Source organism: Giraffa tippelskirchi, chromosome 5, assembly GCF_054371585.1.
Source record: "Giraffa tippelskirchi isolate mGirTip1 chromosome 5, T2T-mGirTip1v1.2.pri, whole genome shotgun sequence".
Classification (NCBI taxonomy): domain Eukaryota; kingdom Metazoa; phylum Chordata; class Mammalia; order Artiodactyla; family Giraffidae; genus Giraffa; species Giraffa tippelskirchi.
This window is the reverse complement of record NC_137279.1, coordinates 173,454,159-173,510,794: the sequence shown is the minus strand read 5'-3', so window position 1 is coordinate 173,510,794 and position 56,636 is coordinate 173,454,159. Positions and strand designations below refer to the sequence as shown.

General features: G+C 44.4%; 1 protein-coding gene and 1 pseudogene across 2 annotated transcripts; both read right to left on the bottom strand.

The window, feature by feature from the left end:
* Positions 1-13,672: 13,672 nt before the first annotated feature.
* LOC145507902 (taurochenodeoxycholic 6 alpha-hydroxylase-like) lies at positions 13,673-26,394 on the bottom strand. 2 transcript variants are annotated; one of them, XM_081495386.1, is made up of 12 exons: positions 26,141-26,394; positions 23,387-23,528; positions 22,714-22,758; positions 22,151-22,278; positions 21,074-21,198; positions 20,553-20,707; positions 19,998-20,104; positions 19,724-19,914; positions 19,494-19,627; positions 17,715-17,779; positions 17,494-17,570; positions 13,673-14,674 (listed from the first exon to the last, which is right to left on the bottom strand). In XM_081495386.1, exons 1-12 carry the CDS (start codon positions 26,333-26,335, stop codon positions 14,479-14,481), a joined length of 1,560 nt encoding a protein of 519 aa, XP_081351512.1. In that variant the 5' UTR covers positions 26,336-26,394; the 3' UTR covers positions 13,673-14,478. The 2 variants fall into 2 exon arrangements, with proteins under 2 accessions (XP_081351512.1, XP_081351513.1); XM_081495387.1 differs by having other exon boundaries at positions 20,553-20,611; positions 26,141-26,372.
* Positions 26,395-27,086: 692 nt separating this feature from the next.
* LOC145505295 (taurochenodeoxycholic 6 alpha-hydroxylase-like) lies at positions 27,087-47,137 on the bottom strand (annotated as a pseudogene).
* Positions 47,138-56,636: the final 9,499 nt, after the last annotated feature.

Genomic DNA, 56,636 nt, shown 5'->3' with positions numbered 1-56,636 from the left:
AATCACCATGTTTCTGGTAAATTGCTACAGTTCTCCTGTGAAACTAATAAAGGTAGGATGGTAATTCTTTCTCTGAATACCTCACACAGGTATTCATTCATTCATAGTCATTCATTCACTCAAAAATTAATATCTTTTGAGTTCACGGTTTACTGCCTTACACAGAGAAATGAATTAGTTCAGTAACGTATGATAAAGGATGTACTGAAGGCATGAAGAGTAGGCTTGGGCCACCTAGGGAAGGAGAAAATTAAAAAATAAAGAGGTCTGGAGGATGGATGGGAGAACACCAGTTGGCAAACACTAGGAAAATTTTCCAAGTATTGGCAAATCCATGGATGTCATACATGAAAAAGCGAGGGGTGAGGACATCATCTTCAACTCAGCAACGCCTCTCACTTTTCCCATGAATATCTCCTTCAAGGTCATATTCAAGGCTCATAACACGGAAAGTAAAACACCATTCATTTCAGGAAAGATTCTTTGGAAGCTTTCCCAAAGGGGCCCCATTTCCTACATACGTGCTCTTTGAACTATTTAACCTCTTACTCCCAAGTCCCTCCTCCTTTGCCCATCCTCATGACAGAGGATTTATTACACAACCCGTGAGGCCAGAGTTCTTTTCTTTGTCCCCTAAATCCTGAGCTCTGTCCAAACTCCAGGGCATGTAACCGCTTACACTCATTCCTCTCCACTTTCACCTTGTTCTTGGGCTGCCTTCCATCCCCCTCTGTGCCCCCACACAAGGACTCTTGGACCCTGACTCTTTCCCTCACTTGGCTCAGCACTAGCTTTTCTCCACAGCATAGGGGCAGTGAGGGAAAGACTTTGAAGTGGGAGAAGCTGGATTTGAATTCTGGTTGTTACCCTTTCCCTCCCTCAGTCCTTGGCTTCTTCTATATAGCTGGGCTCAAAATGCTTGGTAATAGCTAACATTAGTGATCACCTCCTACATTAAAGGAACTAAGCAAAGAACATTATATGTTTTATCCCACAAGGATCCTACAAGATAGATTAAAATAATCCCCATAGTCAAGGCAAGAAAACGAATGCACTAAGAGGCTAGTTTCCCCCAGGGTTACTCTGTTGCTAAGAGGTAGAACCAGGATTCAAACCCAGGCAGTCTGGCTCCAGACACTTTGCTGTTAACCATGAGCATAAAAAGATAATGAGTGGGTTGAGCCACTGTCCATACATGAATGCAGCCTAATTTTCCAAGGGTGTTTCATGTTTGATGTGTTTTCCAGTGATCCAAGTAGCAGGAGAGTCTTTCAGGTTATCAACTCCAAGTACTGGTATAAATGCAGCCTCACTACTCAGGGCTGCCTTTGTGAGAAAGTGTTGGGCAAACTCTGTGGTTAGATGTAGCAATCACTGAAAATGATGTTTATTGAGAATTTTCAATGAGCTTGTTACAAAGTGAGGTTATTCAACTGTAGAGCATGAGTTAAATTCTTTAAAAAATTATGTCAGCTGTGGTTAATATTTCATAACCAGTAAACATTTTTCCCATTCATTTGGTACCCACCTAACCCAACCAAGGACTCCTTGAAAGTTGTCACTAGCATTCTATGTCCTTATAATCTCCATAACCTGAACCAGAAGACAGTACCTACTGATGATCCTCAATTAATACTTACTGATTTGATAAATGAATGAAAGAGGGAGGAAGTGTAACTTTGGACTAGTTAAATCATAATCTTCAAGATACTAGGGTCAGTTTTTAATGCCATATTTTAAGAAGGAAGTTAATATTTTAATTTCAGGATGCTTCCTGGTTCAGGTTATAGGCAACAGAAAGGTGGAAGAGGGAATGTAGTCAATCCCCAAGTCAGCAGCTTGAAGTGATTGCTGCTGTGGGGAGGTCACAGGCACTTCTTGTTCTCTGTATTTGAGAAAGCTGGGTTTGATGCTGATGCAAGTTATCATATCTTGTTTAGTTTTACACTGATATAAAGATGGCAAGTTCCAGGAAAAGTCTTTCAAGCCTAAATATTTGCTTGCTTTCCCCATGCACTGGAAGGCACAGAACAATTCTGTTTATTTTACCTGGGACAATATGTATCACCCCTGTTGAAGCTGGCTTAAAACTCAACATTCAAAAAACTAAGATCATGGCATCCAGTCCAATTACTTCATGGCAATTATATAGAGAAACAACGGAAAGAGAGACAAACTTTATTTTCTGGGCTCCAAATTCACTGAAGATGCTGACTGTAGCCATGAAATTAAAAGATGTTTACTCCTGGGAAGAAAAACCATGAGAAGCCTAGACAACATATGAAAAAGTAGAGACATTGCTTTACCGACAAGGGTATGTAAAGTTAAAGCTATGGTGTTTCTAGTAGTCATGTATGTACGTGAGAGCTGGACCATGAAGACAGCTGAGCGTTGAAGAATTGATGCTTTTGAACTGTGGTGTTGGAGTAGACTCATGAGAATCCCTTGGAATGCAAAGAGTTCAAACTAGTGAATACTAAAGGAAATGAATCCTAAAGAATATCAATCCTGAATATTCATTGGAAGGATTGATGCTAAAGCTGAAACTCCAATACTTTGGGTACCTGATGGGAAGTGCTGCCTCACTAACAAAGACCTTGATGCCGGGAAAGATTGAAGGCAGGATGAGAAGGGCTAGACAGAGGACGAGATGGTTGGATGGTATCACTGACTCAATGGACATGAGTTTGAACAAGCTCCACGAGATGGTGAAGGATAAGGAAGCCTGGCGTGCTACAGTCCATGGGGTGACAAAGAGTCGGACATGACTGAGGGATTGAACAAGAACAAATCTATATCACCTCTTTCTGCCTGCAATTAGATACAGAAGAGATTCTGAGAAAGCACCGTGGCCTTTTCTGTACTCTGCACAATGCTGGCAGTAAAAGTGGTAAAGGTTTTAAAGCTGTCTCTTCCATGTGTACCCCAATGTTCATCACAGCACTGTTTATAATAGCTAGGACATGGAAGCAACCTAAATGTCCATCAGCAGACGAATGGATAAGGAAGCTGTAGTAGATATACATAATGGAATATTTCTCAGCCTTTAAATGAAAACTCGAATCAGTTCTAATGAGATGGATGACACTGTAGCCTATTATACAGAGTGATGTAAGCCAGAAAGAAAACACCAATACAGTATCAGTTCAGTTCAGTCGCTCAGTCGTGTCCGACTCTCTGCGACCCCATGAATCACAGCACGCCAGGCCTCTCTGTCCATCACCAACTCCCGGAGTCTACCCAAACCCATGTTCATCGAGTCGGTGATGCCATCCAACCATCTCATCCTCTGTCGTCCCCTTCTCCTCCCGCCCCCAATCCTACCCAGCATTAGGGTCTTTTCCAATGAGTCAACCCTTCGCATGAGGTGGCCAAAGTATTGGAGTTTCAGCTTCAACATCAGACCTTCCAATGAACACCCAGGATTGATCTCTTTTAGGATGGATTGATTGGATCTCCTTGCAGACCAAGAAACTCTCAAGAGTCTTCTCCAACACCACAGTTCAAAAGCATCAATTCTGCGGCGCTCAGCTTTCTTCACAGTCCAACTCTCACATCCATACATGACCACTGGAAAAACCATAGTCTTGACTAGACGGACTTTTGTTGGCAAAGTAATGTCTCTGCTTTTACACATGCTATCTAGGTTGGCCATAACCTTCCTTCCAAGGAGTAAGCGTCTTTTAATTTCATGGCTGCAGTCACCATCAGCAGTGATTCTGGAGCCCAAAAAAGTAAAGTCTGACACTGTTTCCACTGTTTCCCCATCTATTTCCCATGAACTGATGGGACCAGATGCCATGATCTTAGTTTTCTGAACGTTGATCTTTAAGCCAACTTTTTCACTCTCCTCCTTCACCTTCATCAAGAGGCTCTTTAGTTCTTCTTCACTTTCTGCCATAAGGGTGGTGTCATCCGCATATCTGAGGTTATTGATATTTCTCCCGGCAATCTTGATTCCAGCTTGTGTTTCTTCCAGCCCAGCGTTTCTCATGATGTACTCTGCATATAAGTTAAATAAGCAGGGTGACAATATACAGCCTTGACGTACTCCTTTTCCTATTTGGAACCAGTCTGTTGTTCCATGTCCAGTTCTGACTGTTGCTTCCTGACGTGCATACAGGTTTCTCAACAGACAGGTCAGATGGTCTGGTATTCCCATCTCTTTCAGAATTTTCCACAGTTTATTGTGATCCACACAGTCAAAGGCTTTGGCATAGTCAATAAAGCAGAAATAGATGTTTTTCTGGAACTCTCTTGCTTTTTCGATGATCCAGGGGATATTGGCAATTTGATCTCTGGTTCCTCTGCCTTTTCTAAAACCAGCTTGAACATCTGGAACTTCACAGTTCACGTATTGCTGAAGCCTGGCTTGGAGAATTTTGAGCATTACTTTACTAGCATGTGAGATGAGTGCAATTGTGCGGTAGTTTGAGCATTCTTTGGCATTGCCTTTCTTTGGGATTGGAACGAAGACTGACCTCTTCCAGTCCTGTGGCCACTGCTGAGTTTTACAAATTTGCTGGCATATCGAGTGCAGCACTTTCACAGCATCACCTTTGAGGATTTGAAATAGCTCAACTGGAATTCCATCACCTCCACTTTGTTCGTAGTGATGCTTTCTAAGGCCCACTTGACTTCACATTCCAAGATGTCTGGCTCTAGGTGAGTGATCACACCATCGTGATTATCTGTGTCGTGAAGATCTTTTTTGTACAGTTCTTCTGTGTATTCTTGCCACCTCTTCTTAATATCTTCTGCTTCTGTTAGGTCCATACCATTTTGTCCTTTATCGAGCCTATCTTTGCGTGAAATGTTCCCTTGGTATCTCTAATTTTCTTGAAGAGGTCTCTAGTCTTTCCCAATCTGTTGTTTTCCTCTATTTGTTTGCACTGATCGCTGAGGAAGGCTTTCTTATCTCTCCTTGCTATTCTTTGTAACTCTGCATTCAGATGAGATGCATATATATGGAATTTAGTAAATCAGTAACGATAACCCTGTATGCGAGACAGACAAAGAGACACAGATGTATAGAACAGTATGTTGGACTCTATGGGAAAGGCCAGAGCAGGATGATATTGGAGAATGGCATTGAAGTATGTAAATTATCATATGTGAAACGAATGGCCAGGCAAGGTTCGATGCATGATACAGGGTGCTAGGGGCTGGTTCACCGGGATGACCCAGAGGGATGGGATGGGGAGGGAGGTGGGAAGCGGGTTCTAGAAGGGGAACACATGAACACCCATGGTGGATTCATGTCAAAGTATGGCAAAACCAATACAATATTGTAAAGTAAAAAAACAGATAAATTTAAACAAAAAGATTTTAAACAAAAGCTGTCTCTTCAATGTTTACAGAGTGCTTATACTTTCCAAAGCACAATCCCATCTACTCCTCAATTTACCATGTGTTATTAAGCTTGTTTTATGGACAAGAATATAGGGATAGCGGACTTTGCAAGACACAAAACAAGTCTGTCAGAATTAAGACCATCACCTTAAATTTATTAACTGCAACTTTGCTAATACCTGACTCTCACTTGTTGTATATAACTTTCTATGTGCTGGCATGGTGCCAGCTGCTTTCTCTATATCATCCTTTCTATACTCTCTGTCCTAGAATACACATCACCCTCTAGACAATCTCTCCAACCTTATCTCAGGCCACTCCCCCATCTAGTGGCAGCTCCTGGGAGATACCATATTTTTTCCTCCTCCAGACACCGCTTGCTGCTTTCTTTACCTGGAAAGCTCTTCCCCTTACTCTTCTCAGGTCAGCTCCATTATCATCCTTTGGTTTGACCTTGAATGTCGTCTCCACCCAGAGTCCACCCTGGGTCACTCTATCTAAGCAGGGCTTCCCTGTCAGTTTCTCTCTCAGCACTGGGCTTATTTCCTTCTTGGTACTTAGTACTGCCTGCAGTCATTTTACTTTACAGTTTACTTGCTTATTATGAAGGGAGGGGTGCTCCCTACATCTTGCAGGGCAGCCTTCTCTTTTCCCTGCTGGCCTGGCCGGTGACGCTGGGTCCCTGAGGGGCCAGTCCTCCTGTTGCTATTTCAGATCCAGTAGACCAGGAGTCTGAACAAGGGGGTATCCTGGATCCACCAGTTCTCTTGGGCCACCCATGCTGATTTGGACAGTTTCTTGGCTCCATAAACATTGATGATCCTGACTATGCCAAAGTTGTGTACACTCGAGGAGGCGAAGGTTCCTGGGAGAAGTTGAAGCTTCCTGAGAGCAAAGGGCTCAGGGTGCCATGTGGAGAGGGGTCCTGGGCCTGCACCCAAAGTCTGGCCAGGTGGGGACCCACCCTGTTTATCACCTGACTTCCTCTGGGAATCCCTCGGTCCCTGCGTGGCTCAGTCTTCTCTGTCTCCGGAAGATCCTAAGGCCCAGGTATACATGACTTCTTCCAGTGGGTTGGTGAGTGAGCACCTGCCTTCCCTGCCCTTCCCACTCCCCTTTGGTGCTGTGTGAGAAGGATCTTTGCCTGGCTGTCTCTCCCTACCCTGTTCCCACTCAGTCAGTTATCTGATCCACCAGACTACCTCATCCCCATGTTCCCTTCTTAAGCTCAGCTGCTCAGCCTCCTAGTGGGATGACAGAGAAGGAGGCAGGAGAACTCGTGGCTGGGCAGAGAAGCAGCACTCAGGCACCTTCTCCTGCTGCGTTTGTCTTTTTCCCTGTGTGGACGTCTATTCTGCTGGTTCTGTTTCTCTGTTAGAACTCAGACTAACTCAGATTTTGCTACCCATAATGTCGAAGAGGAGCAAAATCTGAGGGATGAATTCCCTGAATTGGTTTCTGGATGGTACTGTTTCTCTAAAAGAAGTAGTTGGAAAGACACTAATGACTGTGTGGTCAATGGTAAAGAGGACACAGGTAGTCTAGGGCATGAGGTAGCAATGTTGTTGTTGTTGTGTTGCTAAGTTGAGTCTGACACTTTGTGACCCCATGGACTGCAGCACGCCAGGCTTCTCTGTCCTTCAGTTTCTCCTGGAGTTTGTTCAAATTCATGTCCATTGAATTGGTGATGCTATCCAACCATTTCATCCTCTGTCTCCCCTTATCCTCCTGCCCTCAATATTTTCCAGCATCAGGGTCTTTTCCCATGTGTCTGTTTTTCACATCAGGTAGCCAAAGTACAGTAGCCTCAGCTTCAGCATCAGTCCTTGCAATGAATATTCAAGGTTGATTTCCTTTAGGATTGACTGGTTTGATCTCCTTGCCGTCCAAGGGACTCTCAGGAGTCTTCTCCGGCACCACAATTCGTAAGCAACAATTCTTCAGCGCTCAACCTTGTTTATGGTCCAACTCTCACATCCATACATGACCACTGAAAAAACCATAGCTTTGACTATACAGATCTTTGTCAGCAAAATAATGTCTCTGCTTTTTAACATGCTATTTAGGTTTATCATCGTTTTCCTTCCAAGGAGCAAGTGTCTCCAAATACATGGCTGCAGTCACCATCTACAGTGATTTTGAAGCCAAAGAAAGTGAGACTGCTATCTCTATGACTGCTTCCACTTTTTCAGCTTCTGTTTGCCATGAAATGTTGCAATGAGATGCCATGATCTTATATTTTAAACGCTGAGTTTCAAGCCAGCTTTTTCACTCTCTTCTATCACTCTTGTTAAGAGTTTTTTAGTTCCTCTTCACTTTCTGCCATTAGAGTAGTATCATCTGCATATCTGAAGTTGTTGGTATTTCTCCCGGTAATCTTGATTCCAGTTTGCGAGTCATGCAGCCAAACTTGCACATGATACACTCTGCACATAAACTGAATAAACAGGGTGACAATATACAGCCTTGACGTACTCCTTTCCCAATTTGGAACCAACCTGCTGTTTCATGTCCAATTCTAACTGTTGCTTCTTAACCGGCATCATTCAGGTTTCTCAGGAGGCAGGTAAGGTGGTCTGATACTCCCATCTCTTGAAGAATTTTCCAGTTTGTTGTGATCCACACAATCAAAGGCTTTAGCATAGTCATTGAAGCAGAAGTAGGTGTTTTTCTGGAAATCCCTCCCCTTCTCAATGATCCAGCAAATGTTGATAATTTGATCTCTGGTTCCTCTATGTTTTTAAGCCCAGCTTGTACATCTGGAAATTCTTGATTCAGATACTGCCGAATCCTAGCTTGTAGGATTTTGAGCATAATCTTGCTAGCATATAAAGTGAGCACAATGGTATGTAGTTTGAACATTCTTTAGCATTGCCCTTCTTTGGGATTGGTATCAAAACTGACCTTTGCCAGTCCTGTGACCACTGCTGAGTTTTCCAAATTTGCTGACATATTGAGTGCAGTCCTTTAAGAGCATCATCTTTGAGGATTTTCAATAAAGATACACAAAACATCATTATTGGATGTTACTAACCAAATTTTTATAAAAGCAAGGTTCTAATGACCATCTATTCAATATCTTAGAACTTTTCAGTCAAATTAAAGAGTTTAGTAAGATTGGCTGGTTGTTCCTAGCTGTACTAGTGAGAGCACTGAAGGAAATGGATGAGATTGTGGATTCAAACTCCCAGGCTAAACTATACATACTTGACCAGAAATCTTCTATGTCAGATCTGAAAGAAACCTTTGTTTCCTGTAGCCACATGGCCTCAGCCAAGGCTGAGATTTGTGAAAACTAAATCCAGGGTCTCATCCTGTCAATGTTTGAATTACGTGCAAGTTGATTTCCCAATCTTCTGCCAAAGTGTGAGCATTTATTGGGAAGTAATGGGAACCTGAAATTGGAATGGGGACATATGGGAAGATCACAGTGAAGCTGGAAACATTAAACCCCTAACTTTTGCTACTTCTTCTTTACCAATTGATGAATATATGTGTCCCAGTTATGCATTCCAGAACCAGAAAAATAACTTTAGTAGCGGTGGATATACAGCAAGAGCTAGGTGGCAATAACTTGCATGTCTGAGGTAAGGTTCTCCAGGAGGGTGTAAATGCTCTAAATTAAAGGCCAATGTATGGTGCTATTTTTTTTTTCCACTTTGTTGACTTTGAGTTGATTTGAAATACTATATTATTTTCAGGTGTACAGCAAAGTGATTCAGATATATGCATTATATGCATACATATTCTTTTTTAGATGCTTCCCTATTCAGTCCAGTTCAGTCGCTCAGTAATGTCTGACTCTTTGTGACCCCATGAATCGCAGCATGCCAGGCCTCCGTGTCCATCACCTACTGCCCGAGTTTACCCAAACTCATGTCCGTTGAGTTGGTGATGCCAGCCAACCATCCCATCCTCTGTCACCCCCTTCTCCTCCTGCCCCCAATCCTTCCCAGCATCAGGGTCTTTTCCAATGAGTCAACTTTTCACATGACGTGGCCCAAGTATTGGAGTTTCAGCTTCAACATCAGTCCTTCCAATGAACATCAGGATTGATCTCCTTTAGGATGCACTGGTTGGATCTCCTTGCTGTCCAAGGGACTCTCAAGAGTCTTCTCCAACACCATAGCTCAAAAGCATCAATTCTTCGGCGCTCAGCTTTCTTCACAGTCCAACTCTCACATTCATACGTGACTACTGGACAAACCATAGCCTTGACTAGATGGAACTTTGTGGACAAAGTATTGTCTCTGCTTTTTAATATGCTATCTAGGTTGGGCATAACTTTCCTTCCAAGGAGTAAGGGTCGTTTAATTTCATGGCTAAAATCACCATCTGCAGTGATTTTGGAGCCCCTCAAAATAATTCTGACACTGTTTCCACTGTTTCCCCATCTCTTTGCCATGATCTTAGTTTTCTCAATCTTTAAGCCAACTTTTTCACTCTCCTCTCTCACTTTCATCAAGAGGCTTTTTAGTTCTTCTTCACAAAATATATTGAAAAAATTTCCTGTGTTATACAGTAAATTCTTGAGATTGGTCTACTTTATATACAGTAGTGTTTATAGATCAATCCCATACTCCTAATTTATTCCGTTATCCCTTACTCCTTGGTAAGCTAATGCATGTTTCTATGCCTGTGACTCCATTTCTGTTTTGTAAAAAAGTTCATTTGTATTATTTTATACTTTCTCCCCAGTACCTCTATTCCTTTTATTTATTTATTTTAATTAGAGGCTAATTACTTTACAATATTGTGGTAGTTTATGTCATACATCAACAAAGCACGGGTGTACATGAGTCCCCACATCCTGTACCCCCTCCTACCCCATCTCTCTGGGTTGTCCCAGAGCACCAGCTTTGAGTGCCCTGCTTCATGTATTGAACTTGCACTGGTCATCTGTTTTACATATGGTAATACATTGATATCAGATTGATTATATTCTTTGCAGCCAAAGATGGAGAAGCTCTATACAGTCAGCAAAAACAAGACCGGGAGCGGACTGTGGCTCAGATCATGAACTCCTTATTGCCAAATTCAGACTTAAATTGAAGAAAGTAGGGAAAACCACTAGACCATTCAGCTGTGACCTAAATCAAATTCCTTATGATTATACAGTGGAAGTCAGAAATAGATTTAAGGGACTAGATCTGATAGACAGATTGCCTGATGAACTATGGACGGAAGTTCATGACATTATACAGGAGACAGCGATCAAGACTATCCTCATGGAAAAGAAATGCAAAAAAGCAAACTGGCTGTCTGAGGAGGGCTTACAAATAGCTGTGAAAAGAAGAGAAGTGAAAAGCAAAGGAGAAAAGCAAAGATATTCCCATCTGAATGCAGAGTTCCAAAGAAGAGCAAGGAGAGTTAAGAAAGCTTTCCTCAGCGATCAATGCAAAGAAATAGAGAAAAACAACAGAATGGGAAAGACTAGAGATCTCTTCAAGAAAATTAGAGATACCAAGGGAACATTTCATGCAAAGATGGGCTTGATAAAAGACAGAAGTGGTATGGACCTAACAGAAGGAGAAGATATTAAGAAGAGGTGGCAAGAATACACAGAAGAACTGTACAAAAAAGATCTTCACGACCCAGATAATCACGATGGTGTGATCACTCACCTAGAGCCAGACATTCAGGAATGTGAAGTCAAGTGGGCCTTAGGAAGCATCACTACGAACAAAGGTAGTGGAGGTGATGGAATTCCAGTTGAGCTATTTCAAATTCTAAAAGATGATGCTGTGAAGGTGCTGCACTCAATATGCCAGCAAATCTGGAAAACTCAGCAGTGGCCACAGGATTGGAAAAGGTCAGTTTTCATCCCAATCCCAAAGAAAGGCAATGCCAAAGAATGCTCAAACTACAGCACAATTGCACTCATCTCACATGCTAGTAAAGTAATGCTCAAAATTCTCCAAGCCAGGCTTCAGCAATACGTGAACCGTGAACTTCCAGATGTTCAAGCTGGTTTTAGAAAAGGCAGAGGAACCAGAGATCAAATTGCCAACATCCGCTGGATCATCGAAAAAGCAAGAGAGTCCCAGAAAGACATCTATTTCTGCTTTATTGACTATGCCAAAGCCTTTGACTGTGTGGATGACAATAAACTGTGGAAAATTCTGAAAGAGATGGGAATACCAGACCATATGACCTGCCTCTTGAAAAACCTGTATGCAGGTCAGGAAGCAACAGTTCGAACTGGACATGGAACAACAGACTGGTTCCAAATAGGAAAAGGAGTACGTCAAGGCTGTATATTGTCACCCTGCTTATTTAACTTATATGCAGAGTACATCATGAGAAACGCTGAGCTGGAAGAAACAGAAGCTGGAATCAAGATTGCAGGAAGAAATATCAATAACCTCAGATATGCAGATGACACCACCCTTATGGCAGAAAGTGAAGAAGAACTAAAGAGCCTCTTAATGAAAGTGAAAGAGGAGACTGAAAAATTTGGCTTAAAGCTCAACGTTCAGAAAACTAAGATCATGGCATCTGGTCCCATCAGTTCATGGGAAATAGATGGGGAAACAGTGGAAACAGTGTCAGACTTTATTTTTTTGGAGCTCGAAAATCACTGCAGATGGTGAATGCAGCCATGAAATTAAAAGATGTTTACTCCTTGGAAGGGAAGTTATGACCAACCTAGATAGCATATTTAAAAGCAGAGACATTAGTTTGCCAACAATGGTCCGTTTAGTCAAGGCTATGGTTTTTCCAGTAGCCATGTATGGATGTGAGAGTTGGATGGTGTAGAAAGCTGAGTGCCGAGGAATGGATGCTTTTGAAGTGTGTTGGAGAGGACTCTTGAGAGTCCCTTGAACTGCAAGATCTAGCCAGTCCATGCTAAGGGAGATCAGTCCTGGGTGTCCATTGGAAGGACTGATGTTTAAGTTGAAACTCCAATACTTTGGCCACCTAATGCGAAGGGTTGACTCATTGGAAAGGACACTAATGCTGGGCAGAATTGGGGGCAGGAGGAGAAGGGGACGACAGAGGATGAGATGGCTGGATGGCATCACTGACTCAATGGACATGGGTATGGGTAGACTCTGGGAGTTGCTGATGGACAGGGAGGACTGGCATGCTATGGTTCACGGGCTCACAAATAATCAGAGATGACTGAACGACTGAACTGAACTGAACTGAATATACATGTTTAAGTGCCATTCTATCATATCACCCAATCCCCGCCTATTCCCAAGTAGTCCAAAAGCCTGTTCTTTACTTCCTTGTCTCTATTGCTATCTTCCATACAGGGTCATCATTACCATCTTTCTAAATTCCATTTATATGCATTAATATTCTGTATTAGTCTTTCTCCAACTGACTTACTTCATTCTGTATAATAGACTCCAGTTCGTCCACCTCATTAGAACTGACTCAAATACTTTCTTTATAATACTGAGTAATATTCCATTGTGTATATGTACCACAACTTCCTTACCCATTCATCTCCTAATGGACATCTAGGTTGCTTCCATGTCCTGGCTTTTGTAAACAGTGCTACGATGAACACTGGGGTACACATTCCCTTAATTTCTGGTTTCCTCAGTGTGTATGCCATGCAGTGGGAAATCTGGGTCATATGGCAGTTCTATTTCCAATTTTTAAAGGAATCTCCACACTGTTCTTCATAGTGACTATACAAGTTTGCATTCCCAAGTGAGGCATTGTCATTTCTGCCTTAGCCTCTGGAGAAGCTCCATATTTACAAGTTTCCTGAGGGGCCCAGCTTCTCCTGGTGTGGCAGCCAAGACTTGTGCCCAGCTGCTCCCTACCAGGCCCTCCTGCACACACACGCCTCTACCCCTTGTGGTCTCTGAGGAGCCTTTAGGCCCTGCCTGTGAGGAAAGGCTGCCAGGGGGCTGGTGACATGGCCAGGATGGGTCCTTCTCAAATCTCTTCTGGGGTGAAGGAGACTCTTGTGCCTGACCAAGCGTGTAAGACTTCCCTGCTCAGCACAGGGTGGGCACTGACTGGACCCCTCTACAGATGTGGTGAGAAAGCTGCCACAGAAGAACAGGGAGGCTCCTTTCCTGACAGGTGTTGGTGTGAGCGTCTTCCCTCTGAGCCTTAGGCGACGAGGCCTTTCTCCTGACTCAGCTGTCATGGGAGCCTCAGGTGCCGGGCAGGTTGTGGGGCTTGAGTGACTCCAGAGTTTAAAGCTGCAGGGGGTCTGAACACGCTCTCCCTCTAGGGTCTTGGCCCCACAGAGCAGGTGTTATCTCCCCTCCTCCTCCCTGCTGTTATTCCCTCCCCTTCTCTCTCTTCTGCTTCATCCAACTCCTTTCAGAGAAGACACACACATTCCATATGATATTGTAAACTTTATTCATGGCCGGGGAAAGAGGAAATCATGCAAGTGAAACGCGGTAGACCGATCTCACACAGGCGACAGCAGCGGCCCAGGGCGAAGGGAGTTACACTGGGTTTAACAGTGATGACTTCCCATGTGTTCCTGTCCTAGTTCCCGGAAGCCCGGAATACACCTGTTTGATCTGAATTGCCCAAATAAGCACAAAGTTTTGATGAAAGACAAGGTTATGTGAAGACAGAAGCAGAAGGACATTTGAAGATAATTCTGGATTTAAATATGAAGGAGGACCAGGATCCAAGGAATGAAAGCATTGCAGCTCTAGATGCAAAAATGGCAAAAAGCAGGATCCTGTCCCAGGTCCCTGGATGAGGGGCCTGTCAACATCTTGGTTGTGTCCAGGGAAACCCATTTCTGACTTCTCACTCCAGAGCCATCAGAGGATAACTTTGTGTGGTTCTAAGTCCCTAAGGCAGAGGCAAATTATTTTAGCATCTAAACAGAAGTGGATACATGGACAGACAGGCAGCCAGAGGGGAGAAATACAGAGGAGAACAGACAGACTGGAGAATGTCGGGTGATCAAGATTCAGGTGGATCTTGAGAGACGCAGGGTGTCAGAGACAGATGGAGAGATAAGCAGATAGGGAGCCTGGAGAAAGGTGAGAGGAGAAGGGCAGAAAGTCTGCTGCTGGGCAGGAGGCAGGAGATGAGGCAAGCTGGCAGGGGGCAGACAGAAGGAAGAAGTGGGCAAAGAGGCAAGGACAGGAGAGAGTGACAGCAAGACAGGATGGCAGGCAGAGGCCCTCAGAGCTTGTCCTTTTCCCCACGTGGATCAGACAGCCTCCTGAGCTGCAAGTGGATCCCATTTTTGGATCTCAGCACAATGAGTGGCATGGGCACGGGGATCCTGGAGGGATCCGGTGACAGCTCAAAGCGAAGCAAGGTCAGGGCCACGGCCACCTTCAACTCATTCATGGCAAACCGCTTCCCGATGCAGTTCCTGGGTGAGGAGGGGAAAAGGAAGTGAGCAGAGACTTCTAATCCCTGCGGAGCACAGGGATTCAGGGCTGTCCTCCAGCTGGCCCAGCCCTGATCCCTTCCTTACTCATCACACTGAAGTTGCCAGCAAAGCTCTCCCCCGACAGATGACAAAGTCCACCTCTCTAAGGTCTAGCTCCTAACTCCTAGTCCTGCTCTCAGCAGGAAAACCTGGGGAGCATCGGTGCTCCAAGCCACAGAGTCAAGAGAAGTGGATCAAGAACTGCGAACCAGTACTTTATTCACTCGTCCACTGTCAATTCCTGGTTTCAGGTCAGCCCAGTGCACTGTATCGGGCAGGGTGGACACTCTCTCAGGACCTTATCACCTACGGTGGACAAACAGGCTGTCGAGTCCCCAGAGATGCCAAGACAGGGTTGTGCAAGGAATCAGAATGCTAACAGGGAGGCTTCCTGGTTAACAAGGGTTAACCACCCTGAACCTACTGGACAAATTCCCTCCCAGTTAATGGTCTGGCTTTCTGTCTCCCTCAGCTCCTCAGTCAATCTACATTTGGAACCTTCCCAATACAATCCAGAAATGACCCTCGTAACCATCCCTTGGGCTCCTCATCTGACTTTTTCAGCCTCCGTTCCTCCCCTCCCTCTACAACCACAGCAGCTCCAGGACTGCTATATTCCACATCACAGGGGGGAACACGTCCCAGTGCCTCACCTGCATCACAGCCCTCTCTGGGTTCTTCCAAGCTCATCTGGGGTCTGTCCCTCTCCTCTTCCTGACTCAGGCACTGTTGAGGTTCCCTCCCCTCGCCTCTGCCATCCTCATGCTCAAGGCTCAATCCAGTGACCACCACCCTCACCCCCTCTGCTGGCTGCACCTCTTCCCACTCTGGACCCTCAAGGCATCATGGGTGTTAACTCAAGGACACATCACATCCAGTGCCCAGCACAGTGCCAGATCATGGATCCTCCCACAGTCTGCTCAATGAATGAATGAGTGAAAGAGTGGGTGTGCGAATGATGTCTGTCTTGAGTAGACGTGTTGACATGTTGACAGTCAACCCTGAGTGAGGACAGCATTATCATCCCTGTGTTCCCATCTCCTAGCACGGGTCCTGGTACACGGAGACACGCTTAATACATACTTCCATATTTAAACAATATTAATTGAATTGAAAACAAGTCAAGTGGAATGAGAATATAAGAAATATTCAGTCTGACCTAGGAATCAAGCTGCGTAAGCCCTCCTGTCCTCTAGTGGCAGCTGCATGACAGGCAGCCATATCTACAAGGAAGGACTGGACTCTGGTGTAAACCAAATCCTAGAATCAATTCAGGAAGACAGTTTGCATCAATACTGTTCTGCAAAGGTTGATTCACCAACTGAGAGATTACTAGAGCTGTAGAGTGAGAAAAAACTTGTTTCTACTAAATTACAAAGTCACTGAAGTTACTATTTCAGGGGAGGTTCTCCAGCCTTTAAGATCTTCAGAGCAATCATTTAGGAGTGTATAATCCAGGATAAGAGCTGTTTCGATGTGCTTTATGTCTTACATGCAATGGATTTTTCAAATGCATGTGTCAAACACAAAATAGTCTCCCTCCTGTAAGGAAAGAGCAAATTAACCAAGATGACATGGTCAGGCTCTCTTGCCCTGTGGTCTCTCACTGTTGCCTCATGCTTTGTAAATAATGATTATGTAACAGCTGAGATCACGTATACCACTGCATGCGTGTGTCACATGGTACTCGCTTGGACTCTGGCTACTTTTGTTATATAAAGTCCACCTGGAAAAGCTCTGGAGGACGTGTGTGGTACACCTTTATGAGTTTCACCATGAAAGCCCTGGTTACTGCTGCACTGGGGCTACGTTGGGCAACATCATGGCTATATTATATGAGGTTATGTTCTAGCTAGGCTGTGGTGTTTATGGTTGCTGCTATGGTGGCTGCGTCAGGCAGGACAGAGGCTGTGTTATGGCGGCCATTCCAGCCAGGAGAGAATAAATGTGTCTGCAGTTCCTATGGATCGTCTAGTCCTCCTTCAGCCTCTTAGCTGACCCTTTGCTTATCCTGGGTTCAGCAAACAGTGTGCACCGTGTGAACAGTGAGGCAACTGGCATCATGAGCAGAATCAGCAATAGAGTCCTCCACTTTAAGGTCTTTCTTACTAACATTACCCTGTACTATATGGGACTGTGGTGTCTAAATTCTGCTTTTAAATGAAGAATTTTGGCAACAGAAAACTGTGTCATTGTTATATTAATACACAGTGAAAACTATGTTGGATGTCCTTCAGGAATAGAGAACACACTGATGACTATGAAAATTTCTTCAAACTACAGCTGTAACTGATCACATACATGACTTGAAGCCTCAGGACATGGAAGGCAGTTGGAATTCCCAGCCTAGGCAAGCACGATGAATACATTGAGGGGCAGACTGGTGAATTAAGCAAAAACCAGTGGGCTGACTAGGAAGGCGGGAACAGAGAAAATCATCTTTTTAGGTGACTGAAATTGTGCTAACCAAACGTGTAGTTTAAGTTTCAGGAAGACCTCTAATGCTAAAACGTCATACTTCTACAGTGGGAAAAATCCAGGATACTTTGGATGGAAATGAGGTCAATCCTTGTGGACATTAGGAGGTCAGTGTCATTGTGGTGGGCCCTGAAGACCTTCTTGTACATGGAGAACCACACCTCCTTCTCAGCACTTCAACATACAAGGACAGAACTTCATGTTCCACACGTGAAGGTTGACAGTCACACACATCGGGTAGCAACCAGTGACACTTGCTTCCCCAAGTACAGAGGCCTCACCTGGAGCCTCCTGAGAAGGGCAGGAAGGCATGGCTGTGTCGACTAGAACCTGGTGCAAAGCGGGTTGGGTCAAACACCTGCAGAGAGAGCACCGGAGCCAGGACATTTGGGGTCAAATCGCTTAAGTGAATCCACCAGGGGATAAGAATCTCAGAGAGGGAGCAGGGGAAGGGTTTGGTGTCGGGAGAGCATCCCATCTCCTCCTCCTCCGTTCATCATACCTCTGGGTTTGGCCACACCTTCGGGTTGTGATGAAGCCCATAAAAAGAGAGGGAGACTAAGATTCCTGTGGGGCAGAGAGGAGAGAGAGAAGCCTGATGATCCCATGGTGCAGGGGATGTGTGTCTTCACAAAAGTCCTGGGAGCCACCATGGGAGCACCCTCTGTCACTCTGAATGAAATGATGCTCTTGCAAGACAGGTGGGCGGGGCATGACAAAGCACACCATCACAGATTAGGGGTAGGTGACCACAGCCCAGGATTGAGAATTAAAAGAACTGCAAGGTTATGCTTAGGAGCAGCTCAGGTGACAACTCACATTTATCAGGTGCCATCATGAACCCAGGGAAAGTGAAATAATCATTTAATCCTCACACAAGCTCTCCTGTCCCCACGAGCCCATGAAGCACCTGAGGCTCAGAGAGGTTATGGGTTGGGTCTATGGTCCCACATTTTGGAGGAAACCAGGCTGGGATTAAGACCCACTGGATGCTAAATCAGTGAGTGCCTTCCAGCCATGACAGGGCTCTTAGACCTCATCATCACCTGCTCTTTGCCATCCACCAGAGGACACCTCAGAGACTAGACCCTCTGACGTATGACAGTGGAGTCTGTTGAGCTCCCTCCTTTACTTACACCCCATATGGAAGAACCATGCCTCCCCCTGCTTCTGCTTTTCTCTTAAGCCTTCATGATTCAAGGAATTAGAATTTTAGTCTCCATCGTAAGACCGCACAGAAGGGTCAACATTTATTTGTTGAGCTTTGTTGCATTCAAATTCTGTGTCAAATCATTTTTCTTTCAGTAGAGGTTAATTACTTCACAATGATGTGCTGGTTTCTGCCTTACTACAGTGCAAATAAGGTACAGTTATGTATGTACATATATATGGATAAGGAAATGGCAACTCACTCCCATATTCTTGCCTGAGAAATGTCATGGACAGTGGAGCCTGGTGGGCCACAGTCTATGGGGTCTCAAAAGAGCCAGACACAACTTAGCAACTAAACAACAGCTATATCCCCTCCATCTTGCATCTCTCTCCCCCTTCCCATTCCACCCCTCTAGGTCACCTCAGAGAATCAGGCTGGGCTTCCTTTTATATAGCAGCTTTCCACTAGATACATGTTAATATTTCACACATGGTAGTCTGTCTATGTCAATGGTACTTTCCCAATTCATCCTACCCTCTCCTTACCCTCCTGCGTCCACAAGTCCATTCCCTATGTCTGCATCTACATTCCTTCTCTGCAAATAGGTTCATCAAAACTATTTTCTTAGATCCTATATATACATGTGTGTGTGTTAATATATGGTATTTGATTTTCTCTTTCTGAGTGCTTCACTCTGTATAACAAGCTGTAGATTCTTCCACTTCACTGCAACTGACTCAGATTCATTCCATTTTATACTGACTAATATTCCATTGCATATATAGACCACATCTTCATTATCCATTCATCTGTCAGTGGACATCTAGGTTGCTTCCACGTCCTGGCTGTTGCAAACAATGCTGCAATGAACACTGTGGCACATGTGCTTTTTGGATTCTGGTTTTCCCAGGGTATATTCCCAGTAGTAGGTTTGTTGAATATGTGGTAGTATTAATTGTAGGTTTTATGGAAAAGCATTTTTTAAAACTCATTCAAACTACAGAATAAATATTATCTTTAGGCAGACAAGAGCCAGAGTATTCTGGAACTGGAAGTGCACAGGTGGATTTCTGGTCTACCACGTGGTTCTACAGTGTGCTTAGCTGAATGGTGAGGTGAGGTTCATACCTGCAGGTAAGGAGCATCCATCAGGGAAGGTGATGGGCTTGCTAAGATTTCTGGAAACAGTTGGCACTGGCGTGTAGAGTCTCATGGCCTCCTTGATGCACATGGTGGTGTATGGCATCTGGTCCAGATGGTCCCTGAAAGGAAGCTCATTTGAGGACAGGCGGGACTGGACAACCACTGATTCTCTCTAGCTCAGGTAGGACAGGGTCCTTCACCTCCAGGAAACTCACCACGTGATGGAAGCACCACCCCCCAGGAGGCTCTGGATCTCTTCCCGACACCTCTGCTGATGCTCTGGGTGGGAGGCTAGAGCATAGAGGATCCAGGAGATGCCACTGGCTGTGGTGTCGTGACCCCCAAACATGAACGTGTCCACTTCGGCACGGAGGTCCTCGTCAGACAAGCTGCTTCCATGCTCCATCTGTGGAGGCAGGGCCAGAGTGCAGCTATGCCCTTCCTGTGTGCTTCTGCCCAAAGGCTCAGGCCTCTCCTGCCCACACTCACTCTGGCAAAGAGGAGGATGTCCAGGAAGTCCAAGTGCCTCCTGCTCCTCACCGTCTCCAGCTCTCCCTCCTTCTGCAGGTGAGCCTTCCTCTCCTTGATCACTGCATCTGTCCCAGAACAGTGGTTCCCAGACAGAGCTGAGGACTCTGAGGGTTCAGATGCAGCACCCACCATAGCCCCATCTGCCCCTCAGGCCCAATCTGGCTGCCAGGTGGCTGAGGGTGAGGGTGGGACTAGGGGAACATATCAGGACTGAGAGCTCAAGCATCATCTACTCCAGACAGGAATCCCCGCAGTATCACAGCCCGTGGGGCCTCTGCCTGAATTCTGTCAGGAGGGGAGTCTCACTCAGTCATCATCAACCTGGTGACTACTGAAATTCTCTACACAAGACCTGACACCCTGAACTCTGGGTTCACAGTCCGTGCAGAAGGCGGGTGTGGGTCAGCTCCTGAAGAGAAAGCAGGAGTCTGGGCTCTGCCTGAAGGGTCAAGGTCAGGTCTTTCACTTGTGCCTAATGAAGGTGGGGGAGCAGCCTGACGGGAAGAGGGGAACCTGTGTGTTGATGGGCGAGGTGGCAGGCCTGCTGGTTCCAGCGGCCTTCAGGGGTCAGCCTGTAGATGAAGTCGTTCTGATAGAAAACATTTCTCTGTCGGGAAAAAAACAGATGACTGAGGTCCCTGGTGGTCTTGATGTAGGACTGAGAATTCCTGAAGGGAGAGGACACAGAAAAGACTGGAGTTGAGGGAGCCTCTGACCTGGAGAGCAAGTTGGGCTCTGGGTGGAGAATTCCTCAGGTAACACTGAGGCATTGTCATTTCTGCCTCATTGCCCAGGAGCCATCCCCCTGGAGTCCTTTACAAGTGTCCTGAGCAGCCAGGCTTCTCCCTCTGCAGGATTCAGGGACCTCTGAGAGAGTCAAGGGTGGTCTGGGTGGAATTTGACCATGGTCCTTGTCTCCGTATAGAATGTTACTTTTTGTGCTGATAAGCACCCACACTGCCCTTACTGCCTCTCAGGTAAGTCCTTCCCAGGTGGTGAGAACAGGACCCTGCCCTTGAAGAGCTGTCACCGACCTTTCTGTCTGGATGCTGCCGTGGTGGCTGAAGGCGCACTTCATGATGGTGTCCAGGGTCATCAAGGAGACATGTCCAAAGATCTCCAGATGTGAGTCCTGGCTAACGAGCTTCTCCCACTTGTCCTGTGGAGGGATGGGGATTGACCCTGCTCTGCTCACCTAGAAGACATGTGCTGCCAAGGCCAGGCTTTCTCTCTGGCTCTACGTCTTCAGATGACATTTCTTCACTTTCTAGGCAGACATGTTTTAGCAACTTAGGGCTGTAACACTCGTGTGTAATGTGATGGCTATTTTTTCTGAATCTTTCGTATATATGCAGTTATATTCTCTTCTTATATCCTAACTAATTCTGCGTATTTGGAATAACATGATAATAACCACCTTTGGGAGGGCAGAAAGCAGTTTCTCAGGGGACAACGGGAGAACTTTTGTGTCCTGAGATAAGATCTGGACAGGTGATATCCAACACTAGATGCAAATATTTGAAGGCAAGGAAAAGCTAAAGTTCTCTAATGGGGCTCCTAGAAGGGGCATGAGCTACTCAATTGCTCTCATTCATCTAATGTTAGCTAAGAACAGGTGCTACCTGGTCTGGATCAGAGGTGATGTTTGTGAAGGCCCAGCTCTGTGAGTGTAGACCTGGCCTCATTTCCTCCTATGAATGGCTCAGTGACATGCAGAAGCCATGAAACCTAGGCCAGAGCCCACCTGCCTGACATCCTGGGATGTCCTCTCTGCCACTGAAGCTGCCATTGTCCAGGCCGGCCAGGGCCACTTTGAGCTGACCTCCTTGCTCTATTCCCCTGCGTTCAAACATGGAGATGGGAGAAAAGTCGACCCTGAATACACCATGGCCCTGATTTCTCTTGGTGAGGAGAAAATTATGGATCCAAGCTGGTGCCTAGATGTTCCTCTGTCCCACCTAGTTTTAATGAGTACTGTCTTGTACTAAGTCTAGAGTGCATCATTCTGGGTGGCTCTGTTCAATGGATGTCTGAGAGACATGAGTGTCTGATAGTGGGCCATGTCAACTGTGCTGGATTCTAGTGAATATGGTGACAAGGGATGGACTCACAAGCATCACTCGGACAGAGTCGGCCATGATTCCCACGTAGGGCTTCAGGATGTCGTAGTGGAAGGCTGGGGTTAGCATCCGCCGGTGCTCGAACCACGTCTGCCCCTCCAATAGCACCAAACCTGTCCCTGAACCACAGATGGCTATATGTGGGCATCGCCAAGACCAGGACCATCTTGGGAGGAACCAAGGGTGTCAGGAGAAGTCTCATCATGGGCCAGGGTCGGCGAGGCCAGTACACTTCAGGGATGTGAATTTCCAATACGTTTGTCCATAGCATGTGATTATGATAGCAATGAGGTCGAAAAAGTGTAGGAGGGCAGGTGATAAAAGAACTTATCAAAAAGTCAGGGAACATTAGTAAAGACTGAGAAGTGATGAAGAAGCAGCTAGGCTTCAGAGGGCTACAGCATCATGAAAAAGGCTGATGGTATTATTAGAAAAATGAGGTTTGATTCAGAGATGAGGATTCCTGGCTCCTGTTGTCCTCCATTTACCCAAAGAGACTGCTCTTGGTGAACCTAACGGGTGGGTGGTCGGCACTTGTATTTAAATGTACTTACCAACCCAGGGCTTCAGGTATCTGTAGTTAACATGAGCCTTTGGGTCTGAAAAGTAAGGAGGGAAGATGGATGGGACCCAACTCTGCAGACAGCCTCTAGAGCAGCTGAGGTCTAGACCGTGGGCTCCCTTCCCTTCCTGGTGCTTGTCAGATGGCAGTCAGTCTGAAGCCACCAACACTTGCCTCCCATCCCTGACTGTCTCTGTCCTGGTTGTCACCATGGTCCCAGGAAAGTAGACTCAGTGTTGCAGAGCAGAACACACACAGGACTAAGGTGGTGAATTGCCCTGAAACATAAACTCTGTTCAGTGCCATAGAATGAGACAGAATCTGTGGTTTTTCTACAATCGGTGGTGGTCTGGCCATCTCATGACCCAGGGCAGGCAACAGTGAAAGGTGCCCATCCTAGCCCAGTGTGGACAGGGAATTGGCTCCAGGTGTGGGATCATCTCAATTTGTTTATAAGAAGAAAAAGATGTAAAAGAGAAACTAGCCCCACAAGAGTAAAGCATTTATTAGTAATAAATAATGTTGTCCTTATCTGGCTTGGGGTTGGGGGGTGTTTGGAGGAATTCAGGCCTTGGCGTCTGATGTCCCAGTGTCTTCTGGAATTTCACACCCAGGACCATGTACTCAAATGCAAGATTGCCTCCTGCTGAGGGTTTCCCTCTCACCTGATCTCCCCAGGATCACCTTCATGTAGTCAGGGTCATAGACCACAACAAGGGCCCTTGTGCCCCACAGCCAGCGAACACAGGCCCTCGGGTATTTCTCTACCCTTTTCAGTAGGTGTGGCAGCTCACCCTCCTCTTGGAACTGTCACCAAAGTAAAGACAAGTCAATGACTTCTTTCTTTTAGTTTCGGAGCAGGAGTAGAGGTGAAGGCTTGGAAGGGTGTCAGGAGATAACTCTTGATCTATCAGCTGAACTAAGAGTTTAGAACTATTTCTTCTGACCCGGAATCTCATCCAACTTTGCAGGCTGTCCACCATTGTCCTAAGATCAGATTCTGTCCCATGTCAAGTAGAGTTATGGGTCAACACTATGAACTGCGTACAGAATCTTACATCAAAGATAACTACATAGCTTGTGAAACATTGGAAATAATTTGCACACAGTGACATAATTCCTTGAGCAATTTATGATCATTTGTATCACTTGTTGGGCTTCCCATGTGGCTTAAGTGTTAAGAAACATGCCTACAAAATGGAGACCTGGGTCGATGCCTGGTTGGGAAGATCCCCTGGAGAAAGTAAGCAGTTGTTTCATATTATTTGGTTTATTTAGAGAAGAGATATATATTTTAAGAAATGAATTTATATATTAATTTCATTTTGCCATCCTAATCGTATATATGTTTGATGCTATCTCAGAATACATGTTAATGTATCTTAGTATGAAAGAACGTTTGCAATGTGTATGGCTAAGTGAAAAAAATTAAATATTACATTGTGTGTGTAATATTATTTTCCATGTTGAGTGTGTGAACAGTTGTAGGACAGATTCTGCATGTACAAATATGAGAATGGTATTGAAATAAGATTTTGATATGTGGATTTTTAATCTCAGTTTCATTGACTAATTGTCAGAAACCTTTGTGCACTTCCCATCTTGTAGTGGAATCTTTGCAAACTCCTACGTGTGGACCACGAAGGCCTTTCCTTTTTGACTTTACCCTCTCTCTTCTTGCTCTGACAGGCTGGCGATTCCACAGGACCCATTGCTCTGCCTCCAAGATGCTGCTGCCAGCACTCCTTGCCCTGGATCTACCTGCTCATCTTCCAGGTCTTTGCTCATGTTCTTCCCTCTACCTGGAGGCCCATCATCTTTACCACAGAGCAACTGCCTCTCCTCAACTTTGGAGACTCAATTTGCTTTGTTACCTCTGGATATCTTCTCAGCAGTTGATCCCAGGCATGTTGCATTTAATCACATCATCTTTACTTCAATGGCTTCTGTGTAACTCAGAGCAACCCTCTGCTCTTTGGTATCTCATCTCTGCCTGCATCCTTCTAGTATCAAGACTCACCAGCTCTGAGGCAATTTGTCTACCCTGCGTCATGTTCCTTCACTGAGCTTGTGTGTACTGAGCAGTAACTCTGTGCCAGACACAGGTGGAAGGCACTAAACTAGGATGCGGCTCTAGATGCTTGTCTGTTTGGAGCCTGCAGGTTAGTGAAATAGACTGAGAGACCAAGTGGCCATAAGAGAAGGGCATCATGAAAGTGTGATGGACAGAAGCCGTAGGCTATGGGGAAGCTTTAGGGAAGGGGGCCCAACCCAGAGCTGGATGTTAGAAAAGCCTTCTTCCTGCACTTGCTCTTTCTTTGACTCATAATTTACCAAGATGCTTTCAGGACAGAAAGGTAAACCAGAGGCAAGATTTCCCAGAAGAAGCTCATAGCTATGATCTTGCAGAGAGAAATAGCTGTATCTAGTTAGCACTGACATGTGGGAAGGACATCCAAGGGATAAAGAGTGTCCTCTCCTCTCCTGGGAGACCCACGATGAAAATGACTTGGACCTGGAGCTTGTGAGACACTCATATGAGGGATGAGATCATTCTGGGAAGAGGGCACATGGGAGCTGAGTCCCAGAGGCTGGAATGCACAGGCTGGGGGGAGGACCTTGAGTAACCTGGGGTGCAGGAGATTAGGAAGGAGAGAGAAGAGAGGTACTGGGCCAGCCCGCATGGGGCTTGGGCTGCTTCTAGTTCTTGTCCTTGTCTCCACTCTGCTCTAATTGCACTGCTGAGAAACGGAGACCTCAGCTCTCTGCAACCTGTGATTGTCTCCTAACCTTGTTTAAGTCGCAACCCTCGGTGAGCCATTTTCATGTGGCCCTGACTTTGCTCTGAGCTCCCGCGCCCCCGGGGCAGTGGTGCCCTGCTGGGTGGGCAGGTGCTGCCCCTCCCAGCCTACAAGCTGCTCCCTTCCCTCCTGCCTGTCCCTCCACACAGAGGACTGACACCGCTCTGTGCAGGCTCTGTTTGGCGTGCTGAGGGTGAGGGGGATTACAGGCTCAGTTCCAAGAGCTCATCGTCCAGAGAGAGGACACCAAACAGGCAGTTCTCCTCACCTGGCCCCATCAAGGGATCTTCGCTCCTTTGTGTGGCCTCTGGTGTGGGTTTCTGGCACTGACCTTACGGGACTAAAAAATCTCTTAGTCTGAATGAACCAAGCTGGTTTGTCCCCACACCTGTCATAACCCAACCCAGCCAGTAAGCCTCTTTTCCTGTGACTTGACACCTTCTTAGATTCCTGTCTGTTGTCTCCACACACAGTGAACCCACAGGGCTGATCCATCACACTGAGCACATCTGTGCTCTCAGGCAAGCACAGGGCCAGGTATGAACTTGCTGAGTGTGACCATGCTCTAGATCTCCAGCCCTCCCGACCTTCCCACTCCCCCATCCAGCTCCATCCTACCTCCCGCTTGTGTCCATAGAGCCAGTGGGAAGGAGGAGATGGGAAGTGATGAAGGGCTTTGAGCAGCCACTGTCTGTGCAGGTAGAGCTGTGCCACTTTGAGCAGAAGCAGAACCAGGCCGAGCAGGGAGACCACCTGCAGGAGCCCAGAGACACTGCCCAGGACTCTGGACGGGCTCAGTGCAGAGACACTCATGGTGCAGTGGCTTCTGGAGCACTGACTGTCCCTGACTGTGGCTGACTTTCCCTGAGCTCCCAGCCTGATCTGGGAGGATCTCCCCGCCCACCTGGGGGAGGGTGAAGGTGAACGTAGAGCTCAGATCTGGGGCACCAGACTTGCTGTTCTTTTTTGTTTTTGCTTTTCTTAAACCAATCTCTCTCTTGTTACAAAATGTAAGTATTATGAAGAGAAGATACTATTTATAAATTGATCTGGGAATCTGGGTTGTTCTAGGATACTGCAAACTATCTCATGCTTACATTTTTTGAAACTTTTAAAGAGTTTGAAATAAAACAAAAAAGTAAATATTTTTAAAAGTTTCCTGATGACTGAGTCCCTTCAGTGTTCACCTGAAACTATCACACACTGATTATTGAGTGTACTCCAATAAAAATTGGGCTGGTGGCTCAAGGGTAAAGAATCTGCGTGCAATGCAGGAGACCCAGGTTGATCCTTGGTCAGGAAGATCCCCTGGAGAAAGGAACGGCTACCCATTCCAGTATTCTTGCCTGCAGAAATCCACAGACAGAGGACCTTGGCACGTTACAGTCCATAGCATGGCAAAGAGTTGGAGCCTACTGAGCGACTAACTTTCTTTTCAGTAAAAAATACAAAAGGTTAAAAAAAGTAGCAAAGATACATATTAAAAAAAGCTTCCTTGAATAACATCCCTGTGGTGTCTTATCTAACAGTGTGATATTGTACAGAATCAGGTTTAATTCTCTAGTTAAATAGCGTTGAAGTACCCTGCTTGACCACATGAAACATTTTCATTTGTCCAAGGCAACTGAAACTTCCACGGGTTCTCATAAGACAAGCTGCTCCCATTCTCCAACTGTGGAGGCAAGGCCAGAGTGCACCTATGCCCCTCCTATGTGCTTCGGCCCAAAGGCTCAGGCCTCTCCATCCCACACTCACTCTGGCAAAGAAGAAGATATCCAGGAAGTCCAAGTTCCTCCTGGTCTTCTCTTTCTCTAGCTGTCCCTCGTTCTGCAGGTGAGCCTTCCTCTCCTTGATCACTGCATCTGTCCCGGAACAGCGGTTCCCAGCCAGAGATGAAGACTCTGGGGTCCCAGATGCAGCCCCACCATAGCTCCCAATTCTTATCTCTATATGGCAGTAGCACATGTGTGTTGAGGTGTGTGTCCCATAAGATGGGTAATAATGTGTCCATGTGTCTGCAAGAGGGAACAGGCTTGGCTGTAGAAGGGAGTTTCAGCACGTGACAATGTGTTTGTGCACTCTAGTGCGTAATGTGCGTGTCTCTGGGATTGAGCGCATTGTTCTAGGGGGCTGTGTCTGATGGGTGTTTGACGGATATATCTGCTTGAGAGTGAACTGTGGATTGAGCTTGGTGTGAGTATGTACAGATGAGAGAAAGGTGGACTCACCACCATCAGTTGGACAGAGTTGGTCATGTGCCTGACACAGGGCTTCAAGATGTCATGGAGGAAGGCTGGGGTCAGGATTCACCCATACTGGAACCACATCTGCCCCTCCAACAGGAGAAAAGCATTCCCTGGACCACAGACGGGTGTGTAGGGGGGTCAGGGAGACTGGATCAGAGGGGTGACTGAGGACTACATAAGAGGAACCAAGATTGTCAGAAGGAAGTATGTGACAGGAAAATGCAAGAAGGCCATTATATTTCCAAAATGTGAATTTCCAAAATGGCTATGCCTTTGAGATGTGACAATTAGAGATAAAGGTTGAAAAAGAGTGGGAGGAAAAATTATTCATGGCAGAAAATGAGCAACTATGCTCAGTATTTTGTAGTAAGCTATAAGGGAACGGAATCTGAATCCCTGTGCTGTACACCTAACAGTGCGGACCAGGGGAAATCAACGACAGGGCAATAAAAGTTTTTTAAAATCAGGTATAGAAATTCATTTATATTTGAGATATAATCACACTCGGAAAACATTTAATAATCTCTATCCTATGATAGTTGTTATGAATTATTCATTGTTCAGAAAAAAGTAAGAAAAGCAAAACATCTCACAAGTTTTATCCATAGTGATAGGTCATGAAACAATCTCCTCCTTTCTACTATATGAAGAATAATATTGGGCAGCTTATAGGGCTATTTTTTAATTAAAAACCTATTTATTTATTTCAGTATGTTTGGTTGTGCTGGGTCTTCGTTGCTACATGCAGGCTTTGTCTATTTGTGGCGATTGGGGGAGACATGTGGCACTTAACAAGAAGAGTTTATGTTATTAGGAGTGCTTGTTATCTCTTATTCTTTAGATCTAAGAAAATACTTCCGAGGGTTGTTGCTACTATCATGATTACTTTTAATAATAATAATACTAGGAGCTGCCTTCCCTTCCTGATGACTCTCCACTATCAATCTGTCTCACCCCTCGTGAACTTGCCTCCCATCCCTGACTCTCTCAGGCTTCAAGGATGGCTGGTAGAGAGTCACGTACTGATGCTTAAGGGCCAGTCTCTGTCAGAATTTCCCAGACCCAGGCACATGTACCCAAGAGGGAAGATTTGCTCCTGCTGTCTTGTGGGTTTCATTTCACCTGTCCTTCTCAGGACCACCTTCATGTTTTCAGGATCAGAGATCACTGGGCTAACCTTGCTCTCCCAGAGAAAGTGAAGATGAATACATGGGAATTTCTCTATCCTTTTCAGCAGTTGTAGCTGTTTCTGTTCCTTTGGAACTATAACAAGAGCAAAAAATCAAAAATGGAAGCAACTCTGTTTTAAGGTCAAGTGCTTGAGGCAAGCCTGAATGTTTGCACAGGCATGGCGAGATGGTTTGGACTGTATCCACAGAGGTCACAGACTAGAACTGCTGAGCCAGACTCTGATCCAGTTTCTAATATCTCTCCAGAACTTGGCCTAAGATCTGATTTAGTTTCCATGTTTGTTTCTCACTCAGAACTACCATTAGAACTTTGTACACAGTGAAAGCCTGACAAATGTTCAGGGATTCACTCCATGGAGTACAAAACATCTTCATAGACTTATGGAACGCTTAAGGCAATCCTGTATGGGGGGGGGATTATTACTTGATCTTGTTTCATTGAAGAATGAGGAAACCCATGGAAAGGATATATACCCAGGTGAACTGCATTTCAACCCAAACCTGCTGACCCCAAGGTGTCCCTTCCCAGGATTCCCAAGACTCCCTGGGTGCCTCTCTTATCACATTTCCATTCAATGTTCTAAATGCTCGGCATCATGTTGACAGGCTTGCCTTTCATAAATATCATCCCTGTTTTTAGAACGAGTGTAGAGCATATTCATGGGGATTAAGCCTCACTTTTCAAAGAAGCAATAAGTTCATTAAGAAGGTGAGTACATGTAGGAGTGATGAGTGCATTTTAATTTAAACAAATATTAAACATTTTAACAAAATTCTGTTTAAAAGTATCAGATAGAATCAGACCTAATGTAAGAAAGAAGGAAGCACAAAAATAAAGCTGGGGCTCAGGGCCATCTCACAGAGCCCAAGGGCAGGGACAGCCAGGGTGTGATAGGGGAGAACCAGGGACTGGAGGGCTGCCACGACTGCATCTCCCATTCTTTCTCTTTGTACATTCATGCTGTCATCCCTCTGCAAGTGTCTAAGGAGGCTCTACCTTGAACAGAGGAGTTGGTAGGAGTTGGTAATACAGTCATGAATCAACAGACACAGTCCCTGTCCTTGCACAGCTGGGTCTGGGTGGTGGAGAAGGTTTCTCCATTCTGCCACACTGAAGCCTGAGGGGCCCTGTTGAGTCCTATTCCAAGACACTGATTCTAATATCATGGCCAAGGTGTCCACCTGTTACAATCAACTGTGGCTGGGGTGAATAGGCCTTCCAAAGGCCCACCCTCTGTGAGGGAAGAGATCTCGGAGCAAGTGAGCTGAGCAGATATCCTGTAATGATTCCACCACGGTGGATGTCAAGTACATGAAAGAGTAGGTGGGTAGATGAGCTCAGTTATTCATTTATTTGATATCTATATGTTGAGGACTTTGGATCAATTGCCATCCTAGGAGCAAGATATTCTGCAGTGAGCAACAGAATCCCTGCCATCATGGAGCTCTATTCTAGGGAGGGCTGACAATCCTGCCCTGAACTGAACGATGTTCTGCTTGAATGCATTATGAGGGCTGCTCTGTGCTCCAGAGTCATGACCGCCATTTGGTCTGCTTGTTCTTCTGACCCAGTGTAGGGACTGACCTTTAGGAGCCTCTTAACCACTCTAGCTATGTTACCTAGCTTTCTTGGATCTCCTCTGGTTGGCCCAGAGGACCTGGATGTCTTTTCTGATTGCTTGGTGCCTAAGAAAGCCAGATGCCTGCAAATCCTTCTTCCTGGGCATGTCCTTTGTTCTACTCAATTAAGTTGGCATTCTAATTCCTAACTGTGCCAGTAACACAGGTATTGAAAAAAATTCTGCATTGTAACAGCTAGAAATATTTGGTTGCAGTTGTTATATTAGACCAGCAGAAATTGGGAGAGGATTGGCACCGTGTGTGTTTGTGTGTTCGTTGTTCAGTCATGTCCTACACTTTGTCTGACTTTGTGGACTGCAACTTGCCAAGCTCCTCTGTCCCTGGAATACTCCTAAGTATTGCAATTCTCCAATATACTCCCAAGTATAATGGAGTGGTAGCTGTACCCTTCTCCAGGGGATTTTCCCGTTTCCGGGATCAGACCCAGGTCTCCTGCATTGCAGGTAGATTCTTTACCACCCAAGCCATTATGGAAGCACCATGAGTAATACAATTGGCATGAGAAAAAAAAATCTACTTACAGAGTCTATATATTATGTAACAGCCATCAGTGAAATGGGAAGATCAGTGAAAGTGTTTTAATGGTTCCATGTGTCAACGCTTAGCTCAGAAAAGTGATATTTGCAACCCAGACACCCCCACAGTTTCTCAAAATCTAAATAATCTGGAAATCTACTACAACAACTTCCGTGAACAAACTGGGCTTTGGCTGTCTCTCTGTGGCAGATTCTAACAGTCCCCATCTTAGGTCCACTCTGCTGATAATGACTGAGACTCCTCCTCTTGCAAAAAGAATGGCCCCAGAGTGTGCCCTCACCCCCTTTACCCCCCAGCCCCGCCCTGCCACGGGGCTGAGTGCTGGCTCATTCAGTGGGTAGATGCTGTGCTTCCCCAGCCTGCAAGCACCTCATTTCTCTCTTCCTCTCTCTCTCCACACACCTGGACTGAGCATCCCTCCAGGTCAGTTTCTGTGCAGAGCACAGGGGTACAGGAAGGGAATGACGCCTCTGCCCCAGGAAACTCACAGCACAGTGTATGAGGGAAGAATGCCCAGAGAAAACCAGACCCAATTTAAGGAGCACGAGTCAAATATCAGCACCCTTTGCTTAGAGGCCATGCTTGAAGCTGATCAGTCTGTCTGGGAATGTCAGTTTTAAGCAAAGTCCTGCATTCCACAAAATCAAGCCAGTTGGCCCGCTCTACCTGACCTAACTCCCCACGCAGCAGGTGAGCCTCTTTTCCTGTGACATGACGCCATCTTAGATTCCTGTCTGTTGACTCCACACTCAGTGGACCCACAGGGCTCATCCATCAGACTAATGTCTGTCCTCTCAGGCAAACTCAGGTCCAAGCATGGAGGGTGGGATTGAGGAATGCCGGAGTCCCGCTCCAGCTGGTCCAGGGGTCCCCAAGGGATGAACGGCGTTGGCGAAAGGAAAAGAGACAGAGTTTTTTTTTTTGATGGCCTAAAGACCACACTCTTTATTGCTTTAGTCTCTATTTATATAGCATAAGATCTTCTATGTAATGACTGTTACAATATTTTTCCATTTAGATCAACATCCCCTGATTCTAACATGTGTTAAAAGTTTTTTCTTAGTCTATTGTCACATTTTGGTTACATGTTTCCCCCAAAACCTATTTTTATATTACTGAAACATAATCTATAAATCATATTATTCCATCTGCTTATTTTGTACAGCCTGCTACTACAGTGAGTACAGCGTCTTGCTTCAATGACTAAAAACTATAGTGATGGCTAAGGGCAAAGTTTTTCATAGTACAGCCATTGTCAGTGGTGGCTTGTTTACCATCTACCCACATACCACAAGACTATTTCTGGCAAGGGGAAATCTTTTGAAGTTTACCTAGATACTATTTACAATACAATTTATATATATCTTTTCTGTTTGTGCTTAGATTTTGAGGGGAAAAGGCAATTGGCTTAGTTTCTGTAGCTTTCCCTGATACATGACCCAAGTTTTCCAGTCACCAATAACAATTTCCTCATGAGGCCAGGTCACAATAGGCTTAGGGCTTGTTTTCCAAATGATCATGACCTTATTCCCTGGCTGAATGTTAGGGACCCACCAGTCAGGGGCCTCAGTGGGTTTAATCATTTTTGGAATATTTCTCTGGGGCAAGGGATCATATTTCTTTTTATTGAACTCTCATGATCTTATCATGGAAGCCCCTACAACTCCAGCCATCAAAGAATGAAATAGAGTTAGCCACAACAAAAGCATAGAAACAGGAAGGAGGGAAGGTTCCGATCCTGGAGAGAAACCGCTTTGCAGTTTCTTCTTGATTGGTGCCGTGACTTTGTCATCTGGCAATAGATCCAGAACGGCTCCCAACAGAGAGAAAGAAACACAGCTAGCTACAAGAGAAGCATAGAAACAGGAAGGAGCAAAGGTTCCGATCCTGGAGAGAAACGCTTTGCAGTTTCTTCTTGATTGGTGCCGTGACTTTGTCACCCGGCAGTAGTTCCAGAACGGCTCCCAACAGAGGAAGGGCAAGGAAGCATCTGGAAGCCTGTGAGAACAGCTGAAGGTGCTCACCCTGGGGAGCGGGGAGACTCAGGAAGGAAGAGCTGTTGTCCTCAAAGGGCCAGGCTGCCAGGACAGTCGGAGATCTCCCTGAGGAAGGGGTGTCTGACAGACCCGAGGACACTAGCCCAGGGCCTGTGAGGAGTGAGCTCCACAGACAGGGTGAGGGGCCAAGACCTGAGAGGTTAGCTGGCTTTCCCCTGGGAACCATGTGACTGTTACACAAGACTTTGTCCTGTGGGCTTGCTGACCATAACCATGCTCTAAGAACCTGAGCCATTCCTGCCCTCCCAGTCCCCTGTCTTTCCCCCTCCTAACTACCTCCTGGTTGTGACTGAGGTTAATTAACAACCCATTAAGCACATTTTTATAATCACATTGCAATGACTGGTTAGTCACTCAAGGCTTTTCTGGGTCTTCGTGACCCCACGGACTGTAGTCCACTAGGCCTCTCTGTCCATAGAATTTTCCAGCCAAGAATACTGGAGTGGGTTTCTATGCCCTCCACCAGATGATCTTCCTGACCCATGGCTCCAACCTGGGTCTCCTGCACTGCAGGTACCTTCTTCATTGTCTGAGCCATCAGGGAAGCATGACCTATAATCGCCTTGGAATGATTGGTTTTGCAACATCAATATATAATTACCTCTCCATTCAAATACTTGAGAATTTCAATGAAGTTGTATCCTTGATCTTAATTATGGTGTTTTCCTACTAATAGGCATACTTTGAGCTGCAACCAGAAAATGTGCTCAACTTGGACTACACCGCTCACTTTCCATCATCCATAGAGGATCCAACACCAGTTTCAGTCCTACTTCACTGAAGTATTACACTTGTAACAGGAGTAGTTTTAGGAATTCCCTTTTATACTATGATAGAAAATCATTATTTAATTAACGATTTTACACTCTGCTTGAGAGCCTTTAATACACTGTTTGTTGCAATCTGTTCTTAAACAAAAAAATGATATTTTAAAACTTGTTGCTTTCTTCTGAGAAAGCTTTAGCTAGACTTACCAAGGAAAAAAGAAAAAAGAAGTTACAAGTGATATCACAGAAATACAAGGTACATAAGAGAATACAATGAACAATTACATGCCACCAAATTTGATGACCTAGAAGAAATAGATAAATTTCTAAAATCATTCAACCTACCAAGTCTGAAACATGAAGAAAAGAGAAAATCTAAACTTACTGATTACTACTAAGGAGACTGACTCAGTAATCAAAAACCTTCAATAAACCTTCAATAAAAATTTGTCTAGGACCAGACAGCTTCACCTGTGAGTTTTACCAAACCTTTGAAAATAATTCATACCAATCCTTTTCAAACTCTTCTCAAAATAGACTAGGTGAGAACACCTCCAAACCCTTTATATGAGGTCAGTATTACCCTGGCAACAAAACCAAATAACGATATCTCAAGAAAAGAAACTTTCAGGCCAATATCTGATGGACATAGATACAAGCATCTTCAAAAAAATATTAACAAACTGAATTCAACAATAATTTAAAAGTTGGAAGCATGAAAGTCCCCACATACCCAAAGCAATCTTGAGAAAACGAACAAATCTGGAGGAATCATGCTCCCGGACTTCAGCCTATACTACAAAGCTGTAGTGATCAAAACAATACAGTATTGTCATAAAAACGGACACATAGATCATTGACATAGAACAGAGATCCGAGAAATAATCCCACACATATGTGGTTGGTTAATTCATGACAAAGGAGTCAAGAATATACGGTGGGGAAAAGACAATCTCTTTAATAAGTGATGTTGGGATAACTGGATAGTACAATGCAAAACAGTGATGCTGAACCACTATCTTACACTTAATTGAAAATAGATTAGAGTCTTGAATATAAGCTCAAAAGATGCTAAAACTCCTTAGAAGAAAACATAGGTGATAACCTCCTTGACATCAGCCTTGGCAATGATTTTTTGGATTTGACAACAAAAGCAATATAGCCAAGTTGGATATAACATGTAAGTCGTACTGAAAAGATTCTGCACAACAAAGAAAGTGATCCACAAAATGAAGAGTCAACCTTCCACATGGGAGAAAATATTTGCAATTCATATAACTGATAAAGGGTTGGTCTACAAAATGGATAAAGAATTCATAAAATTAATAGCAGAATTATATATCTGATTAGAAATGGGTAAGGATCTGGATAGGCATGTTCTAAAAGAAAACATATAGATGGCCAACAGACACATGAAAAGGTGCGCAGTATCAATAATCATCAGGGAAATGCAAGTTAAACCGCAGTGAACGATCACCTCACAACTGTTAAAATGCTTATTACCAAAAAGACAAGAAATGTGTTAGCAAGGATATTGAGAAAAGGGAACACTAGTGCACTATGTGTGGCAATGTAACTTGGTGAAACCACTGTGGAAAATAGTATATTTATACCAGCCAAAAAAACCAGAAACAATCTAAGTGTTAATTGATGGAGGAATGAATAAACAAAATATTTATAAATGGATAAAACATGTATATATATATATATATATATATATATACACAGAGAGAGAGAGAGAGGCTTCCCCAGTGTTTCAGCAGTAAAAAATCTGCTTGCAATGCAGAGGCCACAGAAGACATGCGTTCAACCCCTGAGTTGGGATGATCCCCTGGAGGAGGGCATAGCAATCCACTCCAGTATTCTTGCCTGGAGAATCCCCATGGACAGAGGAGCCTGGTAGGCTACAGTCTACAGGGTCAGTTCAGTTCAGTCAATCAGTCGTGTCCGACTCTTTGCAACCCCATGAATCGCAGCATGCAAGGCCTACCTGTCCATCACCAACTCCGGAGATTACCCCAACTCATGTCCATTGAGTCAGTGATGCCATCCAGCCATCTCATCCTCTGTCGTCCCCTTCTCCTCCTGCTCCCAATCCTTCCCAGCATTAGGGTCTTTTTCAATGAGTCAACTCTTCGCAAGAGGTGGCCAAAGTATTGGAGTTTCAGCTCCAACATCAGTCCTTCCAATGAACACCCAAGGCTAATCTCCTTTCGGATGGACTGGTTGGATTTCCTTGTAGTCCAAGGGACTCTCAAGAGTCTTCTCCAACACCACAGCTCAAAAGCATCAATTCTTCAGCGCTCAGCTTTCTTCACAGTCCAATTCTCACATCCATACATGACTACTGGAAAAACCATAGCCTTGACTAGTCGGACATTTTTTGCCAAAATAATGTCTCTGCTTTTTAACAGGCTATGTAGGTTGATCAAAACTTTCCTTCCAATGAGTAAGTGTCTTTTAATTTCATGGCTGCAATCACCATCTGAAGTGATTTTAGAGCCCCCCAAAATAAAGTCTGACACTGTTTCCACTGTTTCCCCATCTATTTGCCATGAAGTGATGGGACCAGATGAAGTGATCTTAGTTTTCTGAATGTTGAGCTTTAAGCCAACTTTTTCACTCTCCTCTCTCACTTTCATCAAGAAGCTTTTTAGTTCCTCTTCACTTTGTGCCATAAGGGTGGTGTCATCTGCATATCTGTGGTCTGTTGGGCCTCAAGGAGTAAAACATGACTGAAGTGACCGAGCATATATGTATATATGGGATGTAATTCAGACATAAAAGAGGAAGGATATCTGGCTATTTGTGACAACATGAATGAAACTTGAGGGCATTATGCTAACTAAAATAAGTCAGACCAAGAAAGATATCATCTCACTTAAATGTCTAATCCAAAATGCAATAAAACTACTGGACTTACACAGAAAAAATTGGAGGTTGCCAGAGATGGGAGATGGGGCTTAGACAAAATGGGTTGAGTCAAAACGTTCCAACTGTCAGTTATAAAATAAATAATTCCTGAGGTGTAGGAGATGCAGGAGATTCTGGCTCGATGCATGGGTCGAGAAGATCCCCTGAAGAGGAAATGGAGACCCACTCCAGTGGGTTAGACTTATGCTTTGTATTCATTATTCGTAATTTAAATGATGAGCAAGATCTGCAAAAGATAGGACAATCATTTAAAACTGTGCCTATCAGTTCAGTTCAGTTCAGTTCAGTCGCTCAGTCATGTCCGAATCTCTGCGACCCCATGAATTGCAGCACGCCAGGACTCCCTGTCCATCACCAACTCCCCGAGTTTACCCAAACCCATGTCCATCGAGTCAGTGATGTTATCCAGCCATCTCATCCTCTGTCATCCCCTTCTCCTCCTGCCGCCAATCCTTCCCAGCATCAGGGTCTTTTCCAGTGAGTCAACTCTTCACATCAGGTGGCCAAAGTATTGGAGTTTCAGTTTCAACATCAGTACTTCCAATGAACACCCAGGACTGATCTCCTTTAGGATGGACTGGTTGGATCTCCTTGCAGTTCAAGGGACTCTCAAGACTCTTCTCCAACACCACAGCTGAAAAGCATCAATTCTTCGGGGCTCAGCTTTTTTCATAGTCCAACTCTCACATCCATACATGACTACTGGAAAAACCATAGACTGGACTAGACGGACCTTTGTTGGCAAAGTAATGTCTCTGCTTTTTAACATGCTATCAATGACAACCCACTCCAGTACTCTTGCCTGGAAAATCCCATGGACGGACGGGCCTGGTAGGCTGCATTCCATGGGGTCGCTAAGAGTCGGACACGACTGAGCGACTTCACGTTCACTTTCACTAGGTTGGTCATCACTTTACTTTCAAGGAGTAAGCGTCTTTTAATTTCATGGCTGCAGTCACCATCTGAAGTGATTTTGGAGCCCCCCAAAATAAAGTCTGACACTTGTTTCCACTGTTTCCCCATCCATTTCCCATGAAGTGTTCTTTGCTAAATATTGGAAATATAGCACTAACAGACATACCATTCCTGACAGGCTTCTGTATTTTAAAAAGGACAACAGAAATAAGGCCAATCTTCTGAAAGATTTTATATTAAATAGGGGAGGTAATCTTAATCAAAACAATAAACATTACCTCTACTCCAAAATGGGTGTGTTAAGGTAGGAAAGCCTGATAATTGTATAACACTTAAACCTTTCTCTTCCGATGGGCAATTCTTAACAATATGTTCATTAGTAATGACTTATTATTAGTTGCCTGCATGCTCAAGGATGCCTGTCGCTCGGTCGTGACCAACTCTTTGCGACCCCCCGTGGACTATAGCCCTCCAGGTTCCTCTGTCCATGGGATTTTCCAGGCAAGAATTCTGGAGTGGGTTGCCATTTCCTCCTCCAGGGATCTTCCTGACGCACGGATCAAACCTGTCTCCTGCGGTCTCCTACACTGCTGGTCGGATTCTTTACCACTGTACCACCTGGGAAGCCCTGTGACTAGCTATTCCTATTTAATGAGCCGTAGCAGTCCTAATATTAATGGTGCAAAAAGTTTTAGGGTTACATACCTCCAGAAAAAATCGAGTTTATTGTCTTCGATGGAATACCTATACTAATTGCCAAAGTTGTAACATTATTAAAGAATCATTATACTCATGAGCTTCCTCTGTATTAATATTTATCATTACTCAGTTCTATTGCTTGCCTTAATATTAACACATGGAATTCCTCTACACATACCACATCCAGTAATTAATATAAAATTAAGGATATGGTTTATTCTACCAAAAACAAGTTAGCTCTGTACTCCATCCTAAGGTCAGGATGAGCTTCAAATTCAAAATATGCCTACAATTGGTACATTAGGAGCAGCTGGTGGGGCAGTGAAGGGACTGAATTCACGCTAGAGATTTCAAGGAGTGCATGGACCTGCCAATATCTTGATTTTGGTCCAGTGATATTGATTTCATACTATGACCCCAAGAATTATAGCACAATAAATTTATATTGTTTTAAGTCACCAAGTTTCTGGTAAATTGCTACAGTTCTCCTGTGAAACTAATAAAGGTAGGATGGTAATTCTTTCTCTGAATACCTCACACAGGTATTCATTCATTCATAGTCATTCATTCACTCAAAAATTAATATCTTTTGAGTTCACGGTTTAGTGTCTTGGACAGAAAAAATGAATTAGTTCAATAATATATGGTAAAGGATGTACTGAAGGCATGAAGAGTAGGCTTGGGCCACCTAGGGAAGGAGAAAATTAAAAAATAAAGAGGTCTGGAGGATGGATGGGAGAACATCAGTTGGCAAACACTAGGAAAATTTTCCAAGTATTGGCAAATCCATGGATGTCATACATGAAAAAGCGAGAGGTGAGGACATCATCTTCAACTCAGCAACGCCTCTCACTTTTCCCATGAATATCTCCTTCAAGGTCATATTCAAGGCCCGTAACACGGAAAGTAAAACACCATTCATTTCAGGAAGGATTTTTGGAAGCTTTCCCAAAGGGGCCCCATTTCCTACAGACGTGCCCTTTGAACTATTTAACCCCTTACTCCCAAGACCCTCCTCCTTTACCCATCCTCATGACAGAGGATTTAATACACAACCCGTGAGGCCAGAGTTCTTTTCTTTGTCCCCTAAATCCTGAGCTCTGTCCAAACTCCAGGGCATGTAACCGCTTACACTCATTCCTCTCCACTTTCACCTTGTTCTTGGGCTGCCTTCCATCCCCCTCTGTGCCCCCACACAAGGACTCTTGGACCCTGACTCTTTCCCTCACTTGGCTCAGCACTAGCTTTTCTCCCACAGCATAGGGGCAGTGAGGGAAAGACTTTGAAGTGGGAGAAGCTGGATTTGAATTCTGGTTGTTACCCTTTCCCTCCCTCAGTCCTTGGCTTCTTCTATATAGCTGGGCTCAAAATGCTTGGTAATAGCTAACATTAGTGATCACCTCCTACATTAAAGGAACTAAGCAAAGAACACTATATGTTTTATCCCACAAGGATCCTACAAGACAGATTAAAATAATCCCCATAGTCAAGGCAAGAAAATGAATGCACTAAGAGGCTAGTTTCCCCCCAGGGTCACTCTGTTGCTAAGAGGTAGAACCAGGATTCAAACCCAGGCAGTCTGGCTCCAGACACTTTGCTGTTAACCATGAGCATAAAAAGATAATGAGTGGGTTGAGCCACTGTCCATACATGAATGCAGCCTAATTTTCCAAGGGTGTTTCATGTTTGATGTGTTTTCCAGTGATCCAAGTAGCAGGAGAGTCTTTCAGGTTATCAACTCCAAGTACTGGTATAAATGCAGCCTCACTACTCAGGGCTGCCTTTGTGAGAAAGTGTTGGGCAAACCTGTGGTTAGATGTAGCAATCACTGAAAATGATGTTTATTGAGAATTTTCAATGAGCTTGTTACAAAGTGAGGTTATTCAACTGTAGAGCATGAGTTAAATTCTTTAAAAAAATTATGTCAGCTGTAGTTAATATTTCATAACCAGTAAACATTTTTTCCATTCATTTGGTACCCACCTAACCCAACCAAGGACTCCTTGAAAGTTGTCACTAGCATTCTATGTCCTTATAATCTCCATAACCTGGACCAGAAGACAGTACCTACTGATGATCCTCAAGTAATACTTACTGATTTGATAAATGAATGAAAGAGGGAGGAAGTGTAACTTTGGACTAGTCAAATCATAATCTTCAAGAGACTAGGGTCAGTTTTTAGTGCCATATTTTAAGAAGGAAGTTAATATTTTAATTTCAGGATGCTTCCTGGTTCAGGTTATAGGCAACAGAAAGGTGGAAGAGGGAATGTAGTCAATCCTCAAGTCAGCAGCTTGAAGTGATTGCTGCTGTGGGGAGGTCACAGGCACTTCTTGTTCTCTGTATTTGAGAAAGCTGGGTTTGATGCTGATGCAAGTTATCATATCTTGTTTACGTCTACACTCATATGAAGACGGCAAGTTCCAGGAAAAGTCTTTCAAGCCTAAATATTTGCTTGCTTTCCCCATGCACTGGAAGGCACAGAACAATTCTGTTTATTTTACCTGGGACAATATGTATCACCCCTGTTGAAGCTGGCTTAAAACTCAACATTCAAAAAACTAAGATCATGGCATCCGGTCCCATTACTTCATGGCAATTATGTAAAGAAACAACAGAAACAGGGACAAACTTTATTTTTTGGGCTCCAAAATCAGTGAAGATGCTGAGTGCAGCCATGAAATTAAAAGATGCTTACTCCTGGGAAGAAAACCCATGAGAAGCCTAGACAACATGTGAAAAAGTAAAGACATTACTTTACCAACAAGGGTATGTAAAGTTAAAGCTATGGTTTTTCTTCTTCTTTTTTTTAAATAAATATATTTATTTTAGTTGGGGGCTAATTACATTACAATATTGTAGTGGTTTTTGCATACATTGACATGAATCAGCCATGGGTTGACATGTGTTCCCCATCCTGATCCCCCCTCCCACCTCCCTCCCTATCCCATCCCTCTGGGTCATCCCACTGCCCCAGCCCTGAGCATTTGTTTCATGCATCGAACCTGGAATGGTGTTCTGTTTCACATACGATAATATACATGCTTGAATGCTATTCTCTCAGAACGTTCCACCCTCACCTTCTCCCTCAGAGTCCATAAGACGGTTCTATGCATCTGTGTCTCTTATTCTGTCTCACATATAGGGTTATTGTTACCATCTTTCAAATTCCATATATATGCATTAGTATACTGTATTGGCGGAGAAGGCAATGACACCCCACTCCAGTACTCTTGCCTGGAAAATCCCATGGATGGAGGAGCCTGGTAGGCTACAGTCCATGCGGTCGCTAAGAGTCAGACACGACTGAGTGACTTCACTTTCACTTTTCCCTTTCGTGCACTGGAGAAGGAAATGGCAACCCACTCCAGTATTGTTGCCTGGAGAATCCCAGGGACGGCGGAGCCTGGTGGGCTGCTGTCTATGGGGTCGCACAGAGTCGGACACGACTGAAGCGACTTAGCAGCAGCAGCAGCAGCATACTGTATTGGTTTTTTCTTTCTGGCTTACTTCACTCTGTATAATGGGCTCCAGTTTGATCCATCTCATTAGAACTGATTCAAATGTATTCTTTTTAATGGCTGAGTAATATTCCATTGTGTATATGTACCACAAAAGCTATGGTGTTTCTAGTAGTCATGTATGGACGTGAGAGCTGGACCATGAAGACAGCTGAGCGTTGAAGAATTGATGCTTTTGAACTGTTGTGTTGGAGTAGAGTCTTGAGAGTCCCTTGGACTGCAAAGAGTTCAAACTAGTGAATACTAAAGGAAGTGAATCCTGAAGAAAATCAGTCCTGAATATTCATTGGAAGGATTGATGCTAAAGCTGAAGCTCCAATACTTTGGGTTCCTGATGGGAAGTGCTGATTCATTAACAAAGACCTTGATGCTGGGAAAGATTGAAGGCAGGATGAGAAGGGCTAGACAGAGGACCAGATGGTTGGATGGTATTACTGACTCATTGGACATGAGTTTGAACAAGCTCCACGAGATGGTGAAGGATAAGGAAGCCTGGCGTGCTACAGTCCATAGGGTGACGAAGAGTCGGACACGACTGAGGGATTGAACAAGAACAAATCTATATCACCTCTTTCTGCCTGCAATTAGATACAGAAGTGATAGTGAGAAAGCACAGTGGCCTTTTCTGTACTCTGCACAATGCTGGCAGTAAAAGTGGTAAAGGTTTTAAAGCTGTCTCTGCCATGTGTACCCCAATGTTCATCACAGCACTGTTTATAATAGCCAGGACATGGAAGCAACCTAGATGTCCATCAGCAGACGGATGGATAAGGAAGCTGTGGTACATATACACAATGGATATTACTCAGCCATTAAAAAGAAAACTCGAATCAGTTCTAATGAGATGGATGAAACTGGAGCCTATTATACATAGTGAAGTAAGCCAGAAAGAAAACACCAATACAGTACACTAACGCATATATATGGAATTTAGTAAATCAGTAAAGATAACCCTGTATGCGAGACAACAAAAGAGACACAGATGTATAGAACAGTATTTTGGACTCTGTGGGAAAGGCGAAGGCGGGATGATATGGGAGAATAGCATTGAAGCACGTAAATTATCATATGTGAAACGAATCGCCAGCCCAGGTTCGATGCATGATACCGGGTGCTAGGGGTTGGTTCACCAGGATGACCCAGAGGGATGGGATGGGGAGGGAGGTGGGAAGCAGGTACTGGAAGGGGAACACATGTACACCCATGGTGGCTTCATGTCAAAGTATGGCAAAACCAATACAATATTGTAAAGTAAAAAAATAGATAAATAAATAAATTTTTAAAAAAAGATTTAAAAAAAAGCTGTCTCTTCAATGTTTACAGAATGCTTATACTTTCCAAAGGCTGATGGTATTATTAGAAAAATGAGGTTTGATTCAGAGATGAGGGTGCCTGGCTCCTGTTGTTCTCCATTTACCCAAAGAGACCGCTCTTGGTGAACCTAACGGGTGGGTGGTCGGCACTTGTATTTAAATGTACTTACCAATCCACGGCTTCAGGTATCTGTAGTTAACGTGAGCCTTTGGGTCTGAAAAGTAAGGAGGGAAGATGGATGGGACCCAACTCTGCAGACAGCCTCTAGAGCAGCTGAGGTCTAGACCGTGGGCTCCCTTCCCTTCCTGGTGCTTGTCAGATGGCAGTCAGTCTGAAACCACCAACACTTGCCTCCCTTCCCTGACTGTCTCTGTCCTGGTTGTCACCATGGTCCCAGGAAAGTAGACTCAGTGTTGCAGAGCAGAACACACACAGGACTAAGGTGGTGAATTGCCCTGAAACATAAACTCTGTTCAGTGCCATAGAATGAGACAGAATCTGTGGTTTTTCTACAATCGGTGGTGGTCTGGCTATCTCATGACCCAGGGCAGGCAACAGTGAAAGGTGCCCAACCTAGGCCAGTGTGGACAGGGAACTGGCTCCAGGTGTGGGATCATCTCAATTTGTTTGTAAGAAGAAAAAAGACGTAAAAGAGAAACCAGCCCCACCAGGAGTAAAGCATTTATTAGTAATAAATAATGTTGTCCTTATCTGGCTTGGAATTGGGGGGTGTTTGGAGGAATTCAGGCCTTGGCGTCTGACGTCCCAGTGTCTTATGAAATTTTACACCCAGGGGCATGTACTCAAATGGAAGATTGCCTCCAGCTGAGGGTTGCCCTCTCATCTGATCTCCCCAGGATCACCTTCATGCAGTCAGAGTCGTAGACCACAACAAGGGCCCTTGTGCCCCACAGCCAGCGAACACAGGCTCTCGGGTATTTCTCTACCCTTTTCAGTAGGTGTGGCAGCTCACACTCCTCTTGGAACTGTCACCAGGGGAAAGACAAGTCAACGACTTCTTTCTTTTAGTTCCGGAGCAGGAGTGGAGGTGAAGGCCTGGAAGGGTGTCAGGTGATCACTCTGGATCCATCAGCAGAACTAAGAGTTTAGAACTATTTCTTCTGACCTGGAATCTCATCCAACTTTGCAGGCTGTCCACCATTGTCCTAAGATCAGATTCTGTCCCATGTCAAGTAGAGTTATGGGTCAACACTACAAACTGCCTACAGAATCTTACATCAAAGATAACTACATAGCTTGTGAAACATTTGGAAATAATTTGCACACAGTGACATAATTCCTTGAGCAATTTATGAACATTTGTATCACTTGTTGGGCTTCCCATGTGGCTTAGGTGTTAAGGAACATGCCTACAAAATGGAGACCTGGGTTGATGCCTGGTTGGGAAGATCCCCTGGAGAAAGTAAGCAGTTTTTTCATATTATTTGGCTTATTTAGAGAAGAGATAGATATTTTAAGAGTTGAACTTATATATTAATTTCATTTTGCCATCCTAATCATATATATGTTTGATGCTATCTCAGAATACATGTTAATGTATCTTAGAATGAAAGAACGTTTGCAATGTGTATGTCTAAGTGAAAAAAATTAAATATTACATTGTGTGTGTAATATTATTTTCCATGTTGAGTGTGTGCATAGTTTTAGGACAGATTCTGCAAGTACACATATGAGAATGGTATTGAAATAAGATTTTGATATGTGGATTTTTAATCTCAGTTTCATTGACTAATTGTCAGAAATGTTTGTGCACTTCCCGTCTTGTAGTGGAATCTTTGCAAACTCCTACGTGTGGACCACAAAGGCCTTTCCTTTCTGACTTTACCCTCTCTCTTCTTGCCCTGACAGGCTGGCGATTCCACAGGACCCATTGCTCTGCCTCCAAGATGCTGCTGCCAGCACTCCTTGCCCTGGATCTACCTGCTCATCTTCCAGGTCTTTGCTCATGTTCTTCCCTCTACCAGGTGGCCCGTCATCTTTACCACAGAGCAACTGCCTCTCCTCAACATTGGAGACTCAGTTTGCTTTGTTACCTCTGGATTTCTTCTCACCAGTTGATCCCAGGCATGTTGCATTTAGTCACATCGTCTTTACTTCAATGGCTTCTGTGTAACTCAGAGCAACCCTCTGCTCTTTGGTATCTCATCTCTGCCTGCATCCTTCTAGTATCAAGACTCACCAGCTCTGAGGCAATTTGTCTACCCTGCGTCATGTTCCTTCACTGAGCTTGTGTGTACTGAGCAGTAACTCTGTGCCAGACACAGGTGGAAGGCACTAAACTAGGATGCGGCTCTAGATGCTTGTCTGTTTGGAGCCTGCAGGTTAGTGAAATAGACTGAGAGATCAAGTGGCCATAAGAGAAGGGCATCATGAAAGTGTGATGGACAGAAGCCGTAGGCTATGGGGAAGCTTTAGGGAAGGGGGCCCAACCCAGAGCTGGATGTTAGAAAAGCCTTCTTGCACTTGCTCTTTCTTTGACTCATAATTTACCAAGATGCTTTCAGGATAGAAAGGTAAACCAGAGGCAAGATTTCCCAGAAGAAGCTCATAGATATGATCTTGCAGAGAGAAATAGCTGTATCTAGTTAGCACTGACATGTGGGAAGGACATCCAAGGGAAAAAGAGTGTCCTCTCCTCTCCTGGGAGACCCACGATGAAAATGATTTGGGCCTGGAGCTTGTGAGACACTCATATGAGGGATGAGATCATTCCGGGCAGAGGGCACACGGGAGCTGAGTCTCAGAGGCTGGAATGCACAGGCTGGGGGGAGGACCTTGAGTAACCTGGGGTGCAGGAGATTAGGAAGGAGAGAGAAGAGAGGTACTGGGCCAGCCCGCATGGGGCTTGGGCTGCTTCTAGTTCTTGTCTTTGGCTCCACTCTGCCCTAATCGTGCTGCAGAGAAAGAGAGGCCTCAGATCCGTTCAATCTGTGATTACCTCCTAACCTTGTTTAAGCCACAGACCCTCGGTGAGCCATTTCCATGTGGCCCTGACTTTGCTCTGAGCTCCCGCGCCCCCCCGGGGCAGTGGTGCCCTGCTGGGTGGGCAGGTGCTGCCCCTCCCAGCCTGCAAGCTGCTCCCTTCCCTCCTGTCTGTCCCTTCACACAGAGGACTGACATCGCTCTGTGCAGGCTCCGTTTTGGGTGCTGAGGGTGAGGGGGATTACAGGCTCAGTTCCAAGAGCTCATCGTCCAGAGAGAGGACACCAAACAGGCAGTTCTCCTCACCTGGCCCCATCAAGGGATCTTCGCTCCTTTGTGTGGCCTCTGGTGTGGGTTTCTGGCACTGACCTTACGGGACTAAAAAATCTCTTAGTCTGAATGAACCAAGCTGGTTTGTCCCCACACCTGTCATAACCCAACCCAGCCAGTAAGCCTCTTTTCCTGTGACTTGACACCTTCTTAGATTCCTGTCTGTTGTCTCCACACACAGTGAACCCACAGGGCTGATCCATCACACTGAGCACATCTGTGCTCTCAGGCAAGCACAGGGCCAGGTATGAACTTGCTGAGTGTGACCATGCTCTAGATCTCCAGCCCTCCCGACCTTCCCACTCCCCCATCCAGCTCCATCCTACCTCCCGCTTGTGTCCATAGAGCCAGTGGGAAGGAGGAGACGGGAAGTGATGAAGGGCTTTGAGCAGCCACTGTCTGTGTAGGTAGAGCTGTGGTGCCTTGAGCAGAAGCAGAACCAGGCCGAGCAGAGAGATCACCTGTAGGAGCCCAGAGACACTGTCCAGAGCTCTGGATGGGCTCAGTGCAGAGACACTCATGGTGCAATGGCTTCTGGGTCACTGACTGTCCCTGACTGTGGCTGACCTCCCCTGAGCACCCAGACTGATCTGGGAGGATCTCCCCGCCCACCTGGGGGAGGGTGAAAGTGAACACAGAACTCAGACCTGGGCCCCTTGATTTGCTACTGTTTTTTATTTTTGTTTTCTTAAACCAATCTCTCTTTTGTTCCAAAATATAAGTATTATAAAGAAAAGATAATACTTATAACTTGATCTTGGAGTTTGGGTTGTTTTGGGATAATGGAAACTATCACATGCTTACATTTTTGAAATCTTTAGACAGTTTGAAATAAAACAGAAAAGTAAATATTTTTAAAAGCTTCCTGATGACTGAGTCCCTTCAGTGTTCACCTGAAACTATCACACACTGATTATTGAGTGTACTCCAATAAAAATTGGGCTAGTGGGTCAGAGGGTAAAGAATCTGCGTGTAATGCAGGAGACCCAGGTTGATCCTTGGTCAGGAAGGTCCCCTGGAGAAAGGTATGGCTACCCATTCCAGTATTCTTGCCTGCAGAAATCCACAGACAGAGGACCTTGGCACGTTACAGTCCATAGCATGGCAAAGAGTTGGAGACTACTGAGCGACTACCTTTCTTTGATGTTAAAAATACAAAAGGTTAAAAAAAACTAGCAAACATAAATATTAAAAAAAAAGCTTCCTTGAATAACATATCCCTGTGGTGTCTTATTTAACAGTGTGATATTGTACAGAATCACGTTTAATTCTCTAGTATAAATAGCCTTGAAGTATCCTGCTTGACCACATGAACCATTTTCATTTGTCCAAGGCAACTGAAACTTCCACGGGTTTTCGTAAGACAAGCTGCTCCCATTCTCCATCTGTGGAGGCAAGGCCAGAGTGCACCTATGCCCTTCCTGTGTGCTTCGGCCCAAAAGCTCAGACCTCTCCTGCCTACACTCACTCTGGCAAAGGGGAGGATGTCCAGGAAGTCCAAGTTCCTCCTGGTCTTCTCCTTCTCTAGCTGTCCCTCGTTCTGCAGGTGAGCCTTCCTCTCCTTGATCACTGCATCTGTCCCAGAACAGTGGTTTCCAGCCAGAGATGAAGACTCTGGGGTCCCAGATGCAGCCCCACCATAGCTCCCAATTCTTATCTCTATATGGCAGTAGCACATGTGTGTTGAGGTGTGTGTCCCATAAGATGGGTAATAATGTGTCCATGTGTCTGCAAGAGGGAACAGGCTTGGCTGTAGAAGGGAGTTTCAGCACGTGACAATGTGTTTGTGCACTCTAGTGTGTAATGTGCGTGTCTCTGGGATTGAGCGCATTGTTCTAGGGGGCTGTGTCTGATGGATGTTTGACGGATATATCTGCTTGAGAGTGAACTGCGGATTGAGCTTGGTGTGAGTATGTGCAGATGAGAGAGAGGTGAACTCACCACCATCAGTTGGACAGAGTTGGTCATGTGCCTGACACAGGGCTTCAAGATGTCATGGTGGAAGGTTGGGGTCAGCATCCGCCCATACTGGAACCACATCTGCCCCTCCAACAGGAGAAAAGCGTTCCCTGGACCATAGATGGGTGTGTAGGGGGGTCAGGGAGACTGGATCAGAGGGGTGACTGGGGACTACATAGGAGGAACCAAGATTGTCAGAAGGAGGTATGTGACAGGAAAAGGCAAGAAGGCCAGTATATTTCTGGAAAGTGAATTTCCAAAATGGCTGTGCCATTGAGATGTGACAATTAGAGATAAAGGTTAAAAAAGAGTGGGAGGATTTATCTCATGCATTGAACCTGGAATGGTGTTCTGTTTCACATATGATAATATACATGTTTCAATGCTATTGTCTCAGAACGTCCCACCCTCACCTTCTCCCTCAGAGTCCATAAGACTGTTCTATGCATCTGTGTCTCTTATTCTGTCTCGCATATAGGGTTATCATTACCATCTTTCAAATTCCATATATATGCATTAGTATACTATATTGGTGTTTTTCTTTCTGGCTTACTTCACTCTGTATAATGGGCTCCAGTTTCATCCATCTCAATAGAACCGATTCAAATGTATTTCTTTTTAATGGCTGAGTAATATTCCATTGTGTATATGTACCACAGCTTCCTTATCCATTCGTCTGCTGATGGTCATCTAGGTTGCTTCCATGTCCTGGCTATTGTAAACAGTGCTGCGATGAACATTGGGGTACATGCGTCTCTTTCAATTCTGGTTTCCTCAGTGTGTATGCCCAGCAGTGGGATTGCTGGGTCATATGGCACTTCTATTCCCAGTTTTTAAAGGAATCTCCACACTGTTCTCCATAGTGGCTGTACTAGCTTGCATTCCCACCAACAGTGTAAGAGTGTTCTCTTTTCTCCACACCCTCTCCAGCATTTATTGCTTGTAGACTTTTGGATAGCAGCCATTCTGACTGGTGTGGTACCTCATTGTGGTTTTGATTTGCATTTCTCTAATAATGAGTGATGTTGAGCATCTTTTCACGTGTTTGTGGCTGATTCATGTCAATGTATGGCAAAAACCACTGCAATACTGTAAAGTAATTGGCCCCCAACTAAAATAAATAAATTTATTAAAAAAAAAAAAGAGTGGGAGGAACAATTATTCATGGTAGAAAATGAGGAACTATGCTCAACATTTAATAATCTCTTTCCTATGATAGCTGTTATTAATTATTCATTGTTCAGAAAAAAGTAAGAAAAGTGAAACCTTTTACAAGTTTTATCCATAGTGATAGGTCACGAAACAATCTCCACCTTTCTACTATATGAAGAATAATATTGGGCAGCTTATAGGGCTATTTTTTTATTAAAAAACTATTTATTTATTTTATTATGTTTGGTTGTGCTGGGTCTTCGTTGCTACATGCAGGCTTTCTCTATTTGTGGCGAGTGGGGGAGACATCAGGCAATTAATAAAAAGAGTTCATGTTACTAAGAGTGCTTCTTATCTCTTGTTCTTTAGATCTGAGAAAATACTTCTGAGGGTTGTTGCTACTATCATGATTATTTTCTTTTTTTTAAAAATAATTTTATTTATTTTAGTTGGGGCTAATTACTTTACATTATTGTAGTGGTTTTTGCCATACATTGACATGAATCAGCCATGGGTTTACATGTGTTCCCCATCCTGAACCCCCCTCCCACCTCCCTCCCCATCCCATCCCTCTGGGTCATCCCATTGCCCCAGCCCTGAGCATTTGTCTCATGCATCGAACCTGGAATGGTGTTCTCTTTCACATATGATAATATACATGTTTGAATGCTATTCTCTCAGAACGTCCCACCCTCACCTTCTCCCTCAGAGTCCATAAGACTGTTCTATGCATCTGTGTCTCTTATTCTGTCTCACATATAGGGTTATCGTTACCATCTTTCAAATTCCATATATATGCATTAGTATACTGTATTGGTGTTTTTCTTTCTGGCTTACTTCACTCTGTGTAATGGGCTCCAGTTTGATCCCTCTCATTAGAACTGATTCAAATGTATTCTTTTTAATGGCCGAGTAATATTCCATTGTGTATATGTACCACGGCTTTCTTATCCATTCGTCTGCTGATGGACATCTAGGTTTCTTCCATGTCCTGGATATTGTAAACAGTGCTGTGATGAACGTTGGGATACACATGTCTCTTTCAGTTCTGGTTTCCTCTGTGTGTATGCCCAGCAGTGGGATCGCTGGGTCGTATATCATGATAATTTTCAATAATAATTATACCACGAGCTGCCTTCCCTTCCTGATGACTCTCCACTATCAATCTCTCTCACCCACAGCGAACTTGCCTCCCATCCCTGACTCTCTCAGGCTTCAAGGATGACTGGTTGAGAGTCACGTACTGATGCTGAAGGGCTGGTCTCTGTCAGAATTTCCCAGACCCAGGGACATGTACCCAAGAGGGAAGATTTGCTCCTGCTGGCATGTGGGTTTCATTTCATCTATCCTTCGCAGGACCACCTGCATGTTTTCAGTATCAGAGATCACAGGGCTAACCTTGATCACCCAGAGAAAGTGAAGGTGAATACATGGGAATTTCTCTGTCCTTTTCAGCAGTTGTTGCTGTTTCTGTTCCTTTGGAAGTATAACAAGAGCAAAAAATCAAAAATGGAAGCAACTCTGTTTAAAGTCAAGTGCTTGAGGCAAGGCTGAATGTTTGTACAGGCATGGCGAGATGGTTTGGATTGTATCCACAGACGTCAAAGACTAGAACTGCTGAGCCAGACTCTGATCCAGGTTCTAATATCTCTCCAGAACTTGGCCTAAGACACGATTTAGTTTCCTTGTTTGTTTCTCACTCAGAACTACCATTAGAACTTTGTACACATGAAAGCTTGACAAATGTTCAGGGATTCACTCCATGGAGTACAAAACGTTTTCATAGGCTTATGTAATGCTTAAGGCAATCCTGTATGGGGGGGGGGGTTATTACTTGATCTTGCTTCACTGAAGAATGAGGAAACCCATGGAAAGGATATATACCCAGGTGAATTGCATTTCAACCCAAACCTGCTGACCCCAAGGTGTCCCTTCCCAGGGTCCCCAAGACTCCCTGGGTGCCTCTCTTATCATGTTTCCATTCAGTGTTCTAATTGCTTGGCATCATGTTGACAGGCTTGCCTTTCATAAATATCATCCGGTTTCTAGAGTGAGTGTAGAGCATGTTCATAGGGATTAAGCCTCACTTTTCAAAGAAGCAATAAGTTCATGAAGAAGGAATGAGTACATGTAGGAGTGATGAGTGCATTTTAATACAAAATTCTGTTTAAAAGTATCAGATAGAATCAGACCTAAGAAAGAAAGAAGGAAGCACAAAAATAAAGCTGAGGCTCAGGGCCATCTCACAGAGCCCAAGGGCAGGGACAGCCAGGGTGTGATAGGGGAGAACCAGGGACTGGAGGGCTGCCACAACTGCATCTCCCATTGTTTCTCTCTGTACATTCATGCCGTCATTCATCTGCAAGTGTATAAGGAGGCTCTACCTTGAACAGAGGAGTTGGTAGGAGTTGGTAATACAGTCATGAATCAACAGACACAGTCCCTGTCCTTGAACAGCTGGGTCGAGGTGGTGGAGAAGGGAATGTCTACTCTTCTGGCATTGGAACGTTTCTCCATTCTGCCACACTGAAGCCTGAGGGGCCCTGTTGAATCCTATTCCAAGACACTGATTCTAATATCATGGCCAAGGTGTCCACCTGTTACAATGAACTGTGGCTGGGGTGAATAGGCCTTCCAAAGGCCCACCCTCTGTGAGAGAAGAGATCTTGAAGCAAGTGAGCTGAGCAGATATCCTGTAATGATTCCACCACGGTGGATGTCAAGTACATGAAAGAGTAGGTGGGTAGATGAGCTCAGTTATTCATTTATTTGATATCTATACGTTGAGGACTTCCTTTGGATCAATTGCCATCCTAGGAGCAAGATATTCTGCAGTGAGCAACAGAATCCCTGCCATCATGGAGCTCTATTCTAGGGAGGGCTGACAATCCTGCCCTGAACTGAACGATGTTCTGCTTGAATGCATTATGAGGGCTGCTCTGTGCTCCAGAGTCATGACCGTCATTTGGTCTGCTTGTTCTTCTGACCCAGTGTAGGGACTGACCTTTAGGAGCCCCTTAACCACTCTAGCTATGTTACCTAGCTTTCTTGGATCTCCTCTGGTTGGCCCAGAGGACCTGGATGTCTTTTCTGATTGCTTGGTGCCTAAGAAAGCCAGATGCCTGCAAATCCTTCTTCCTGGGCATGTCCTTTGTTCTACCCAATTAAGTTGGCATTCTAATTCCTAACTGTGCCAGTAACACAGGTATTGAAAAAAAATTCTGTGTTATAACAGCTAGAAATATTTGGTTGCAGATGTTATATTAGACCAGCAGAAATTGGGAGAGGATTGGCACCGTGTGTGTTTGTGTGTTCGTTGTTCAGTCATGTCCTACACTTTGTCCGACTTCATGGACTGCAACTTGACAAGCTCCTCTGTCCCTGGAATACTCCTAAGTATTGCAATTCTCCAATATACTCCCAAGTATAATGGAGTGGTAGCTGTACCCTTCTCCAGGGGATCTTCCCATTTCAGGGATCAGACCCCTGTCTCCTGAATTGTAGCCAGATTCTTTACCACCCAAGCCATTATGGAAGCACCATGAGTAATACAATTGGCATAAGAAAAAATATCTACTTACAGAGTCTATATATTATGTAACAGCCATCAGTGAAATGGGAAGATCAGTGAAAGTGTTTTAATGGTTCCATGTGCCAATCCTTAGCTCAGAAAAGTGACATTTGCACCCAAAAAACCCCCACAGTTTCTCAAAATCTAAATAATCTGGAAATCTACTACAACAACTTCCGTGAACAAACTGGGCTTTGGCTGTCTCTCTGTGGCAGATTCTAACAGTCCCCATCTTAGGTCCACTCTGCTGATAATGACTGAGACTCCTCCTCTTGCAAAAAGACTGGCCCCAGAGTGTGCCCTCACGTCCTTTACCCCCCAGCCCCGCCCTGCCACGGGGCTGAGTGCTGGCTCATTCAGTGGGTAGATGCTGTGCTTCCCCAGCCTGCAAGCACCTCATTTCTCTCTTCCTCTCTCTCTCCACACACCTGGACTGAGCATCCCTCCAGGTCAGTTTCTGTGCAGAGTACAGGGGTACAGGAAGGGGATGATACCTCCGCCCCAGGAAACTCACAACACACTGTATGAGGGAAGAATGCCCAGAGAAAACCAGACCCAATTTAAGGGGCACAAGTCACATATCAGCACCCTTTGCTTAGAAACCATGCTTGAGGCTGATCAATCTGTCTGGGAATGTCAGTTTTAAGCAAAGTCCTGCATTCCACAAAATCAAGCCATTTGGCCCGCTCTACCTGATATAACTCCCCGCACAGCAGGTGAGCCTCATTTCCTGTGACATGACGTCATTTTAGATTCCTGTCTGTTGACTACACACTCAGTGGACCCACAGGGCTCATCCATCAGACTGATGCCTGTCCTCTCAGGCAAACTCAGGTCCAAGCATGGAGGGTGGGATTGAGGAAGGGCAAGGAAGCATCTGGAAGCCTGTGAGAACAGCTGAAGGTGCTCAGCCTGGGGAGCGGGGAGACTCAGGAAGGAAGAGCTGTTGTCCTCAAAGGGCCGGGCTGCCAGGAGAGTCTGAGATCTCCCTGAGGAAGGGGTGTCTGACAGACCCGAGGACACCAGCCCAGGGCCTGTGAGGAGTGAGCTCCACAGACAGGGTGAGGGGCCAAGACCTGAGAGGTTAGCTGGCTTTCCCTTGGGAACCGTGTAACTGTTACACAGACTTTGTCCTGTGGGCTTGCTGACCATAACCATGCTCTAAGAACCTGAGCCAGTCCTGCCCTCCCAGTCCCCTGTCTTACCCCCTCCTAACTACCTCCTGGTTGTGACTGAGGTTAATTAACAACCTTTTAAGCACATTTTTATAATCACATTGCAATGACTGGTTAGTCACTCAAGGCTTTTCTGGGTCTTTGTGATCCCATGGACTGTAGTCCACTAGGCCTCTCTGTCCATAGAATTTTCCAGCCAAGAATACTGGAGTGGGTTTCTATGCCCTCCACCAGATGTTCTTCCTGACCCATGGTTCCAACATGGATCTCCTGCACTGCAGGTAGCTTCTTCATTGTCTGAGCCATCAGGGAAGCCCTATGATCACATTGGAATGATTGGTTTTGCAATATCAATACATAATTACTTCTCCATTCAAATATTTGAGAATTTCAATGAAGTTGTATCCTTGATCTTAATTATAGTGTTTTCCTACTAATAGGTTTACTTTGAGCTGCAACCAGAAAATGTACTCAACTTGGACTACACCGCTCACTTTCCATCATCCATAGAGGATCCAACACCAGTTTCAGTCCTACTTCACTGAAGTATTACACTTGTAACAGGAGTAGTTTTAGGAATTCCCTTTTATACTATGATAGAAAATCATTATTTAATTAACAATTTTACACTGTGCTTCAGAGCCTTTACTACACTGTTTATTGCATTCTGTTCTTAAACACAAAAATGGTATTTTAAAACTTGTTGCTTTCTTCTGAGAAAACTTTAGCTAGACTCACCAAGGAAAAAAGAAAAAAGAAGTTACAAGTGATATCACAGAAATACAAGGTACATAAGAGAATACAATGAACAATTACACGCCACCAATTTGATGACCTAGAAGAAATGGATAAATTTCTAAAATCGTTCAACCTACCAAGTCTGAAACATGACGAAAAGAGAAAATCTGAACTTACTGATTACTAGTAAGGAGATTGAGTCAATAATCAAAAACCTTCAATAAAAACTTGTTTAGGACCAGACACCTTCACTGGTGAGTTCTCCAAACCTCTGAAGAAGAATTCATACCAATTCTTTTCAAACTCTTCTCAAAATAGACTAGATGAGAACACTTCCAAACCCTTTACATGAGGCCAGTATTACCCTGGCAACAAAACCAAATAACGATATCTCAAGAAAAGAAACTTTCAGGCCAATATCTGATGGACATAGATACAAGCATCTTCATCAAAATATTAACAATATTCAACAATAATTTAAAATGTGGAAGCATGGAAGTCCCCACATACCCAAAGCAATCTTGAGAAAACGAACAAATCTGGAGGTATCATGCTCCCAGATTTCAGCCTATACTACAAAGCTGTAGTGATCAAAACAATACAGTATTGTCATAAAAACGGACACATAGATCATTGACATAGAATAGAGATCCCAGAAACAACCCCACACATATGTGGTTGGTTAATTCATGACAAAAGACTCAAGAATATACGATGGGGAAAAGACAATCTCTTTAACAAGTGGTGTTGGGATAACTGGACAGTAACACGCAAAACAATGATGCTGAATCACATCTTACAGTTAACTGAAAATAGATTAGAGACTTGTATATAAGCTCAAAAGATGCTAAAACTCCTTAGAAGAAAACATAGGTGATAACCTCCTTGACATCAGTCTTGGCAATGATTTTTTGTATTTGAAAAGAAAAGCAAAATGGCCAAGTTGGATATAACATATAAGTCATACTGAAAAGCTTCTGCACAACAAAGAATGCGATCCACAAAATGAAGAGGCAACCTACCACATGGGAAAAAATATTTGCAATTCATATATCTGATAAAGGGTTAGTCTACAAAATGGATAAAGAATTCGTAAAATTAATAGCAGAATTATATATCTGATTAGAAATGGGTAGAGGATCTGGATAGGCATTTTTTAAAAGAAAACATATAGATGGCCTACAGACACATGAAAAGGTGCTCAGTATCAATAATCATCAGGGAAATGGAAGTCAAACCACAATGAATGATCACCTCACAACTGTTAAAATGCTTATTACCAAAAAGACAAGAAATGTGTTAGCAAGGATATTGAGAAAAGGGAACACTAGTGCACTATGTGTGGCAATGTAACTTGGTGAAACCACTGTGGAAAATAGTATATTTATAACAGCCAAAAAAAACCCAGAAACAATCTAAGTGTTA

Coding starts and splice junctions, on each gene's coding strand:
- LOC145507902 (XM_081495386.1), bottom strand. CDS start 26,335: ATGAGTGTCTCTGCACTGAGCCCGTCCAGAGTCCTGGGCAGTGTCTCT. Junction 22,759..23,386: donor GGTGATCCTGGGGAGATCAG/GTGAGAGGGAAA, acceptor CTTACTTTTCAG/ACCCAAAGGCTCATGTTAAC. Junction 22,279..22,713: donor ATACCTGAAGCCCTGGGTTG/GTAAGTACATTT, acceptor TCTGTGGTTCAG/GGACAGGTTTGGTGCTATTG.